This window comes from Panthera pardus, unplaced genomic scaffold, assembly GCF_024362965.1.
Source record: "Panthera pardus isolate Hobbes unplaced genomic scaffold, ASM2436296v1 HiC_scaffold_12, whole genome shotgun sequence".
Lineage (NCBI taxonomy): Eukaryota > Metazoa > Chordata > Mammalia > Carnivora > Felidae > Panthera > Panthera pardus.
This window is the reverse complement of record NW_026526677.1, coordinates 8,839,461-8,911,549: the sequence shown is the minus strand read 5'-3', so window position 1 is coordinate 8,911,549 and position 72,089 is coordinate 8,839,461. Positions and strand designations below refer to the sequence as shown.

Here is a 72,089-nt window from a genome sequence, read left to right as displayed (position 1 = left end):
GCAGCAGAATATACATTCTTCTCCAGTGCACATGGGACGTTCTCCAGAATATTTCACATACTGGGACACAAATCAGCCCTCAACAAGTACAAAAAGATCGAGATCATACCATGCATATTTTCAGACCACAATGCTATGCAACTCAAAATCAACCATAAGAAAAAATGTGGAAAGATAACAAATACTTGGAGACTAAAGACCATCCTACTAAAGAATGAATGGGCTAACCAAGAAGTTAAAGAGTAAATTAAAAAGTACATGGAAGCCAATGAAAATGATAACACCACAGCCCCAAACCTCTGGACACAGCAAAGGTGGTCCAGAAGGAAGTATATAGCAATCCAGGCCTTTCTAAAGAAGGAAGAAAGTTCTCAGATACACAACCTAACTTTACACCTTAAAGAACTGGAAAAAAAACAGCAAATAAAACCCAAAACCAGCAGAAGACATGAAATAATAAAGATTAGAGCAGAAATCAATGCTATTGAAACAAAACAAACAACAACAACAAAACAGTAGGACAGATCAATGAAACCAGAAGCTGATTCTTTGAAAGAATTAACAAAATTGATAACCTCCTAGCAAGTCTGATCAAAAAGAAAAAGGAAAGGACCCAAATAAATAAAATCAGGAATGAAAAGGGAGAGATCACAACCAACACAGCAGAAATACAAACAATAATAAGAGAATGTTACAAGCAATTATATGCCAATAAAATGGGCAATCTGGAAGAAATGGACAAATTTCTAGAAACATACACTACCAAAACTGAAACGGGAAGAAATAGAAAATTTGAACAGACCCATAACCAGTAAAGAAATCAAATTAGTAATCAAAAATCTCCCCCAAAACAGTCCAGGGCCAGATGGCTTTCCAGGGGAATTCTATGAAATATTTAAAGATGAGTTCACACCTATTCTCTTGAAGCTGTTCCAAAAAATGGAAATGGAAGAAAACTTCCAAACTCTTTCTATGAAGCAGCATTACCTTGATTCCAAAACCAGAGATCCCACTAAAAATGAGAACTATAGACCAATTTCCCTGATGAACATGGATGCAAAATTCCTCAACAAGATACTAGCCAACCGGATCCAACAATACATTAAAAAAATTATTCACCATGACCAAGTGGGATTTATACCTGGGATGCAGGGCTGGTTCAATACCCACAAAACAATCAATGTGATTCATCACATCATTAAAGGAAAGGACAAGAACCACATGATTCTCTCAATAGATGCAGAGAAACTTTTGACAAAATACAGCATTCTTTCTTGATAAAAACCCTCAAGAAAGTAGGGATAGAAGGAGCATACCTCGAGATCATAAAAGCCATATATGAAAGACCCAACATTAATATCATCCTTAATGGGGAAAACTGAGAGCTTTCCCCCTAAGGTCAGGAACAAGACGGGGATGTCCACTCTCACCACTGTTATTCCACATAGTATTGGAAGTCTTAGCCTCTGCAATCGGACAACACAAAGAAATAAAAGGCATCCAAATTGGCCAGGAGGAGGTCAAACTTTCACTCTTCGCAGATGACATGATACTCTATATGGAGAACCCAAAAGATTCCACCAAAACACTGCTAGAACCGATCCACGAATTCAGCAAAGTTGCAGGATATAAAATCAATGCACAGAAATCGGTTGCATTCCTAGACACCAATAATAAAGTGACAGAAAGGGGGAAATCAAGGCATTGATCCCATTTACAATTGCATCAAAAACCATAAAGTGCCTAGGAATAAACCTAACCAAAGAGGTGTCTAATTCTGTCAAGTTTGTTTCATGTGCTTTGCAATTTTCTTGAATTTATATACATTTGAAATTTTGAGCATTATTTCTGGAAATGTATTTTGTTTTGAAATTTATTTTATTTGATATTAATATAAAGACTCCAGTGTTCTTCTTATTACTATTTGAAGTGTGTATCTTTTTCTGTCACTACTTTCAACCTATAGTATTTTAAGTGCAATTCTTGTAGACAGCATATAATTACTATTTTATTTTTTTATTTTTTATTTTTTCAATATATGTAATTTATTGTCAAATTGGTTTCCATACAACACCCAGTGCTCATCCCAAAAGATGCCCTCTTCAATACCCATCACCCACCCTCCCCTCCCTCCCATGCCCCATCAACCCTCAGTTTGTTCTCAGTTTTTAAGAGTCTCTTATGCTTTGGCTCTCTCCCACTCTAACCTCTTTTTTTTTTTTCCTTCCCCTCCCCCATGGGTTTCTGTTAAGTTTCTCAGGATCCACATAAGAGTGAAAACATATGGTATCTGTCTTTCTCTGTATGGCTTATTTCACTTAGCATCACACTCTCCAGTTCCATCCACGTTGCTACAAAGGGCCATATTTCATTCTTTCTCATTGCCACGTAGTACTCCATTGTGTATATAAACCACAATTTCTTTATCCATTCATCAGTTGATGGACATTTAGGCTCTTTCCATAATTTGGCTATTGTTGAGAGTGCTGCTATAAACATTGGGGTACAAGTGCCCCTATGCATCAGTACTCCTGTATCCCTTGGGTAAATTCCTAGCAGTGCTACTGTTGGGTCATAGGGTAGGTCTATTTTTAATTTTTTGAGGAACCTCCACACTGTTTTCCAGAGTGGCTGCACCAGTTTGCATTCCCACCAACAGGGCAAGAGGGTTCCTGTTTCTCCACATCCTCTCCAGCATCTATAGTCTCCTGATTTGTTCATTTTGGCCACTCTGACTGGCGTGAGGTGATATCTGAGTGTGGTTTTGATTTGTATTTCCCTGATGAGGAGCGACGTTGAGCATCTTTTCATGTGCCTGTTGGCCATCTGGATGTCTTCTTTAGAGAAGTGTCTATTCATGTTTTCTGCCCATTTCTTCACTGGGTTATTTGTTTTTCAGGTGTGGAGTTTGGTGAGCTCTTTATAGATTTTGGATACTAGCCCTTTGTCTGATGTATCATTTACAAATATCTTTTCCCATTCCGTTGGTTGCCTTTTAGTTTTGTTGATTGTTTCCTTTGCTGTGCAGAAGCTTTTTATCTTCATGAGGTCCCAGTAGTTCATTTTTGCTTTTAATTCCCTTGCCTTTGGGGATGTGTCAAGTAAGAAATTGCTACGGCTGAGGTCAGAGAGGTCTTTTCCTGCTTTCTCCTCTAGGGTTTTGATGGTTTCCTGTCTCACATTCAGTCCCTTTATCCATTTTGAGTTTATTTTTGTGAATGGTGTGAGAAAGTGGTCTAGTTTCAACCTTCTGTATGTTGCTGTCTAGTTCTCCCAGCACCATTTGTTAAAGAGACCATCTTTTTTCCATTGGATATTCTTTCCTGCTTTGTCAAAGATTAGTTGGCCATACGTTTGTAGGTCTAGTTCTGGGGTTTCTTTTCTATTCCATTGGTCTATGTGTCTGTTTTTTGTGCCAATACCATGCTGTCTTGATGGTTACAGCTTTTTAGTAGAGGCTAAAGTCTGGGATTGTGATGCCTCCTGCTTTGGTCTTCTTCAAAATTACTTTGGCTATTCGGGGCCTTTTGTGGTTCCATATGAATTTTAGGATTGCTTGTTCTAGCTTTAAGAAGAATGCTGGTGCAATTTTGATTGGGATTGCATTGAATGTGTAGATAGCTTTGGGTAGTATTGACATTTTGACAATATTTATTCTTCCAACCCATGAACATGGAATGTTTTTCCATTTCTTTATATCTTCTTCAATTTCCTTCATAAGCTTTCTATAGTTTTCAGCATACAGATCTTTTACATCTTTGGTTAGATTTATCCCTAGGTATTTTATGCTTCTTGGTGCAATTGTGAATGGGATCAGTTTCTTTATTTGTCTTTCTGTTGCTTCATTGTTAGTGTATAAGAATGCAACTGATTTCTGTACATTGATTTTGTATCCTGCAACTTTGCTGAATTCATGTATCAGTTCTAGCAGACTTCTGGTGGAGTCTATCGGATTTTCCATGTATAATATCATGTCATGTGCAAAAAATGAAAGCTTAACTTCATCTTTGCCAATTTTGATGCCTTTGATTTCCTTTTGTTGTCTGATTGCTGATGCTAGAACTTCCAACACTATGTTAAACAACAGCGGTGAGAGTGGACATCCCTGTCATGTTCCTGATCTCAGGGAAAAAGCTCTCAGTTTTTCTCCATTGAGGATGATGTTAGCTGTGGGCTTTTCATAAATGGCTTTTATGATGTTTAAGTATGTTCCTTCTATCCTGACTTTCTCGAGGGTTTTTATTAAGGTTACTGAATTTTGTCAAATGCTTTTTCTGCATCGATTGACAGGATCATATGGTTCTTATCTTTTCTTTTATTAATGTGATATATCACGTTGATTGATTTGCAAATGTTGAACCAGCCCTGCATCCCAGGAATGAATCCCACTTGATCATGGTGAATAATTCTTTTTATATGCTGTTGAATTTGATTTGCTAGTATCTTATTGAGAATTTTTGCATCCATATTCATCAGGGATATTGGCCTGTAGTTCTCTTTTTTTACTGGGTCTCTGTCTGGTTTAGGAATCAAAGTAATACTGGCTTCATAGAATGAGTCTGAAAGTTTTCCTTCCCTTTCTATTTTTTGGAATAGCTTGAGAAGGATAGGTATTATCTCTGCTTTAAACGTCTGGTAGAACTCCCCTGGGAAGCCATCTGGTCCTGGAGTCTTATTTATTGGGAGATTTTTGATGACTGATTCCATTTCTTCACTGGTTATGGCTCTGTTCAAGCTTTCTATTTCCTCCTGATTGAGTTTTAGAAGCGTGTGGGTGTTTAGGAATTTGTCCATTTCTTCCAGGTTGTCCAGTTTGTTGGCATATAATTTTTCATAGTATTCCCTGATAATTGCTTGTATCTCTGAGGGATTGGTTGTAATAATTCCATTTTCATTCATGATTTTATCTATTTGGGTCATCTTCCTTTTCTTTTTGAGAAGCCTGGCTAGAGGTTTATCAATTTTGTTTATTTTTTCAAAAAACCAACTCTTGGTTTCATTGATCTGCTCTACAGTTTTTTTAGATTCTATATTGTTTATTTCTGCTCTGATCTTTATTATTTCTCTTCTTCTGCTGGATTTAGGCTGTCTTTGTTGTTCTCCTTCTATTTCCTTTAGGTGTGCTGTTAGATTTTGTATTTGGGGTTTTTCTTGTTTCTTGAGATAGGCCTGGATTGCAATGTATTTTCCTCTCAGGACTGCCTTCGCTGCATCCCAAAGCATTTGGATTGTTGTATTTTCATTCTCATTTGTTTCCATATATTTTTAAATTTCTTCTCTAATTGCCTGGTTGACCCATTCATTCTTTAGTAGGGTGTTCTTTAACCGCCATGCTTTTGGAGGTTTTCCAGACTTTTTCCTGTGGTTGATTTCAAGCTTCATAGCATTGTGGTCTGAAAGTATGCATGGTATGATCTCAATTCTTGTATACCTATGAAAGGCTGTTTTGTGGCCCAGTATATGATCTATCTTGGAGAATGTTCCATGTGCACTCGAGAAGAAAGTATCTTCTGTTGCTTTGGGATGCAGAGTTCTAAATATATCTGTCAAGTCCATCTGATCCAATGTATCATTTAGGGCCCTTGTTTCTTTATTGACCGTGTGTCAAGATGATCTATCCATTGTTGTAAGTGGGGTATTAAAGTCCCCTGCAATTACCACATTCTTATCAATAAGGTTGCTTATGTTTGTGAGTAATTGTTTTATATATTTGGGGGCTCCCATATTCGGCGCATAGACATTTATAATTGTTAGCTCTTCCTGATGGATAGTCACTGTAATAATTATATAATTCCCTTCTTCATCTCTTGTTACAGCCTTTAATTTAAAGTCTAGTTTGTCTGATATAAGTATGGCTACTCCAGCTTTCTTTTGACTTCCAGTAGCATGATAAATAGTTCTCCATCCCCTCACTTTCAATCTGAAGGTGTCCTCAGGTCTAAAATGAGTCTCTTGTAGACAGCAAATAGATGGGTCTTGTTTTTTTATCCATTCTGATACCCTATGTCTTTTGGTTGGTGCATTTAGTCCATTTACGTTCAGTGTTATTATAGTAAGATATGGGTTTAGAGTCATTGTGATGTCTGTAGGTTTCATGCTTGTAGCGATGTCTCTGGTACTTTGTCTCACAGGATCCCCCTTAGGATCTCTTGTAGGGCTGGTTTAGTGGTGACAAATTCCTTCAGTTTTTGTTTGGGAAGACCTTTATCTCTCCTTCTATTCTAAATGACAGATTTGCTGGATAAAGGATTCTTGGCTGCATATTTTTTCTTTTCATCACATTGAAGATTTCCTGCCATTCCTTTCTGGCCTGCCAAGTTTCAGTAGAGAGATCTGTCACGAGTCTTATTGGTCTCCCTTTATATGTTAGAGCATGTTTATCCCTAGCTGCTTTCAGAATTTTCTCTTTATCCTTGTATTTTGCCAGTTTCACTATGATATGTCATGCAGAAGATCGATTCAAGTTACGTCTGAAGGGAGTTATCTGTGCCTCTTGGATTTCAATGCCTTTTTCCTTCCCCAGATCAGGGAAGTTCTCAGCTATTATTTCTTCAAGTATACCTTCAGCACCTTTCCCTCTCTCTTCCTTCTCTGGAATACCAATTATGTGTAGATTATTTCTCTTTAGTGCGTCACGTAGTTGTCTAATTTTCCCCTCATACTCCTGGATTTTTTTTATCTCTCTTTTTCTCAGCTTCTTCGTTTTCCATAATTTTATCTTCTAGTTCACCTATTCTCTCCTCTGCCTCTTCAATCCGAGCTGTGGTCATCTCCATTTTATTTTGCAGCTCATTAATAGCATTTTTTAGCTCCTCCTGGCTGTTCCTTAGTCCCTTGATCTCTGTAGCAATAGATTCTCTGCTGTCCTCTATACTGTTTTCAAGCCCAGTGATTAATTTTATGACTATTATTCTAAATTCACTTTCTGCTATATTGTTTAAATCGGTTTTGATCAGTTTGTTAGCTGTCGCTATTTTCTGGAGGTTCTTTTGAGGGGAATTCTTCCATTTCATCATTTTGGATAGTCCCTGGAGTGGTGCGGAACTGCAGGGCACTTCCCCTGTGCTGTCTTGAATAACTTGCGTTGGTGGGCGGGGCCGCAGTCAGACCCGTGGTCTGCCCCCAGCCCACTGCTGGGGCCACAGTCAGACTGGTATGCACGTTCTCTTCCCCTCTCCTAGGGGCGGGATTCACTGTGGGGTGGCGTGGCCCATCTGGGCTACTTGCACACTGCCAGGCTTGTGGTGCTGGGGATCTGGCGTATTAGCTGGGGCGGATTGGCAAGGTGCACAGGGGCTTGAGGGGCAGGCTCAGCTCCCTTTTCCTTCAGTGATCTGCTTCGGGAGGGGCCCTGCAGCACTGGGAGGGAGTCAGACCCACCGCTGGAGGGATGGATCCGCAGAAGCACAGAGTTGGGTGTTTGCGAGGTGCAAGCAAGTTCCCTGATAGGAACTGGCTCCTTTTGGGATTTTGGCTGGGGGATGGGCAAGGGAGATGGCTCTTCCCAGTGCCTTTGTTCCCCGCCAAGCTGAGCTCTGTCGTCCGGGGCTCAACAACTCTCCCTCCCGTTGTCCTCCAGCCCTCCCACTCTCTGAGCAGAGCTGTTAACTTATGACCTTCCAGATGTTAAGTCCCGCTTGCTGTCCGAACACACTCCGTCTGGCCCTTCTGCTTTTGCCAGCCAGACTCGGGGGCTCTGCTCTGCTGGCAGGCTGCCCCTCTGCCCCGGCTCCCTCCCGCCAGTCCGTGGAGCGCGCACCGCCTCTCCACCCTTCCTACCCTCTTCCGTGGGCCTCTTGTCTATGCTTGGCTCCAGAGAATCCGTTCTGCTAGTCTTCTGGCGGTTTTCTGGGTTATTTAGGCAGGTGTGGGTGGAATCTAAGTGACCAGCAGGACGCAGTGAGCCCAGCGTCCTCCTATGCCACCATCTTCCTTGACACCCTTTTAGTTAGACTGATAGAGAACATGTAAATGCAGTGGTCATACCGATAGTCTGTGCCATTTACTAAGATGTAATGAAAGTGATACTTAAAAAAATTTTTTTTAAGTTTATTTATTTTGAGAAAGAGAGAGCATGAGTGGGGGAGAGGGAGAGAGAATTCCAAGCAGGCTCTGCACTGTCAGTGCAAATCCCAACTCAGGGCTGGAACTCACAAACCATGAGATCATGACCTCAGCCAAGATCAAGAGTCTGACGCTCAGCCAACTGAGCCACCCAGGTGCCCCAAAACGATGCTTTATCTGTTTTCTTACTCTTTAAAAAAAAACATATCTCCAGTACTCTCATGAGAAGAATGCCAGATGAATTCCACTATTCTACAAAATTCTCCATCAGTACTCCTAAAAACTGGTAAGGTCATCAAAAACAAGAAATGCCTGAGAAAGTGTCACAGCTGAGAGGATCCTAAAGAGGCATAACCACTGAATAGAGCGTGGTCTCATGGATTGGATCTAGCGATAGAAAAAGGTGAACGCAAAAGAAACGTGAATAAAATATGGACTTTAACCACAATATAGTAATAATGGTCTATTAATTTTTTTGAAAGTTTATTCATTTATTTTGAGAGAGACAGAGCACCCAAGCAGGGGAGGGGCAGAGGGAGAGAGAGAGAGGGAGTGAGAGAATCCCAAGCAGGCTCTGTACTGTCAGGACAGAGGCTGATGTGGGTCTGGGCCCCAAGAACTGTGAGATCATGACCTGAGCTGAAATCAAGAGTCAGACGCTTAACTGACTGAGCCACCCAGGGGCCTCCCCCGACCTTTTTTTTTTTTTTTTTTTTTTAAGTTTTTCATTTATTTTGAGAGAGATAGACAGAGCTCACAAGTGGTGGAGGGGTAAAGAGAGAGGAATAATGGTTTATTAATCTTAAGAAATACACCAGACTCGGGTAGGGTGTTAACAAAAAGGGAAATTGGATGTGTGATCTGTGGAGACTGTACTACCTGGGAACTTTTTTTTTTGTCAATCTAAAATTATTCATCTTGAAAAAAGTGATGAAGTGATTTAAGGAGGTTAGATTTTTTTTAAGTTTATTTTTATTTCTTTTGAGAGAGAGAGAGAGAGAGAGAGAGAGCACGAGTGGGGGGTGCATAAAAAGAGAAGGAGAGAGAGAGAATCCCAAGCAGGCTCCACACTGTCAGCGCAGAGCCCAATGTGGGGTTGGAACTCACATACAGTGAGATCACGACCTGAGCGGAAACCAGGAGTTGGATGCTTAACTGAATGAGCCATCCAGGCACCCAAGGAGGTTAGATTTTGATCTTCAAAAAAAAGGGAGAGACAGCGGGGGGCAGGGGGGAGAGTTGATGAAAACAACCCTAGATTAAATTAAAACAAAGTGGATTGTTCAGTGTAAGCATTAACTTTTGCTAACTGACCTTCTGTCTTGGGTGAAATCACACCAGGAACTTACAGACATTTCAGTCCTTGAATTGGGGGACAGGAGTGAATGACAAAGACAAAAGGAGTGGTAAACCGGCATAGGGGTTTATTTCCTCAGAGTATTGATCATTTATATAACATTTTTTGAGAATCTCTACTGTGCTAGTGCTAGGGACACAGCAATGTGTAAAACTGGGATCACTTGTGATCAGTGAGAAAAAGACAGATACATGGCAATATTATAAGATACGTACATGGAAAAAGGCTTGAGGTGTTATGGAAGAGTTGAAGAGGCAACAAGGGAAAAAGAAAGGAGGAAATGGGGGCGCCTGGGTGGCTCAGTCTGTTGACTGTTTGACTCTTGATTTCAGCTCAGGTCATGATCTTGAGTCCTGTATGGGGCTCCACGCTGTCATCTTGGGATTCTCTCTTACTCTCTCTCTGTCCCTCCCCTGCTCATGTGCCCTCTCTCTCTCTCTCTCTCTCTCTCTCTTTCTCTCAGAATGAATGAATAAAGTTAAAAAAAATAAGAGGGCCCCAGAGCTCAGTAGTTGGACCTCTCTTCTTCTCTATCTATACTTACTTCCTCGAGGATCTCATCCAGTTCCACACTCAATATGTGTCTTCAGGGATTGATGATAAACCTAAATCTCCAGGCTGAATTAACACACTGAATTCCAGATTTGTTTGTCTGACTACCTAATCAAATTCTCCACTTGGATGTTATAGTGGGCAGGCCCCAAAATAATTTCCATGACCTCCACCTCCTGAAATTTACACTCTTATGAAATCCCTTCCCTCTTAGCATGTGCTGTCTGGGCTTATTAACTTCTAATAAACAGAACAAAGACACAAGTGATGGGATATCAGTTCTTGGATTAGGATTTACAAAGACTCTGGCTATTGTCTTGGACAGTTTCTCTCCCTGTCTCTTGCTGAGATCATAGTACTGAGCACCTCTTTCAGGAGAGATTTCCATGCCATCCTGTAAAGTCATCTTTTGGCTTATGAATTAGCTGTGCTTCTTTTAGGTGACACTTTGATCTAGGAACCTGTGTCTAGATTCCAGGGAATTCTTTTTATATTTTTTTGAAGAGAGAGAGCGAGAGTGAGAGTGAGAGAGCACTTGTGTGAGCAGGGGAGAGACAGAGGGAGGGAGGGAGAGAGAGAGAGAGAGAGAGAGAGAATCTTAAGCAGACTTCATACCCAATGTGGAGCCAGACACAGGGCTCGATCTCACAACTGGGAGATCATGACCTGAGCCAAAATAGAGAGTCCATTGCTTGACCAACTGAGCCACTAGGGGCCCCCCAGGGATTCTTTTTAGGTAATTAATGGAATCATGCTTTAAATGCTGTGACTTTAAAAATGTATAGCCACTGAGCTCAGATTGTTGACAGGACTTCCTTTCAAGGGGCTCTGCGCAGGAAAAAGCTCTAATACAACAATTAGGATAAAGAATTTGCCATAATTTCTAAGATTTCCTCTTCCATTTGAAATCTCACCTTCAGTCCTCAGGCTTATATTTTTCCTTTTATAAAAATCTATTGGGGGGCACCTGGGTGGCTCAGATGGTTAAGCATCCAACTCTTGGTTTTGGCTCAGGTCATGATCTCATGGTTCATGGGATTGAGCCCTGAGCTGGGCTCCGTGCTGACAGTGTGGAGCCTGCTTGGGATTCTTTCTCTCTCTTTCTCCCTGCCCCTCCCTCACTTCCACTCTCTTTCTCTCTCAAAATAAATAAACTTAAAAAAAGAAACTATTTGAAAACTATTGTAAACTACCAGTGAATGAAAAATAAATCACTGATAATCTGGCTGCAAAATGATAACCAGAGAAAATACTAACCAAGTACTTGAAAAATGCATCTGGTGCTTCCTGGAAAACTGAATGACAGCCGGGCCACCATTAACCATTCTCAGGGAAATAGACTTTCTATACTTCCTATCACTGTTCTTTCTTTTTTTTTTTTTTTTAATTTTTTTTTTAACGTTTATTTATTTTTGAGACAGAGACGCAGCATGAATGGGGGAGGGGCAGAGAGAGAGGGAGACACAGAATCGGAAGCAAGCTCCAGGCTCTGAGCCATCAGCCCAGAGCCGGACGCGGGGCTCGAACTCGTGGACCGCGAGATCGTGACCTGAGCTGAAGTCGGACGCTTAACCGACTGAGCCACCCAGGCGCCCCAGTTCTTTCTTACCAAAAATCCTTACTCCTTTTTTTTTGGGGGGGGGTGTAAAATACATATAACATAGATTTGCAATTCTAATCATTTTTAGAAATGATTAGTGGCACTAATTGCATTCACAAAGTGGTGCGACCATTTAACACTATCGATTTCCAAAACTCTTTCAATTCCCCAAACGGAAACTCTGGATCCATTAAACAAAAACCCTTCTTTCCCCCTTCCTCCAATCCCTGGGTAACTGGTAGTTACTCTTCATCTCTGTGAACTTGCCTACTCTACATGTTTCTCTAGTTACTCTAGATATAAGTGGAATAATGCCGTATTTGTCCTTTTGTGTCTTTTTCACTTAGCATAATTTTTTCAGGGTTATTAAGGGTTGTAGCATTATCAGAATTTCATTCCTTTTTGGGGCACTTGGGTGGCTCAGCCGGTTAAGGGTCAGACTCTTGGCTATTGTGAAGAATGCCGTTATGTACTATCATGTTCAATATTCTGTTTGAGTCCACGTGTTCAATTATTTTGAGTATATACCGAGGTGTGAAATTGCTGGGATGGGTATTCTATGTTTAACATTTTGAGGAACTCCAAACTCTTTTCCAAAATGGCGGCACCATTTTACATTCCCACCTGCAGCATGCAAGGGTTCCAGTGTCTCCACATCATCATCGATATTTATTTTCTAGTTCTGTCGTTGCTGTTATTGTTACAGCAGTCCTAGAGGCTGTGAAGTGGTAGCTCTTTTTTTTTTTTTTTTTAATTTCCCAAACCACTAAGCATGACACGGTTGTCGATCTGCAACAGGAAAAGCTCGTGAGGATTTGTGGGACATTCTCCCAATGAACATCAGGCTCTGTGGCTTGGCCACCAGCCCCCGGGGAGATGAACAAAATAGACATCAGTCTTTCTCTTCACGAAGCAACAAATACTTCACTAGGAGGAAGAATGACTTTGATAAACCGATGGTATTCATAATAGATGGTTTTCCTGAAATTTCTCCTGTCTCTTCCCCACATTCCCTCAGATTATCCATTCTATGCTTCTTGATGTCTTGGAAGACATTTTGCAGATGAAAGAAGAAGAAGCCTGTAGACTTTTATGTCCAAAGCTAAATTCCACAGAAGGTCTTTGAAAGAGGCAGTGAGAGAAAAGTGTTTGTATAGACAATTGGGAAGGGGTGTTTGGGAAGGGGTGGAGGTAGGGGAGGGTCTGTGGATACCAGGGGGCTATGGACCCAGTCATGAGCCCTGGCAGCATCCCAGGGAAGGGCAGACCCCTTCCCGAGCGGCTGTAAGGGGAGTCGAGGGATCCGGGTGGAAACCCTGGGTTTCCAGGGCTGGTGCTGCTGCTGCTACAGTGTTGAGGCCGCGAGGCCGCCCTCTTCCTGGGCATGGTGGCCCTGTCCACGGTGATGAGAAACCCAAGAGAAAAATGGAAAAGGAGCAGCTAAAAGATGAACTGGACGGCTTCCAGACCAGGGCTCCAGGCCACTCATCAGATACACTTACAATGCCTCTGCTAATCTCTTTGAACAAGGAACCGATGACCAGTGGCGGCCCCTGTTTTTTCCCACCTCATCATGTTGGCACCACGCACGCCCCTGGAGTCTTGATAGTCCTGGTGTGGAGGATTTATGGAAATCATAAACTTTTACACCTGTCGATGCATCTTCAGTGGGTATGTTTTCCACTAGACAGAAAGAGAAGTCATCTATCTGATTTTCTATTGGGGGCCCATTGCTCCTCACAATGCCCACCATTTTGTGACAATTGAGCCATTTCTTGTTGCGTTGTTGTTGAAGGTCGTGAGATCTAGCATGCAGGAAGAGCTGGAGACAGCACAGAAAACACCCGCGTGTGACTTGTTCTCATGCCCGAGTTGAGGAAGGAGGTCTGTTTACTGGCCTTTGTGAGGGAGGTTTCCCACCATGCCTGAGGAACGTTAAAATAGTGGACACCTGAATCTGTTCCTTACCAAAGAATGCAACGTGTGTGGTGACAGGTGGGTAGATAAAACATGAGGAAGCCATAAAGATAATTGCTGTGTTTGGACAGACCCAGAACTAATCGTACAGCGAGGAATCTTGTCTACCTGTCACCCTACCAGACTCATCAGCCGGAAACTGAAGCTGGGAACTTCAGTCACAGTTCAGATTTTGGCTTTAACTTCCTTCACTTGTTTGTTGTTATTTTAATTGAGGCAAAACTACAAACAGTAAAGTGAACAAACACGTACAGTTCAATGAATATTTCCATGTGTAAATACGCAACCAGATGAAAATACAGAAAAAAACTCTAACACCCTAGAAGGCTCCATCATATATCCTCCACAAGAACACTCTAACCCCTTCCCCCCCCCACCACTTAACAACAATTAGCAGCTCAAATTATACAATTATTTAAAATTTTTTAAAGTTTATTTATTTTTGAGAGAGAGAAAGAGAGAGAGAATGTGGGCGGAGAGGGGCAGAGAGAGAGGAGACACAGAATCCGAAGCAGGCTCCAGGCTCTGAGCTGTCAGCACAGAGCCCGACACGGGGCTTGAACCCACGAACCGTGAGATCGTGACCTGAGCCAAAGTCAGATGCTCAACCAACTGAGCCACCCAGGCGCCCCTACAATTATTTTCTAGTTTAAAAATCGTCACCCGGCAAGGAAATATTCCACAAAACATACCAGGTCTTTATACTTAAAACCAGTCATTGGCTGCCTGGGCCTCTATTTATTATTGTCCTTTATAAGATGTAAACTCAAAACTTATATGTCTTTTATCTCTGTTGGGCACAGATTTTCAAGCCTCTTGGACTCTCCACCTCGAGCACTTGGGTAGCAGGGTTTTCCTGATTCAGGTTTCTTGGATGTGGAAAAAGAGTGAGTAAACCCCCTGGCTGTCCCTGAGGGGAGCTGTGTGCTCTAGGTCTGTAGTGAGGAAGGCAAGCCATCATTCAGGGTCACTGTCCCCAGGGAAAGATTTATGAACATTTCTTTTTTAAGTAAGCCAAATGCCCAATGTGGGACTTGAACTCATGACCCCAAGATCGAGAGTTGCCTGCTCATACTGACTGAGCCAGCCAGCTGCCCCTCCCAGGGAAAGATTTAGACCTGGACTGTTCCATGTGGCCAGTGCCTCTGGTTTAGCTACAGCCTCATCATTCCTGACCCCAACCTCAGACTCCCCCACGGCTCCCTAGATCATACAGACCGGCTCTGCCCAGCCTGCATCAGTAGGTTTAGTGGTGCAGGGGCCAACATTAGGTGACCTCGTGTGACATACACACCCTGGAAGGTATATCACAAACATGCCCACATCCAAACACCAGACTCTCATCCCTCAGACCCTGGCAGCCCCCAGCCCGGGGGAGTGCAGTCAGGTCCCCGGGGCTTCCGGTTCCTGTAGGCCTGAGGACTGTCCTGGCCACTGAAGAAACCTGAGCGAGATCAGGGAGAGGACCTGAGCCCCTCCCACAGATGACAGTACATCTCGGGGAGGAGCCCTGTTGTGTGGCCTGTGACATTCAGATCGTCTGGTTTCACTGGGAATTAAACCGCTGAGGAAAAGGGTGGTAAGCGTTGGGATTCTGAAGTGATAACACATGAGAAGGGATTCCAAACCTTGCTGTGTTTCCCCTGCTTTTTCCAAATCCCTTTAGCCAATGCCAAGGGTGAGAGTTGAAACTCTGGCGACTGCCTTCTCAGGTCCTGCCCCGGGAGGCTGGTCATTTATTTCGGAAGATTTACTCAGCCCCTCGGGGAAAGGGTCATGGTTTATACCGAAGCCAGTGGGGAAAGGATCGCTTGTTTTACTGAATGCAGAACATCTGTGTTTATTCCATGTCTTTTCCTTTTGTGTTGGTTGGTTCATTGTATATCACTTAGGAGGGTAGGTGGCCGATTCATAAAATCTGATATTTCTTGTCAAAGAAAGTCCCGTAGATCATGGGGCGCCTGGAGGGCTCAGTCGGTTAAGCGTCCGACTTCGGCTCAGGTCATGATCTCCCGGTCTGTGAGTTGAGGTCATGATCTCTCGGTGTGAGTTTGAGCCCCGCGTCCGGCTCTGTCCTGACAGCCCAGATCCTGGAGCCTGTTTCAGATTCTGTGTCTCCGTCTCTCTCTGCCCCTCCCCCTCTCATGCTCTGTGTCTCTCTCTGTTAAAAATAAACTTAAAAAAAAATTTTTTTTTTTTTTTAAAAGAAAGTCCCGTAGATCTTCCATCGGCTGTGACCCATCGGCTGTGATGTTCCGTGGTGCAGGGCAAACAGGACGAGGCATATTTTAGGTCGAGAAGTATAGTGAGCACACATCTAAAAATGCTGTGCTCAGAGGGTTGGGCCAGTTTCCTTCCAGTGTGACAACAGGCAGCAGATGCCCTCTGGACAGTCATGTTTTCAAATGGTCATCCCTTTGCAATGGGTTACCAGGGAACATATTTCATTTACTTTGTGTTTTGCAATAATTCTTTTTTTATTGATTGCTTTTTAGGGAAAGAAAGAGAGAGAGTGAGCGGGAGGGGGTCAGAGAGAGACAGAGGGGGAGACAGAGGATCCAAAGTGGGCTCTGTGGTGACATCAGGGAGCCTGATGCGGGGCTCGACCTCATGAACCGTGAGATCATAACCTGAGCTGAAGTTGGACACTTAACCGACTGAGCCGCCCAGGCGCCCCTTTGGTAGTAATTCTCGAAGGGATTCTTATAGAGAGAAAAACAAGTTGGAGAATCAATGGTGACATCAGAAAACAGGGGAGAAATGCTAGAAATTATGGCAAATTCTGTCTTCTAATTGGGGGATTAGAGCTTCTTCCTGGACATGGCCACAGATCACCCCTTAAGGAAGGTTCTGTTAACCATCTCTTTCCGAGCTATATTCTCAATTCTTTCAAGATTCCCCGAGTTCTCGTCCTTATTATAGCACCAGCTCAGGGTACCCAATCTTATCATCTCAGTAAGATCCAGGTACAGATGTGGCTCATCAGGTGTAGGTCCTTAAGTACAGCTGCTGTAGTTCATTAACTCTTGCCTAACATTACATATCAAGGTTCCCCGTCACCCAATTTCCATTAACATGGCCCTCAGTCGTCTTTAGCCCTGTTCTGATTTTGCTAAGTTAACATTTGTTAAGTGGAGCACGGGGTGCCAGGTGGTGAGTTGTGGTTCAGTAAAAGACCACAAGAGAAAATGAAATAGAAAAGTTTATTACTGGCAGACCCTGGAGGCAGTACCCAGCATGCCTCAAAGGGCACCATGGGGAGGCGAAGGCAGGGGGCAGCCAGAAAGAGCAACAAAACTTGGGGCCCATGCTTTATTAGGGAATGTGGGTAGAGTGCTTTGGGGTGCCCCTCTAGGGCTGCATTGGTGAATATCAAACCAAAAAGGTGGGGTTTCGGTAAAGCCCCACGGGGGTCCTATTGAAGGGGCGCATGAGGCATGCAGGTGCTGGGAGGCAGGGAAGACCGTTGATGACAAAGGCTGTTGGGAAAGTCAGGGCGGGAACTTGGATTTGCCTGGACTCTGGGGCTGCCAGTGAGGCATGCACTTGCACGAGGGGCTAGTGTCAGTTCAAGGCCTCTGCAGGCAACCAAGATGGGTGACAGGGCAGCACAGAGCCCTGCTGAAGGGGCCACTAGATCCTGGAAATCTGTTTTGGATTTCATTTTCTTTTTAAATTTTTTTAATGTTCGTTTATTTTTGAGCGAGAAAGTGCACGCGCGAGAGAGACAGAGCACGAGTAGGGGAGGGGCAGAGAGAGAGAGAGGAGATGCAGAATCCCAAGCAGGCTCCAGGCTCTCAGCTGTCAGCACAGATCCTGATGTGGGGCTCGAACTCACGAACCTTGAGATCATGACCTGAGCCGAAGCTGGACGCTTAACCGACTGAGCCACCCAGGTGCCCCTGGATTTCATTTTCTAGTGTGACTAGCCATCCACTAAGTGGGGGGGCCCATTTTCCTCTCCCCGAGGCCCACACAATTCCTCTAGTGGGGCCCGGAGCTATAATTTTCATCTCCTGCAAACTTTTTGGTGAGTTTGTTTTAATTAACGAGACTTTATAAACTGAATAGTAAGGCAAAGCTCGTTGCCTTAACCTCATCTAGGCTAATAATATATGTATGATCATAATCTCTAAGCAATTTGGCAGGGGTTTGTCCCCTAGGGCTCTCCATTATAAGACTCATATTGCACAATGTGCCCTCTATCAGTGTGGAAGATGGCAAGATGAGCGAAAATCAAAATGGTAAGGGAAACATTCATTTGGTGAGCACATGTGAATAATGTCTTTTCTGAGGTCAAAAGCATGGGGGTTCCCTGGGAGTGAGTACTAACAGGGAATCTTTGGAGGAGACCGGTGGTTGGTGTAAGGTATTTGGAGATCTTAGGGCCGGGAAATAGGCAGTATTAGAGACTGGAGTAAAATTTCTGTCCATCTGGGGGACCACTTGTTTAAAAGCTTGAGGAGCATGTCTTTGAGTAGGTCATTGTGCGTCTTTATGTCTGGCCAAGGGGGCCCGTTGGCTAAGTGGTAACTCCATGAGATCCCATGTTCCAGAACCCGTGATTGAACACTTGGGAGGCGAAATGGGCACCTTGATTTGAATCCATAATGTCTGGTGGGTCAAAGGGAGTGAACATATGTCTGGTTAAGGAGGAGATCATGTGACAGGAAGCAGCATGCCTGGAGAGAGCTGTCAGCACAAGTCACCAGGTAAGGGATCAGCGATGATGGGTATATACCCAATAGCTCCAGCAGAGGGCAACGGTGGCCCAAGAAAACATATTTGCCATCCAGCAGGGTCTGTCCCCCTGCTGCCCAAGCCCCACCTGGGAGGCTTTCAGGATTTTGTCTGGGAGCAAAGGAGGTAATTGACTACCACCACTTTGGCTAGAGCCAGGGTGAGGGCTCAAAACAGGCCATGCTTGTATTCCCAGACAGTGAGGACTGTCCCTCCCCGATGGCCTGATGTAATATGGGCCCACTCCGCTAGTGGGTATGCCATCTCTGGAGGAATAGTTGTGTCTGGGGCAATGTTGGGTATTCTGGTTCATGTGGGGTCTTGAAACAGGCAAGCCTTCTAGATAAGGATCTGCAGTGTGGTTATAATCTGTTTCTGGTGTCTGCCGGTGTGTGGGTGGGTTCGTGCAGACACAGAATGACCAGAATCAGCATGTGAGAGTGGGCTGTTTCTCTCCGAATGGAGGCACCCCAGATAGGCCTTCCCTGAATCATGAAATTACCCCTTTGCCATTTTCTAGGACAGACAACGAGATCATTGGCTACCGTCCAGAAGTCAGTAAAAATGAGCGTCGTTGGGAGTCTCGCTTTTGCGGCCTGTGTAGAGCCGGGCACACCGCTACCGATTCTGCTAGTTGGACCAGGCCAGGAGGGCCCTCCCTACTAGGAATGTGCCGCTGGCAGGATGATAAACAGAAGCCTTCCAGGCAGCTGCGTTGCATACAGGGACTTTGCTGCGGTCAGTGAAAAACATCAATTCCCTTTCCACTTTTTATTTGTTTGTTTGTTTGTTTGTTGAGAGGCAGGGCATGAGTAGGGGAGGGGCAGAGAGAGAGGGAGAAAGAGGGAATCCCAAGCAGGCTCCACCCTGCCAGCGCGCGGAGCCTGACGCGGGGCTCGAACCCACGAACCGTGAGATCATGACCTGAGCGGAAACCAAGAGCCGGATGTCTAACGGGCTGAGACACCCAGGCGCCCCCACTGCCCCTCAGTGTCAATGGACAAGGGGCTGAGCGTGGAGGAAGCCGCATCCCCTCATAATTTGGAAAGGCCCTTAATGTGAAATTTAGCCCTTTCTTGAAGGTATCGTTTCCTTTTTGTCAGCGAGGCCTCCGTGGCCAGGCCAAGCCTCTGCTGAGCCGAGTCTCTGACCCAAAGCGGGGTAGGGCTTGTGTGTAAAGCAGTTTGAACTGTGAGAACATTCATGCCTCTTTCTCTAAAAGGGCCCAGTGAGCTGCCGAGATTCCGTGCTCATGTATGTATGGTGAGTACAAGGCTGCTATCTGGGGCGGACGGTCGGTCCGGAACCAACAAGCAACCAGGTAGAGCCACGTTTAGTCCAGTGACTCCACGAGGCATAATCGGGTATTGTCAGTAATTCAACTCAAAGTTCTGGGCCCGGAGGAACTAATGGCAGGGCCTGCTGTAAGGCAGTTGATTAAGCTTCTCCCCAGTGGAAGGAGGCTGATTTGCTTGCAGCGGCATAAATGGGCCTCAGGAGAATGGAGAGGCGTGGAATGTGTTGCCCCCCAAAGGTGAAAAGGCCTCGCATGTGCTGTCCCTGCCGAAGCGTAGCAGGAGGCTTGACGGTGAGCGGTTGGTATTTTCCAGAGAGATCGACTCCGCAGCCCTCAGCTGACTGCACTCTGCCAAGAAACTTGACAGAAGCGGCCAGTCCTTGGACCTTACACGGGGCAATGGCAGTCCTCTGTGCTGTGAACGTTGTGTCACTGGATAAGAGTCTTCCTGTGTGGCATTCTCAGAGGGCCCCCCTAGTAGAATGTCATCTATATGATGTCAGAGGCGGCAGTGGGTTAGTTTGAGTGGATCTGGATCTTGTCTGCAGAGGCTAGAGGCTATATCTGATGGGGGGGGTGCTATTCAGCTCCTCCATGGACAGCCAAGGAAAGGTATATCGGATGCCCCTGGAAGTGAAAGAAAATTGAAGTTGTCTTCAGTCTTCAGTCATTGGAACCCAATAAGACATGTTGGCTACAGCTAGGACAGCAGAGAGAGGCCCTGAGCCCTTGCAGACCACCTATTATCTCTACAATATTGGGAAGGGGAAGCCTTAATGGCAGGAGCTGGTGCATTTAAATTTTGATAGTCACTTGTTGGTCTCCATTCATTGGTGGTCAGTTTTAACACTGTCCACGGCTCTTAAAGGGTGAGATGGTAGGGCTAATGACCCCGGGGTCAAGCATGTCTCTAACGAAAGGGCCAAAGTCCTTCTGTACTTTGCTTCGGCCAATATGTTGGTGTATTTAACATTTTCACTACAGGAGGCAATTGGACGGGTTCTCGTTGGACAGCTCTCCAGAGAAAGGCCAGGAATTTGGGTTTATTCCCAGGCGTGTCACTGAGCGAGGGCATTGGTACTTCTGATAGGAAAAAACAAGAGAGCTAGGGGGCCACCACCATTGGCAACTGTTCTAGAAATACGGTGCCAATAGACACATCTAGATTAATATTCACTCCCTTTAGAGTTTCAGCTGCCATGCCTTGTAGACTGTAGGGTCGCTGGGGGAACTGAGAAGGGTTACCTGGAATTGTCCTGACTTGAGCTCCTATGTCTAATAGGACCAGTCGATATATAAATGGGTGACTGTCCTTAGGAGGCGGGGCAAGCTCCAGGGAGCCACCAGGTCCCTGGGGTAATGCCCTGGGGAACTGATGGCTGCAGTTGGGGAAGTTGTTTGGGAGCAGAGGGGGCCTTGAGATCTTGGGCCATTGAAGTTGGCCTCTGTTAGTGAGATCATTGCTTGTCTTAGGGAGAGGAATTTGCACCAGGGCTACTGTGGGTCAAGGTCATCAGAGACCAATTGGCAGAACTGCCAGTATAGGGCACTGTGCTGTTAAGAATCATTTTAAGGGTCGCTTCCCAATAGGCTTAGCATGGGGCTCAGGGACCAGGAGGTGGGAAGGGTGCTCTGCAAGGAGCGTTGCAGGGCCCGGCACCCAAGGGCTGGCATTGGGGTTGTGGGCTGTCTAGGCCCACACCTGGGAGTCTGTGTGAATATCTCCTTCATAGCTGACCCCCATGTATGTTCCCTCCAGGGCTTCCTGAATCGTATAGGAGGCCCCATGAAGTAAAGGAGTCCAGACTTGTAATTGGGGTGGGGGGTCCCCACAAGGAGAATTCTCTGGATTTGGGGTCGATTTGGGGCCTCTTTGGAATTAGACATAAAATCCAGATCATTTGGGTTGCTACATGTAAGAAAATGAGAGGGGTGTCTGGGTGGCTCAGTCAGTTAAACGTCCGACTCCTGATTTCGGCTCAGGTCATGATGTCGGTTCAGGTCGTGAGCTCCCGGTTCGTGAGTTCAAGCCTCACGTCAGGCTCCGCACTGACAGTGGGGAGCCTGCTCGGGATTCTCTCTCTCTCTTTCCCTCTCTCTCTTCCCCTCCCAAGTGCGCCCCCCTCAAAATAAATAAATTAACTTAAAAAAATAAATGAGAAACTCATTGGACTATACCAATCTCAGGGAGAAGGAGTCGGGCCTCATCTAGTGTCTTCCACTGGCTTTGAGAGGGTGGTTTACGTTTAATGGGTAGCATGCGAACTTCCTTGGGTGTTTTAGGTGGTACCAGCACCAAGTGCTCAGGCCATTTATAGTTCAGGCCATTCGATCTTGTGCCACCATGCCCGGGGCGGGGGGGGGGGGGGGGGGGGCGGAACCCATGATATTCCCTAGGGCTGGGGTGGGGGACGGAAGTACCACAGCAGCACGGTATGCAGCAACAGAGAACTGCAAATCTGGGCTGCACGTGCCTTTGCAAGGAGCCACGCCTCCCCCAGCTGGGGTGTCCCTGTTGTGCTGGTTAGGACTTAGGGTTCTGGTGGAGCCCACCAAGGCAGCAGTCAGAGAAGAGGGGTCTGCCCCTCCTCCTTCTAAGGGCACTGCTGGCACCTTTATCCAGAAGCCCACACTTGGACGGAGGTTGCAACTCACATGCCCCAGCCATGAACTCATTCAACGGGACCTTGAGAAAATCATAGTTCATTTACCTACCAGTTGGCAGCGGGTCTGTGCTGAGAGTTGTGAGACGTACCCAAAGTGGATTCCCTGCTGGGGGAATTCACCCTCTGTGGGCGTTAGCAGGTAGAAGACACATCCACCACCAAGCTCTGAACTGTATGCGGGGTCTTCTTCCCTTTACCTTTGAGGCTAAAGCATGTTCACAGCCAGGGAGTTTTCTTGGCCCATGCCGTAGAATCCCAACAGTCTGCCTTGCTTCCTTTCTCCCTCTTTCTCTTATCTTCAGTCCAGGCTGGCCGTGTGTCTGTTAACAACAAATTCTCTAAAAATGGGTTGGCCTCCCATGCAACCCGGAGGCGCCTAAGCCATTAGACAAGCAGGTCCTACCCAGATCTTTCCTTGTTAGCGACATCGCTACCCTGACCTCTGCAGTGATGCTGCTCGATTTTATGAGCCACCTCCGAAAACACTTTAGCAAGTGGTGGCCCAGCCGCACCTCTGATCTTATCTCCAGGACGTTCTTTCTCATTGTTTTTGCAATATGTGTAAGCTAAGAATGTTCCAAATATTCAAGTTATGGTTACTGTTTGCTTACGACTTCCTTCTTTGATGTCTCTCTCCCCTCTTCCAACTTCATGTCAGGGGCAAAGAGAAACCAGGTGGTACCTCCAACGCTTTGCTTAGCAACCTCCTTAGTTAAATATTCAAGTTCATAACTTATTAGTTCTACTTTTCCCAAAACACTAGAACACAATTCAACCAAATTCATTGGTATGTTATAAGAAGGATCTTTTTTCTCTTCCAATTTCCAATGACATGTTCTGTCCATCTGAAACCTCACCAGAAGCATCTTTAACAGTCACATGTCTACCAATACTCTATTCAGGATGGTGTATGTATCATCTAAGATGATAAAAAAAAACTTTCTCTAAAGCCCTCTCCTTTTTTCTTCCTGAGCTCTCAAAAGAATTGCCTTTGACATACATTTATCTACTAACAGTCTCTTCTGGGCAATTGAAGCATTTTCTAGCATGCACTTCAAAACCTTTCCAGCCTCTACCCATTACCAACTTCTAAGGCCACTTGCTTCTATATTTTTAGGTATTTGTTACCAGGAAGTAGAACTCCATATCCCAGTGCCAAAATCTGCACCACTATCTGGTACAAAGAACAGTAGGGATAGAAGCTATGCATAAACCCAACAACATTACTCCCATTGAGTAAGTCTGAATTAGCTACCATCACGGCTGAATGTCAATGTGCTGGGTCAATAATATGCCAATGTTGGATCAACAATGTGAGGCCATTTCTCAAAGAGACCAGCTAGAATACGGATGCCAAATTGGTCACATTAGATCCCTTTCAAGACCAAAGGGCAGTGATTCATCTTGACTCAGATCAACCCATATTCTGGCTAAGTATTTCTCTTTCTTGCCTTCATGACTCCACTAGAATAACCGTTCCAAGGCACAGAGAAGCACGTGATTCACCCACACAAGCTTATTCGTAACAGTTCATTGAGCCAAAGAAGACATGCATGGAGCGTAAAAAAAGGCATGGCAGGGGGATCATGACCACCAAACCCCCTGGTTCAAATTTGCACTCTACCACACAGAAGCTGCCACTATCATAGAGCAATGGGATAGCTTTGTTAAATTTACAGTGCACCGAGAGCCAGTTAGGAGATGATACTCTGCAAAGACAGACAACTATTTCCAAATTGAATTACATACTCTAAATCAATGACCCCACTACGGTTCTTTATTCCCCATAGGTAGAGTAAATAGTTCTGGGAACAAAATGGTACAAATTGAAATAGCCCCATGTACCGAACTCCTAGTACCCTACCTGGGGATCTTGTTCCCTTCATCCCTACAAATCAGACTATGTATATAACATGGGGGTCTTGATATCCAGAATGGGAACATTTCCACCAGGAAACACGGGAAGAGCATCACATGTCAGATTCTGCTGACTCCACCATCATGTCAGTTTCCTAGGCTAAGAGGCCAGAAGTCAAGAAAAAGAGTCGCCAACCTGACTGGATTAATAAAGCCTCAGCATCAGCAAGACGCAAAGCCGATCTTTCCAGTATGCCTACACATTCTTTTCCTCCAGAGTTGTTCCACTGGGGTGTCTCTTGGTACCTCCTTGCCCCACTTTGATGGTAAAGGGACATGGTAAAGTATGGAATGTAGGAAGTCTGACCTCTCAAAGATTAGGCCAATCCTGGTTATGCCTCCTGGTTATGGCTCTTACACCAGGACTGTCAGTGGTACCTAGGAGGTGTTATAGCAGAGAGAGAAGGAATCACACTCACAGAACTGAGATTAGGAGCAATGATGGGATCTATAGTTCATCAGACTTATTTCCTTTGTAAGTTCTCCCTGAAGGAGCATTTCCATGGTGGTGATCGAACTTATTACACACATCATATGCATTGATCCAGCACAAGAGATGCACTATGTGGGTTGTGGGACACCACCTAGATACCCCAGGCTGTTAGGAGTTTTAACAGATAGTGGCTCATAACAGTATCTATCCCTTGGAATTACCCTTGGTGAAAGGAAGGTATACCCTGCAATGTTGTATCCCAGGGGCACTGCCTGTATCCACTAACAGGTCAATGGGGGGTGCAATGTGTTGTTCTGTGCCTCAATTACAGACATTTGTGAAGAATCAAGCTTGGGTTAAAAAGCGAAAACTTCTAGCTGTAAAATAAATAAATAAGCAACAAATAAATAAACTAAACCTCCAGCGGTAATATAACTATTTTGTAAATATAACTGGTGTATGGCGAGTAAGGAAGCAATAACTACAACTAAAATATTTTCTCGACAAATTATTACCCTTTCAAAAGTATAATTGTTGCTAAAACTTGACGGCTGTTACCATTAAGGAAAATTCATAACATTGTTTCGAAAGTGAAATCTTGTTCACTTCATAAATGCGGCCGAACAGAAACTAATCTTTGGTTCACAAATTTGTGTTGTCAAAGGAATGAATAAAGTAGAAAATAACTTTGAATAAATAACACAGTTTCATTCTCAGCTAGTGGTGTGGTTTATATTATGACCATCCAAAATTTTTCTAGTTTTCTTTGCACAGAGTTTTATGTATTCCAGCTAATTTTTAAAAGCAAGCATTTAATTCTTAGAGACTGATGTTGTATAGCCATTTCTAATGCACTAAGATTTTTTCCCATCATTGATTAAGATGACTTTGTTTATAAACTTTATGTACTTAAATGGTAGAGAAACTGGATTGTTTCTGTTTAGAAGACCACTTTCACATGAATGCCATTACGGGCATTTGGGAGTTTATGCTGTAGGAGGTATTGTTGGAGGTAATAATAAATAATCTAATATTATGAACTATTTATCTGACTTCTTAAATTCATATATCCCTGATGTTAACCATTTCTAAAAAGCTGATTTCTACATATACATAAATGTGTGTATGTGTGTGTGTGTGTGTGTATCTATTATACATATATATATTTTAGTAGAAATATCTGGTCTAAGTAGGGCCGTTAGGGTCAGATTTCTTTCTTTAAAAAAAAAATTTTTTTTAAACGTTTATTTATTATTGAGAGACAGAGCATGAGCATGGGAGGGGCAGAGAGAGAGAGGGAGACACAGAATCCGAAGCAGGCCCCAGGCTCCGAGCTGTCAGCACAGAGCCAATGCAGGGCTCGAACCCATAAACCGCGAGATCATGTCCTGAGCCGAAGTTGGACGGCTAACCGACTGAGCCACCCAGGCGCCCCTAAAAAAATGTGTTTTAATGTTTATTTATTTTTGAGAGAAAGACAGGCAGAGCACAAGCAAGGGAGACACAGAGAGAGGGAGACACAGAATCTGAAGCAGGCTTCAGACTCTGAGCTGTCAGCAGAGTCCAACACGAGGCTTGAACTCAGTTACCTCAGGATCATGACCTGAGCCAAAGTCGGACACTTAACCGACTGAGCCGCCCAGGCGCCCCAGGATCAGATTTATTCCAATGCTGCTGAGCAAACAATTGCATTTGCTTTAAATAAACAGAAAAATTACCAAATCTACTATTCGTATTGCCAAGCAAAATACATTACAGTTGTCAACTCTGAATTTCACATGGGCTGGTTTTACCAGGCTTCTGGAACTCAGTCTAGGAAAGTTAGAGGAAAAGACTTCAGGTTTCTGCTCTGACTTGTAAAGGGCATGAAAGATGTCATTCCTGTCCTCACAAAAAGAAGAAAAGAAACTACATAAACTGAAAACTATTCTTAGATCTATCAGAGAACTTAGGTCCCAGGGCACCCAAACTGAAGAGACAGAAAGCTACATAGAATCATAGCTTCCCGGGAGCAGAGGCGCCCTGCTGGAGCTGGCAGGAAGACTGACACCTTAATTAAAGAATTTTGTCAAAGTCTCAGCAGTAGACCAGTTTGGGATTTAAAAGCTCTGAGGCTGTGGGGCTCCCACACATTCATGGAGCCCCACCAAGTTCTCCCTATGCAGAGAAAAAAAAAAAAAAAGAATAAAATGCCTTTTCCTTCCAAGAGGATGAGAAACAAAGTAAACATTTTGAAATATACCCAGAGCCCGGGTATCTGTTCTGGGCTCTACTTTCTGTAAGGAATGAGGGTCCTTAAGAGAAACGATGTCACCAAAGCCTTATCTGGCCTGGAGAAAGGCAGTCAACTTCAGACCCTCTAGCCTTTCTATCTCATATATCCGGAGAGAAAAAAAAAAAACAAAAACAAAAACAAAAAAATGAAACTCATCTGAAGATCACAGCGCAGGGACTCTTACCCACCACAAAGAAAAAGAAATAAAGAAATGAGATTAATATCCTAAGGGCTCTAATGGAAAAAGCCGGCTATACGCTAGAACAGACAGATAATATAAGGCAGACAGAAACTCTAAGAAGGAATGCATGGAAATGCTGGAAAGCAGAAACTCTGTAATGGAAATGATGAATGCCTTTGATGGGCTCGACAGCAGCCTGGACACGGCCAAGTGAAGAATCCATAAGCTTGAAGGCTGGTTAACAGAAACCTTCCAAACTTAAATGCAAAACAAAAAATAGAATTTTAACCGTGAGACAGCAGCAGGCAGTGTGGTATCCCTGCAATTGGGAATGCCAGAGGGCGAAAGGAAAATTGAGAATAACAATGCCTGAGCATCTTCCCAAATTAAGGACAGATCAAAAATCAGTGGAAAGGCCCTAAGGGGACTGATTTCTTTCAAGCCGAGGCAAATGCATCCAGGCAGAAATTGTACCGTTGGTTGCCAGAGTTTGGATGGAGGTAATCGGGATTGCACGTTAATAGTTAATGGAATGGTTTCTTTTTGGGGGTGATGAAAATGTTCTAAAACTAGGTGATCATTACAGTTTCAAAGTTTTCCCAGATACTAGACTTAGCAGAAAAATACTTCAAAGCAGCTATTAGATACGTTCAAAAACATTTACATTTTTACACACTACATATTTTAAAGCGTTACGTTTTTGCGTATTAAAAAGATGTTACGTTCTTATTTGAGAACGAAAGGCATGAGAACGACGGCTTGTCAAATAGAAGATATCAGCAAAGAGAATTTGTGACTTGGAAAGTACAGTTGCTGATGCGCTAAATTCACCCAGGTGTCTCCACAGTTGATTTGAAATGGCAGCAAAAAAGAATTCTCGAACGTGAAGATAGGGCCATAGAGATTATGACACCCAAAGGGCAGGAAGAAAACACACTACTGAATTCTCCAAGACAGCATAACACCTTTGATGTGCAGAATGTAGCCTTTTCAGACTGGCTTCTTTTATGTAATAATTTACATTTATGGCTCAACCATGTCTTTTCCTCTCTTGACAGCTCGTTGTTGTTTTTTTTTTTTCTTTTCTTCTTTTTTAAGGTAATGGTCCATCCAGACAATGGACTCTTTATTTATCCATGCACCCACTGACGGATATTTGGGCAATGATAAAGAAACTGCTATGAACATCTGTGTGCACATAAGTTTTCAACTCATTTGGGTAAATACCAAGAAGCATGAGGGTCGCCATGTTTTCTCTTCAATTCCTCTCTGGCATATTGTGCATTTGCTATGTATGTGTTTTATAATAGCAGGTGGGGGCGCCTGGGTGGCTCAATCGGTTAAGTGTCCGACTTCGGCTCAGGTCATGATCTCATGGTTCGTGGGTTCGAGCCCCGCATCAGGCTCTGTGCTGACAGCTCAGAGCCTGGAGCCTGCTTCGGATTCTGTGTCTCCCTCTCTCTCTGCCCCTCCCCCACTTGTGCTCTGTCTCTGTCTGTCTCTCTCTCAAAAATGAATAAACACTTAAAAAATATATAATATAATATAATATAATATAATATAATATAATATAATATAATAGCAGAGTGTATTTATGTGCCCCTCCCTTACCCACCACAGCAGGAGACCCTTAAAGACCTTGTCTTACCCACTGCTGTCTTCCTGGCACAGAACTGGTCTTCACAAACATTACCCGAAGAAATCAATAAGCCTGTAAAAAAGTAAATGCCTTTCTGAGCTTACCACTGACTTAGCCCCCGCCCTCCATCGCTACCCACCCTGCCCACATTTCGAGTAATTTCTTTTCCCTGTGAACCCATGGTTGCATCTGAAGTGAAGCAGAATGTTACTTTCCAAAATGGAAGGATTGCACCACATTGCACTTGCTTGAGTTTAACTCACAGTGACTTTCATTAACTCTTTTAATCAAAATTCAGGACTACACAAGCCGCGCGCTGACCTTCAGTACTTTTCACAGGACAATCCCAAGCCGTTCGCTGTGAGGTCTCACAAGCGACACGTCCTGACAGGCATTGCAACCCACGCAGTAGGTTTATTTTATTTACAGACGTGGGGATCGAAGTTCAATGCCACTTCAGGGCACTGCTGACGAAAAGAATTTTTGCAAAGAACACCTTTAAACAGTGTTGGCTGTCAGCTGTTGGAAGTACCTCAGCAAAATACCGCTTGGTGACTTTAAAGACAGCGGTTACCCACCTGCTCCCCCCAAAGAGCCTGGAGAAACAGCTTCTGGGGCCCATTGAGGAAAAAGTGGGATCAGGATCAACACACGCTTACTGTGACGTACTGAATGGAGAACTTTCTCCCTTTGAACTTTGCGTAATAAAGTCATTTTGCTCACGTTGGAGATCGCTTGTTCGGCCACGATGGCCTTTCAGGACCTTCTGGATCAAGTTGGAGGCCGGGGGAGATTCCACATCCTTCAGATAGTTTTCTACAGCATCTTCAACCTCATAGCGTACCCTCACGTTTTATTGGAGAGCTTCACTGCAATCGTCCCTGGTCACCGCTGCTGGGTCCACATCCTCGACAATGACACGGTCTCTGCTAACAGCACTGGGATCCTCAACCAAGACGCCCTCCTGAGAATCTCCATTCCACTGGACTCAAACCTGAGGCCAGACAAGTGTCATCGCTTCCTCCACCTGCAATGGGGGCTCCTTCACCTGAATGGGACCTTCCCTAACACAAATGAGCTGGACACGGAACCCTGTGTGGACGGCTGGGTGTATGACCAGAGCTCCTTTCCCTCCACCATCGTGACGGAGGTAAGAGGTCCCATTTGCCTCTTGCGAGTACTAGGTCCGGGTGTTTAGAGGTAATAGCACAAATAACGAACATGCTCCAAGTTCTTGAATCACTGTTTGGGTGCTCGTTCTTTATTATTTCAGCAAATAGTAGTTACGTCTTTCTTAGATACCACCAATCTGCATATTTTATGAGTCTCATGAGCTAAAAAGTAGACGTGACCTTGAGATTATACGGCTTTTATTCTTAGAAAGACCAAAGGTTAAACACATAGTTTGTGTAATGTGTTAAAGGTGTTGTTTGCAAATGAGACACATCTGGGGATATTGATCAAAACTTCCCAAAGCACTGACTGTGTCTCCGGCCAGCCTTAGGAGATTGGTAGTGAAACTCTGCCATCGGTAAACGTTTAAAGCCCTTCAAAGGATTGCATTCTGTGGCCCAGGCTGAGAACCGCTTCATATGAAATAAAACGAGGCGTGAATATAGCCAACAGGTTTAGATGAGTCTTTTTACAGGAAGTTGTATTTAAGCTGATACCTGAATGATAACGGTCAGCTAATGCAAAAAACAAATGGAAATTGGAAGAAGGGGGGCTGATATACAGAAGCTTGTAAATCATCTCAGTTGTTTCTTTAAAAAAAATTTTTTTTTAATCTTTATTTTTGAGAGAGAGACAGAGTGTGAGCAGGGGAGGAGCAGAGAGAGGGAGACACAGAATCTGAAGCAGGCTCCAGGCCCCGAGCTGTGAGCACAGAGCCCGATGTGGGGCTCGAACTCACAAACTGTGAGATCGTGACCTGAGCCAAAGTTAGACGCTCAACCGACTGAGCCACCCAGGCGCCCTATATCTTAGCTGTTTCAATCAGGTTTCCATGAGGGGTTATAGGCTGCTATAGAGCGCTCCTTTGCTGGTTTCCTTCTCTTCCAGTGGGACCTGGTGTGTGAATCTCAGTCACTGAAATCAGTGACCAAATTCTTATTCATGGCTGGCATGTTGGTGGGAAACATCATATTTGGCCATTTATCAGACAGGTGAGTGTCTCTGGATCACTGGGATATTTTCTCGGGGGTATTTTCATGAACTAACATACCATTCTTCCATTAAGCAACACTTGTTGTTACTTACACTGTCCTGGGGTTTCCTTAGTCCTGAGGGGTCTAGAAATACATGGGGAATCACAGTCAGTATAGCAAATGCTATTTTGTCAGCTGTGAGCTCAGTATACAGGACACAGAAACACCAGCTCCAGCAGACATGGGGACATTTTAGGACAGGGTTTATGAAGGAGGTGACACAACATGTGGTTTAGGAAGGTGAGAAAAAGTTAGCCGTGGGAACAGAGGAAGATGCTTCATGACAAAAGATCCAGCCTGTCTGAAGGCACACATATGTAAAACAGTGTTGCAGATTTTGGCCTGGGAGGCCATATTCAGTCCCTCCTGGACCCTGTGAACTGAGTGCTTATGGATTTCCAGAGCATGGTCATCATGTCCCTGTTTCCCAAGTGTGATGGGCAGGCATTCCCATTAAACTTGGGGTGTCCACAGCAATGTGTTTTGATGGTGTATAGAAAAAACCTTTTCCAGTAACCTCGATTGATATTTTTGTTGCCGAAAATAAAGCACTTTAAAGGTAAGTTTTCAACCATGTAAAGGTAAGTTTTCAACCATGTCTGACTTTGGCTCAGGTTGTGATCTCATGGTTCATGAGTTCGAGCCCCACATCGGGCTCTGTGTTGACAGCTCAGAGCCTGGAGCCTGCTCCAGATTCTGTGTCTCCCTCTCTCTCTGCCCCTCCTACTCACTCTCTCTCTCTCTCTTCCTCTCTCTCAAAAATAAATCAACATTAAAAAAAATCAACCATGTAATTAATCTAATGACAACTGCCATTACCATTTGCGTGGGTGTATCCTATGCCTGACGGTACATCTCCTGAATTACACAACCAACCATTGCCAGCACTGAGCACCTCTCCTCTGAGGATTATGGGGGATTAAGTTTCCCTTTACCACCTACCAGCATAATGTTATCTGTTAGGGCAGCTCAAAACTGGGAACTCTGAATGTATGACAGTAAATGTAGCTTATAAAAGTGTTCAGAGTCAGCGGGCCCATGTCTAACAGTTCTGTAACGCAGAGCCACCCACGTACAGGAATAAAAATAAAACCACATATCTGTGGCTGATTCAGTTTTTGAAAAGGGTGCCAAGATCATGCAGTTGGTGAAATATAGCCCCTTCAACAAAAGGGGCTGTGATGACTGGATACCCACATGCAAAATAATAAAGTGTGATCCTTACCTAAAGCCATAACAAATGTTAACACAAAATGGATTAGTGACTTAAAGATAAGAGCTAAAACCATAAAACTCTTAAAAGAAGACATTAGGGTAAATCTACATGACTTTGGGTTTGGCAATGGATTCTTTGGTATGTCACCAAAAGCCTGGGTGGCCAAAAACTAGACAGATAGATCAGACTTCATCAAGAATTAAAAACTTTCTGGGGGCACCTGGGTGGCTCAGTCGGCTAAGCGTGTGACTTCGGCTCAGGTCATGATCTCCGGTTCGTGGGTTCGAGCCCTGCATCAGGCTCTCTGCTGACATCTCGGAACCTCGTGCCTGCTTCATATTCTGTGTCTCCCTCTCTCTCTCTGCCCCGCCCCTCCTTGCTCTCTCTCTTTCTCTTTCTCTCAGAAATAAACATTAAAATTTTTGTTAAAAATTAAAAACTTATGTACATCAAAGCACATTATCAAGAAAGTGAAATGATAACCTATGTAATGGGAGAAAATATTTGTCAATTATATATAAGCCATAAAAATAGGCAAATAGACCAATGGAATGGGTTTAACATTCTCCCACAACTCAACAACAAAAAGATAAACAAAAAAATTTTTTTTCAATGAATAAAGGGCTTGAATATACATTTCTTTAAGAAAGATGTACAAATGGTACATAAACACATGAAAAGATGCTTGACATCATGGTATTTAAAAAATGTAAGCCAGGGGCGCCTGGGTGGCTTAGTTGGTTGAGCATCCAACTCTTTGTTTTTAAATGTATTTTATTTTATTTTTTCAATTTTTTTAAACATTTATTCATCTTTGAGAGGCAGAGAGAGACAGACAGAGCATGATTGGGGGAGGAGCAGAGAGAGAGAGGGAGACACAGAATCTGAAGCAGGCTCCATGCTCTGAGCTGTCAGCACAAAGCCCAATGCAGGACTCGAACTCACTGACTGTGAGATCATGACCTGACTCGAAGTCAGATCCTTAACTGACTGAGCCACCCAGGCGCCCCGAGCATCCAACTCTTGATTTGGGCTCAGGTCATGATCTCACAGTCTTGGGATCGAGCCCCACGTTGGGCTCTGGGCTGAGCATGGAGGCTGCTTGAGATATTCTCTCTCTCTCTCTCTCTCTCTTGCTCTCATAAGGGAAGGGAAAAAAATTAAGCATACTCTTGTCACACAATTCAGCAGTCGTGCTCCTTGGTATTTACCCAAAGGAATTGAAAACTTATGTCCACACAAAAGTCTACCTACGGTTATAGCAGCTTTCTCTGTAATTTCCAAACCTTGGAAGCAACCAACATTTCTTTCAGTAGGTGAATGCATATACGCTGTTGTACATCCGGACGATGGAATATTATTCAGTGCTAAAAGTGAAAAAAAACATGGAGATAGTAAAAAAATGAGGCGTTGGAAGGAGAGAGAGAGAAATTAATAAGCACATCACAGAGGCTTTAGGGCAGTGAACTACTCTGCAGGATGCTGTAATGGTGGGTACCTGTCAATACACACGTGTCAAAAACCACAGAATGTACAACACGAAGAGTGGACCCAATGTAAACGGTGGACTTTGGGGGATAATGATGTATCGTTGTAGGTTCAATTGTATCAACTGTTTCACTTGGTGCAGGATATTGATAGGTGGGGACATTGTGCATGAGTGGGGGCAGGACGTATGGGAAATCTCTGTACTTTCTGCTCAGTGTTGCAGTCAACTTAAAACCGGTCTAAAAAATAGAGTCTATTTTAAAACACACACACACACACACAAAGTAGTTTAATGGAACAAAGAAAAAATAGGAACATGTGGTTCATAAAGCCTAAAATAATAGTTATCTGGCTCTCTACAGGAACTATTTGCTGCTTCCTGCTGTAATAGCACTCTGAGGCTTTTTGTTCGCCTTCTTAAATCATTTCTCTCTGCCCTTGACCTTCTACAGCCTCTACTGATCTGTCTTCAAAGAGTCTCTCTTGTGTCAATATAATCGTTAAGCCCATCTAGTGAATTTTTATATCAGAAGCTACTTTTTCAGCTCTCGAATTTCACTTATTTTTGGCTTATCTGTTGCCGTCTCTCTGAGAATGCTGATTTCTGAGCTGTGATTTTCATATGTTAAAATCATATTTTATTTCTGTCTTAGAGGATAGTTATGTCACCACTTTAAAATCCTTGTGGGTTAGTTCCAAACTTTGTCTCCTCTTAGCAGAAGGTCCGCCAGATTTCCAGTCTATTGGGAATGGATTTCCATTTTCTTGGTTCTTCCCATGCCAGGATACTATGAATTATATCTTGAATATGATAATATTAAGCTTGAAGATTCTATTTGCCATTGTTACTCACCAGTAACGCTGATTCCATTTATTTATTAATTTTAATTTTTTTTTTAGTGTTTATTTTTGAGACAGAGACAGAGTATGAGCGGGGCGGGGAGAGAGGCAGAGAGAGAGGGAGACACAGAATCCAAAGCAGGCTCTAGGCTCTGAGCGGTCAGCACAGAGCCCGACACGGGGCTCAAACTCATGAACCACGAGAGTGTGACCTGAGCCGAAGTCGGAAGCTTAACCGACTGAGCCACCCAGGTGCCCCCGATTCCTTTATTTCAGCAAATAACTTTCAAGCCTCAGATTTTGAACTCAAGACTGTTTCTTACACAACAGCTCCAACCTCAGTTCAGAAATTTGTCTAGAGTTGACCTTCTTTGAGCTTATTCTTTACAGGCACGCTTTAGTGGCTATTTAGGGGACGTGTGGTAGACACGATTTAAGGATTCCCTCTTTGCCACTTTCCCTTGCTGGAACTCTCACTCTCTTCATTGTTTCTAGTACCCCACCATCGGTGGCCTTGTTCCCCAGACCACAAGATGCATGGCGTTCACTTTGCTTACTGTGTCGATTGCACCTTACTCCAGTCTAACAGCCATGGAAATAGGACCCTCCCTGTATCGTTCTCCATCTGCCCTCCTGGGAGAGAGCAAACACTCCCCCCCACAGTCCACCTGCTTCTGTTCACTCTCTAGTAAGCTCAGGTAGCTCCTTTGTGTGTTCTGTTCATGTGTCTTTTCTGGGGTTGTGGAAGGCAAGCAGTAGAATTTAAGGCTTTTATTCCTGGAACCTGAAATGTATCCATCAGAGGCTTTTAAGAGGATTATTATGACAGGATCTTTTAAATCTTATTCTTTTTTTTTTTTTTTTTGACGCTTATTTATTATTGAGAGACAGAGAGGGACTGAGCGTGAGCAGGGGAGGGGCAGAGAGAGAGAGGGAGACACAGGATCTGAAGCAGGCTCCAGGCTCCAAGCTGTCAGCACAGAGCCCGATGCAGGGCTCGAAACCACAAACCGCGAGATCATGACCTGAGCCGAAGCTGGACACTTCACCGACGGAGCCACCCAGGCGCCCCTTTTAAATCTTATTCTTTTTTTTTTTTTTTTTTTTTTCAACGTTTTTTTATTTATTTTTGGGACAGAGAGAGACAGAGCATGAACGGGGGAGGGGCAGAGAGAGAGGGAGACACAGAATCGGAAACAGGCTCCAGGCTCCGAGCCATCGGCCCAGAGCCCGACGCGGGGCTCGAACTCACGGACCGCGAGATCGTGACCTGGCTGAAGTCGGAGGCTTAACCGACTGCGCCACCCAGGCGCCCCTAAATCTTATTCTTGATGCTTGATGCTCCTTTGATAATTCACGGGGAGAGCCAGAGTGGTGGTAGGGAAACGGTTTAAGAGGCTCTCAAAATAATCCTTAGGAAAGATGGTGGGCATTTAAACTAGGAAGGTGTAGGGGTGCCTGGCTGCACTGGTGGGTTAAGTGTCCAACTTCGGCTCAGGTCATGATCTCGCAGTTCGCGAGTTCGAGCCCCCCGGCGGGATCTGTGCTGACAGCTCAGAGCCTGGAGCCTGCTTTGGATTTTGTGACTCTCTCTATGTCCCTCCCTGGCTTACTCTGTCTCAAAAACTAAATAAATGTTTAAAAAAGAAGAAGAAGAAGAAGAAGAAGAAGAAGAAGAAGAAGAAGAAGAAGAAGAAAGGCCTTCTTTGGTAGCAATAATTTAAAAAATTAATTAATTAATTGATTAAGAAGGTGTCTTGGAAACGGTAACAAGTAGCTGTATTTGGAACGTATTTTGTAGGTAAATGCAACAGAGTTTCCTGATGCTTTTGGATTCTTAAGAAGGAGGCTTTGGTGTGGCAAACAGAAGGCAATATCTTCAGCCTGAGAAAATGGATAAATGCTGACACTGTTTAGTGATATGAAGGAAAACAGAGAAAGCAGCGCATGGGGAGGAGAAAGTCAAGATTTCCGTTTGGGGCATAATGTATTGGAAGTGCCTATTAGTCACGCAGCAGGAGATAGCAGGTAGAGCCAAACGATCCTAAGAATATGGACCTGCTTGAAAGCAATCTGTCCCAAATACAACCCTTAGCCAAGGCTGTACTCAATAAGTACCCAAGTAGCCATCTTCCCATGACCCTCCCATTACAGGGGGACAGGGGGAACAATATACGGCCAAGCGAGGAGATTCGAAATGGCTGCTTCGGTGTCAAGGCCAGCATCCATTATGATGTGAACACCCCTCCTACCCATTCGAATACTACTTTCATCTACAACTTAAAATGATCAGTTTCATATTTTTGTCCGGGGATCTTCCTCCTTTCCTGTGTTGAATAGATATTTCACATGTTCAGATGGAAAGCAAGCGAAAACGTGCTGGTTTGAACTTCTCACACAACTTGAACTTCTCTCCTTAGTTCCAATTCAGAAGTACATTGTTGGTGTACCCCAGGAGGAGCCAACGGTCTAAACCCCTGGTGAGGGTGGCCAAGGCTATGGACATGGGCTATTGAAATCCAGAAAACTACCTTAGCAACGTGATCATAGTCTCCTTGTGCTCAAGGAACACTTGTCTGAGCTTAGATAGACTTACTCAGCATCGGTTCCTAGAACCCCTTCCCTTGAAATATCCAATGTCATCGCCCATTTTCTATTATTTATTTATTTTTTAGAGACCAATCATCCCATCTGCTGGTACATTCTCAGCTTAATGAGTAATAACACTCCTTCTTGGTTTCAAAAGTACCCCACTGAAGCTGAAAATTTTATGTTCACCCTACTTACTTATTCCAGACTGCAAGAGATGGGAGCGGGACCCCTGCCTCTCAGGGTTTGGAGAAAAGTGATCATTGCTGGCACATTCAAGCACTTTGATGGTGAAGAAAGACTTTATTGTAACGCCTTGATCCATCATACCGACTTTGAGAATATACAGAATGTCATGAGGTTATTTTCTGCCTACCTTCTTTCTGGGTCACAGGAACATTAAGAAGTTGGGCTGAAGAGGAGACATTGATAGAGTTGAAACTGTCTACTTGTTCTTTACTGACCATCAGCAACAATATTCCTTCCCTATTCTCACCTCACGTTGAAAGGACTCTCCGAGCCGCCAGCAAATAAGATGCAAACACGTACTTTACTTTTTTTTAACCTTTTGTTATTTTCAGACCAAAAAACACGTGCTCATGGTAAAAAATTAGAATGTAGATAAAATATATACATATATATATTGTATATATTTGGTTGGTTAGGTGTCTGACTTTGGCTCAGATTATGTATGATCTCACGGTTCGTGGGTTTGAGCCCTGAGTCTGGCACTGTGCTGACAGCTCAGAGCCTGGAGCCTGGAGCCTGCTTCAAGTTCTGTGTCTCCCTCTCTCTCTGCCCCTTCTCCCCTCATGCTCTCTCTCTGTCTCTGAAAAATGAATAAACATTAAAACAACTTAGAAAAAGGGGCGCCTGGGTGGCTCAATCAGTTAAGCATCCGACTTCCGCTCAGGTCATGGTCTTACAGTTGGAGACTTCGAGAGTTCGAGCCCTGCATGGGGTTCTGTGCTAACAGCTCAGAGCCTGGAGCCTGCTTCAGATTCTGTGTCTCCCTGTCTCTGACCACCCCTGCTTGTGCTCTGTTTCCCTCTTTCTCAAGAATAGACATTTGAAAAAAATTTTTAATTAAAAAATCTTAAATCGTTCATAATTCCCATTCTACAAGACAACCGACCTAAACTCTTCAAAAAGGTAATGTCCCGAGAAAAGTGAATGGAGTGATCATTCTAGATTTTAAAAGATTCACAAAAACATAACAATCATATACAATGTGTAAATACTGGAGCATAGATGGGAAAAAAAGAAAAATAACAATGAGAAAATCATTTGGAGGACCTTTTGGGCAACTTGAATATTGTCTGATAGCTGGCGGTGGAATTATTGTTAGTTTTCTTTAGGTGTGATGTCAGAGTTGTAATGATATAAGAAACTGCTTGTATTCTTTTTTTTTTTTTTATTGTTTCTTTATTTTTGAGAGAGAGAGACAGAGTGCGAGCAGGGGAGGGCAGAGAGCAAAGGAGATACAGAATCTGTAGCAGGCTCCAGGCTCTGAGCTGTCAGCACAGAGCCCAACGCAGGGCTTGAACTCACGAACCATGAGATCATGACCTAAGCTGAAGTCGGATGCTTAACTGACTGAGCCACCCAGGCGCCTCTCGAAACCGCTTGTATTCTTAATACACGCATGCTAAAAAAAATTAGGAGTCTGTAACTGCCATTGAAATGGTTCAACAAAAAGAGTCTGTGAGTGGGGGGTGTGTGTGTGTGTGTGTTCACACATGCAAAGAAATAAAGCAAATATAGCAAAATGCTATCTAGTGGTGAATCTGTTTGGGAATTATACCAGTGTTAATTATAGTATTCATTTAAACTTCCATATTTAAAAATTTTCGAAATAAGAAGCTAAGAACAAATCCGCTCAAGTGGGAGCCAACATTCAATTTATCATATTTACAGACATCACAAATATATGTTTTAGATAAATTTGGTAAAAGTGAGTATGTAATTTTGTAACCTCTTTTTAATTTTTAAAAATCTTTTTATTTATTTTTGAGAGGGGGAGAGAGAGAGACAGAGCACGAGCAGGAGAGAGGCAGAGAGAGAGTGAGACACAGAATCTGAAGCAGACTTCTGGCTCTGAGCTGTCAGCACTGAATCCAACGCAGGGCTCGAACTTGTGAACTGCGAGATCATGACCTGAGCCGAAAGTTGGATGCTTAACTGACTGAGCCACCCAGGCACCCCTGTAACTTCTTTTTACACTTATGTTTACAGATCTACATCACATTTTCTTTTCAAATAAAATATTTTTTCAAATAATTAGGGAATGAACATATAGCCAAAAAAAGAAACACACACAAAGCTTCTCTAATTACCTGCATCAAACACAATTATTATTTAAAAAAAATTTTTTTTTAAGTTTATTTATTTTTGACAGAGACAGAGTGCGAGCATGAGCTGGGGAAGAGCAGAGAGAGAGGGAGACACAGAATACGAAGCAGGCTCCAGGCTCTAAGCTGTCAGCACAGAGCCCGACGTGGGGCTCGAACCCGTGAACTGTGAGATCATAACCTGGGCCCAAGTCGGACGCTCAACCGACTGAGCCACCCAGGTGCCCCTCGTCAAACACAATTATTAAAACATTACTGTGTTAGCCAAGGTAGCTAGTTACAGTAAGAACCCAAGAATTATAATTGGTTATTTTAATAAAATCGTGATTCTCGCTGTTATCATAGTTTGGTGTGAGTCATGTGGCCCCCATCTTCTAGGCAGTGGCTCAAGGAACCAGCACCTTCCATTGTGTGACTTTTTCATCAGCACATTTTTTGTTTCCAGCCATGTTGTCAGAAGGAATGAGCAGGACCCGAGTAGACCTTATATGGACAGGCCTGGGAATGGCTTAGGTCACTTTTGTCCACAGTCCTTGGCCAGAATGCAGATGTAAGACTGTAACAAATATAAGACTAGGGGGGTGGCGCCTGGGTGTCTCAGTCGGTTGGGCTTCTGACTTGATTTTGGCTCAGGTCATGATCCCAGGGGATAGAGCCCCACATGGGGCTCTGTGCTGAGTGTTGAGCCTGCGTCAGATTCTCTCTCTCTCTCTCTCTCTCTCTCTCTCTCTCTCTCCTTCTGCTGCCCCTCTCCCCTGCTTGCACTCTATCTCTCCCTCTAAAAAAAATTAATAACAATTTAAAATAAAAAAATATAAGACTGGGAAGAGTAATCTTCCTCTGCATGCTGGTGGGCAGAGTCATGGTGAACATATAGCCAAATTACACAATTAAACACAAAATTAAACACAAATTACACAATTAAACACAAAACTAAAAGGCAACCGATGGAATGGGAAAAGATATTTGCAAATGACATATCAGACAAAGAGCTAGTATCCAAAATCTATAAAGAACTCACCAAACTCCTCACCTGAAAAACAAATAATCCAGTGAAGAAATGAGCAGAAAACACGAATAGACACTTCTCTAAAGAAGACATCCGGATGGCCAACAGGCACGTGAAAAGATGCTCAATGTCGCTCCTCATCAGGGAAATATAAATCAAAACCACACTGAGATATCACCTCACACCGGTCAGAGTGGCTAAAATGAACAAATCAGGAGACGAAAGATGCTGGAGAGGATGTGGAGAAACGGGAACCCTCTTACACTGTTGGTGGGAATGCAAACTGGTGCAGCCACTCTGGAAAACAGTGTGGAGGTTCCTCAAAAAATTAAAAATAGACCTACCCTATGACCCAGCAATAGCACTGCTAGGAATTTACCCAAGGGCTACAGGAGTGCTGATGCATAGGGGCACTTGTGCCCCAATGTTTATAGCAGCACTCTCAACAATAGCCAAATTATGGAAAGAGCCTAAATGTCCATCAACTGGTGAATGGACAAAGAAGTTGTGGTTTATATACACAATGGAATACTACTTGGCAATGAGAAAGAATGAAATATGGCCTTTTGTAGCAACATGGATGGAACTGGAGAAAGTTATGCTAAGTGAAATAAGTCACACAGAGAAAGACAGATACCATATGTTTTCACTCTTATGTGGATCCTGAGAAACTTAACAGAAGATGAGGGGGAAGAGGTAGGGGGGGAAAAAGTTACAGAGAGGGAAGGAGGCAAACCATAAGAGGCTCTTAAAAACTGAGAATAGACTGGGGGTTGATGGGGGGTGGGAGGGAGGGGAAAGTGAGTGATGGGCGTTGAGGAGGGCACCTGTTGGGATGAGCACTAGGTGTTGTATGGAAACCAATTTGACAATAAATTTCATTCAAAAAAATAAGCAAAAAAATAATTAATGAGACAATAGCTTTATATTTTACACAGCACAAATTTCTCTTCTTTTGAATATCAACCATCGATGGCTGAATGATCGTACTGCTCATTTCGTGAGACAGTGTCCTCATTAGTCTAGCCATGAATTCCTTTCATGGGTATATGTATCTGTTTCATTTTTTCCTTATGCCCCAGTCCCATTTCCTTCTTCCCAATATAGGGTTCATGATAATGCATTAACTCTATTTCTTTACATTCATATGGGTTTTTACAAAATACATGACATTGTTTGGTTTACATATATTTTAATTCACATATTTATGTAAATGTGTGATTATCTCTTTCTTTTTCTTTTGTGCAAACACCGCTATGGTTTTGAGGGACATACGCATTTCTACAGATACTTCTAGTTCATTCTTCTGGTTGCTGCATGGTGCTCCACAGTGGAGATGCATTATGATGCTCTAATCCATTTTTTGGTGATGGACAACCAGATTATTGCCAAATGCCTGCCACTTTAAATGCGCTACATTTAATAAGTTTTATATGTGACTTTTCCCTGTGAGAATGCACATGATCTATCTTTTAAAAAAATTTTTTTTTAATTATTTTTTTATTTTAAAGAGACAGAGAAAGCCCAAGCAGGGGAGAGGGGCAGAAGAAGAGAGAGAATCTTAAGCAGGCTGCATGCTCAGTGAGGAACCCATCATGGGGCTCGATCCCACGATCCTGGGATCATGACAGGAGCCAAAATCAACCGTTGGACGCCCAACTGACTGAGCCATTCAGGTGCTCCTACATGATATAATCTTTATTTTATTTTATTATTTTTAATTAATTTATTTAAATTCAAGCTAGTTAAAATACAGTGTCCTATTGGTTTCAGTAGAACCCAGTGATTCATCGCTTACATATAACACCCAGTGCGCATCCCAACAAGTGCCCTCTTTAATGCCCATCACCCATTTAGCCCATCCCCCCACCGTCCTCCCCTCCAGCAACCCCCAAATTGTTCTCTGTATTTAAGAGTCTCTTATGGTTTGTCTCCATCTCTGTTTTTATCTCATTTTTCCTTCCCTTCTCCTATGTTCGTTCATCTGTTGTGTTTCTTAAATTCCACGTATGAGTGAAATCATGTATTTGTCATTCTCTTTAATACAGCTGCTTTTCGTTTTGATGGACCAGACTTTCCAATGATTGTCATGACATCATTTCATTAATTATAGCATTTATTTACATAGATTTTATTCCATTTTAAACGGAGAGACAGGGGCGCCTGGGTGGCGCAGTCTGTTAAGCGTCCGACTTCAGCCAGGTCACGATCTCGCAGTCGTGAGTTCGAGCCCCGCGTCAGGCTCTGGGCTGATGGCTTGGAGCCTGGAGCCTGTTTCCGATTCTGTGTCTCCCTCTCTCTCTGCCCCTCCCCCGTTCATGCTCTGTCTCTCTCTGTCCCAAAAATAAATTAAAAACGTTGAAAAAAAAAAAAATGGAGAGACAAATGCATGTGATATAAGTATTCAGAATATAAAAGATTTAACAACGCATCATAATATAAATATTCTGCAAGGGTAGAAGGATTTAAGAGCCCTTGTCCGATCCCCTTGTTTGTCTGTTTATAAGTATTACTGGTCATACAGAACCAGCACAGGCATCTTATCCAAGTTGTCTAGAAAAAGGCCCTCTCTCCCAGAAAACTGTGAAGCACAGAATTCTCATTCCTTTTTAAAAATACCTTCTCCTTCTCTGTTTCTTGATGTTCATCTTACCCAATCCTTTCCTTCGAGAACTTGCTCTAAGTTCTGTGTCTGGGTTGTGGCTCCCATCCATCTTATTTGAGGGAAAAAATGTTCAAGACCCAGACGTGGCAGAGAGAGGCTCTTAGGCAACCCATCAGCAATTTTGATGTGTTGTTCCATGGATGTTCCTTTTACATAATTTAGCCATGACCTGCATGGTCCCGGAGTCCCAAGTACAGATTTAGATCCTGTCTTAGTCAGCTTAGGCTACCACAACAAAATACCGTAGACTAGGAGGCATAAACATCAGAAATTTATTTTCTCAAGTTTCAGAGACTGAGAACCCAAGATTTAGGTGCAGAGAGATTTGGTTCCCGGTGAGAGCTCCCTTCCTGGCTTAAAGACAGCTGTCTTCTTGCTACAGCCTCAAATGGCAGAAAGAGAAGGAGAGAAATCTTTCTGATACCTCTTCTTATAAGGGCACTAATCCCATCCTAAGGACCCCAATCTCATGATCTCATCTAAACCTGATTACCTCCCCCAAAGCCCATCTCCAAATACCATTTCACTGGGGATCAGAGCTTCAATATATGATTTTGGGGAGGGGGACACAACTCGGTCCATTTTTTTAAATTTATTTATTTTGAGAGAGAGGGAAAGAGCGCATGAACAGGGGAGGGGCAGAGAGAGAGAGAGAGAGAGAGAATCCCAGGCAGGCCCCCTGCTGTCAGCACAGAGCCTGATGCGGGGCTCGGTCTCACAAACCACGTGATCGTGACCTGAGCCAAAACCAAGAGTTGGACGCTTAACTGACCGAGCCACCCAGGCACCCCAGATCCCTTGTGTTGTCGATACTGCACTGACTCTCTACTATGTTAACTGCATGTGATAGTCCAAGGGACATTTGTGATGTGTTAAAATCTCCAGCGTTGCAACCTGTCTTATACGGCTTCAATTGGCCTCAAAGTTCTGGTAGAAGACTGGGGAAGAAGCTTGGTTATACTCAGGGTCTATTTACAAACAGGAAGGTTGCTTCCGGGAAGAAGGATCTATTTACAAACAGGAAGGCTGATGATCTGTTGATTCTTTCAAGTCTCAAGGACAAAGTTTCACTTATTAAAACACCCCCTAAACTTCAAAGCGTGCCTTCTTTTTGTTAATTTTTCCATCAAGTTGTTATACTTCCTGTAGCTAACCTGTTCCCACTCCTCAGGTTTGGGAGGAAGTTAATTCTCAGGTGGTGTTTCCTCCAGCTCGCCGTTACTGACACCTGTGCAGCCTTCGCGCCCACCTTCTTCATTTATTGCACCCTACGCTTCTTGGCTGGCTTTTCTACCATGACCATCCTGACAAACTCTGTGATGCTCAGTAAGTAAAAACTTCGGATATTGACACTCTCCAAGACTTAACTTTGACTTTGAAATCCCAACTTTGAAGTCAAAATCCTGCTTGTTTGTTTTTCTGTTGTCGTTGTTCAGTTGTAGAATGGACAGTGCCCCAATTCCAAGCCACGGGAATAGCAATGACCATCTGTGGTGCTTGCGTAGGACAGATGATCCTGGGAGGACTGGCTTTTGCCATTCGAGACTGGCATACCCTTCAGCTGGTGACTTCTGTACCATTATTTGTCCTTTTTCTTTCCTCAAGGTATAAGCTTTCTTCTTCCCTTTGTCTTAGAGGATACTGGATACAAGATACATGGAATGAGGACATAAGAATTCTGTTTGATCCTTAGTTAACACTTGAGCACATGCTCTCCTAATAAGCGTCCAGCGTGCAGGTCAAGAAGCTGAACACGTACGGTTGTCAGATAATATCAAGGACACTCCGTTAAATTTGAAATTCAGATAGATAATACATTTGTGTGTGTGTGTAACTTTCCAAATACTGCAGGAAGCATAGCTACGCGAAAAATTATCCATTGTTTATATGAAATTTATGTTTATTTGAGATTTCTGTGCTTTTATTTACTAACCTGATAAAATACAGGGCATCTCGTTAAAGTAAAATTTCAAGTCAACAAATACTTTTCAGTGTAAGTGTGTCCAAAATATTGCATGGGACATAGTTATACTCAAGAGTTACTCATATTCACTGTTTATCTAAATTCAGATTTAACAAGGCACGTTATTTTGATTTGCCAAACCTGGTAACATCCCCCTGAATAAGATGGGGGGGGCAATATGACTCCTACTCAATGTTGCCATTAGTGAAAGTGTACTGCGAGGAGAGGTTATCCTTACAGTTTCCTAGTTACAGAATCAGCTGCTTTTCTATTGGCTGGCACAACAAAACAAGAGGTAGGTATCAGATGGGAGGGTAGAGGCATTTCAGGCCAAAGAATATGTGAAAAATGGGTACATGAGAATTGACTGCACCTCTCTGTCTTCTTTGATCAGGTGGCTGATGGAGTCTGCTCGATGGCTGATTATGACCAACAAACCCGAGGAGGCCTTAAAGGCACTTAGAAAAGCTGCACTCTGGAACGGAAGGAAGAATGCTGGAGACGCCCTAACCATGGAGGTGAATAGGAAAGAGAGTTGGTTACGGGATGTAGGGGAGACACAACCTGACATATGCACTAGGTGGCGTCCGTGAGGTGAAAAAAGGGCAGGAACACAAGTCTGGCTTGGGGTCTTCTCTCCTCATTGTCCTGGTTCTCAATGGCTGTCAGCATTGTTTGAGTTAATATAAAGAGAGAGTATCCTGTTGCGGAGAACGAGACATGTATATTTTACTCAACAGGACCAGATAGCTCTTAGTGTTTCTGGTTGTAAAGATTGTGTATTTGTCTCTATGTTAGAGAAAAAGTAACAAAGACTAATCCATTTCTTTCCACTAATATTCTGACGGCCTTTTTTCAAGATAGTAAGATCGGTAGAAGGGAGGCTTAGGGACCATGCAGAATAGAGCATAAGGAGGATCACTTATTTGTTAATTAGGTCATACACTCTTTCATTAATGGTGTATTACCGAGTGCCTCCCTGGGCCACTTCTGTTCTCTCCAGGAAATACAGCATTGGCCACAACAATCCAAATCTCTGCTTTTTGGAGTTTACATTCTACTTATTACAAGTTCCAAGAGCATGACTCAGTGGAAATGCCTCAGAGAAGTCTTTTTTTTTTTTTTTTTTTTCACCCTGGGCTTGGAAGGCAGATATTGATGTGGGTCATAAAGTAAACCATTCATCATCACGAACGTATAAATTATTTATCAAAAAATCATAATGTGCTAGGCGTGGTGCTGGATCTTGACCAGCAGTGTGGTTCAGAATTCCATGTTTTAAGGAACTTTAGTATTAATAAGAGAAAAATTAATATTCATTTTTAAATTAACATGGATTATCTCTTCTTAAATTTTTAACTGTACAATACAGTATTGTTAACTCTAAGTACAATGATCTCTAAAACTTTTTCATCTTGCGTGACTGAAACTCTATACCCATTGAAATGCAATTTCCCATATCCTTTGTCCCCAGTCCCTGGTCAACCATTCCATTTATTGTCTTATTATTTTAGTATTTTATATACTTCATATAGGTGGGATCATGCAGTGTTTGTCCTTCTGTGACTGCCTTATTTAACAAAAAGTCCTCGAGACTCATCTATGGTAGTAGCGTATAGCAGGATTTCCTTTTTTTATGGATGAATAATATTCTGTTGTATGTATACACCACATTTTCTTTGTCCATTCATCCACTGATGGTCATTTAGCTTGCTTCCATGGTTTGGCTACTGTTGCAATGAACATGTGGATGCAAATATCTCTTCTCTGTTTATAATTCTTGGGGATACACAACCGGAAGCGGTGTTGCCAGATCATATGGTATTTATATTGTTAAATTTCCTGTTGGCAATGATAAGAGAATGGAGAGAAAGCTAATAGAGACAAGGAAAAAATCATCTACGCTTGTTTAATTGAAAAAGGGAAGGCTTAGGGTTTAGACAAAGAGGAACAATAAAACATTTCTGGAAACATGTTCAATGCACATCTGAAAGATTTTTCTTTTTCTTTTTCTTTTTTAATGTTTATTTATTCATTTTGAGAGGGGGAGGAGAGGCAGACAGAGGAGAGAAAGAATCCCAAGCAGGCTTATATGCTCAGTGCGGGGCCCAACATGGGGCTTGATCTCATGGCTGTGAGATCATGACTGGAGCTGAAATCGAGAGTCAGGCACTTAATCGACTGAGCCACCTAGGTGCCCCGAAGGATTTTTCTTAAAACAACTTTATCGAGGTATGAGTAACATACAAAAAGCTGTACCTATTTAATTTATGCAACTTGGTGAATCTGATAAGCACACATCCAAACATCATTACCACTACCTATGCAATCAACATATCCATCACCTCCTAAAACTTTCTCCTGCCCTTTTTATTCATTACTTTTTGTGATAACACTCAATAATACACCTACTAATAGCAAATTTTCAATATGTAGTATAGTATTATAACTATAGACAGCCGTACAGTGGATCGTTAGGACTGATTCACCTTGCGTAACTGGAACTTTGTACTCTTTGACAAATATGTCCCCATTTCCCAAATCCCCCAGCAGCTGGCAAACACCATTCTGTTCTCTGCTTCTTTATTTCCAGTCTTACATCTTAGTCTCTAACCTTTCGTGAATTGATTTTTGCATACAGTGTAAGATAAGTTTCCAGTTTCATCCTTTTATATGTGAACATCCAGTTTTCCACAACACCATTTATTGATGACACTATCCTGTCCCCACTGTGAATTCTCGACACCACCGTCCAAGATCACGTGACCGCATATGCTGAGTTTATTGCTATTCCGCGCCATTGGGCTGTAGTTTCTGTTTTTATACCAGTACCGTAGTCTTGGATACGGTGGTTTTGTAATATATTTTGAAATCGGAACATGTGACACCTCCAGCTTCGTTTCCGTTTAAAAATTCTTTTGATTATTAAGGGCCTTCTGTGTTTCCGTACGAATTTTTGGATTTTTTTCTTTCTTTATTGAAGAACAGTTGACGCACAATGTTACGTTAGTTTCCGGGGTACAACACAGTGAATCAACAACCTTATATATTATGCTATGCTCAACACAAATGTAGCTGTATCTGTCACCATACAACACTATTACACCATTAACTATACTCCCCATGCTGTACTTTTCTACCACATGACTTATTCATTCCACAACTGGAAACCTGTACCTCCCACTCCTCGTCATCCACTTTGCTCACCTCCCACCCCTCTGGCAGCCATCAGTCTGTTCTCTATATTTACTAATCTGTTTCTGTTTTTTTTAGTTTGTTTTGTTTTGTTGATCCCACAGATAAGTGAAAACTTGTGGTATTTGTCTTTGTCTGATTTATTTCACTTAGCGTAATATCCTCTAGGTCCATTGATGTTGCCACAAATGGTAAGATCTCATTCTTTTTTATGGCTGTATGTGCATATATGTGTATGTATACATAATGTATGTATATGTATGTATATACATATACATACATTATGTATACATACATATATATTATACACATACCACATCTTTATCCATTCATCTACCAATGGGCATTTGTGTTGTTTCCATATCTTGGCTATCGTAAATAGTGTTGTAAGAAATATAGGGGTGCATACGCCTTTTTGAATTAGTGTTTTTGTTTTCTTTGAGTAAATACTCAGTAGTAGAATTACTGGATCATATGGTATTTCTATTTTTAATTTTTGAGGAACCTCCATGCTGATTTTGGCAGTGGCCGTACCAATTTACATTCCCACCAAAGGTGTTGTATCCTCTTATTGGATTGTTCCCTTTATCATTAGGCAATGCCCCTCTTTGTCTCTTGTTACTGTCTTTGTTTTAAAGTCTAGTTTATCTGATATAAGTATTGTTACCCCCAATTTTGTTTTTGCTTCCATTTGCATGGAATATTTTTTTCCCCATCCCTTCACTTTCAGTGTGTCCGCATCTTTAGGTCTGAAGTGAGTCTCTTGTCAGCAGCATATGGATGGGTCTGGCTTTTTTTTTTTTTTTTTAATCCATTCTGCCACCCTGTGTCTTTTGATTGGAGCATTTAGACCATTTACATTTAAAGTAATTATTGATATATACGTACTTATCGCCATTTTGTTAATTGTTTTCTGGTTGTTTTTGTAGCCCTTCTTTGTTCCTTTCTTCTTCTTTTGCCCTCTTTCCTTGCAATTGATGACTCTCTTTAATGTTGTTCTTGGCTTTCTTTCCCTTTATTTTTTGTCTATTATAGGTTTTCTTATCTTTATTTTCATGAGGTTCATATATAGCATCTCAAGTATACAGTAGTCTATATTAAGTTGATGATTACTTAAGTTTGAACACAGTCTAAAAGAACTTCCTCTTTATCCCCTTCTCCACATTTTATGTATATATTGTCATATTTTACATCCTTATTTTGTGAGTTCCCGAAACTAATTCTTTACATGTAATTGATTTTACTAGTTTTGTCTTTTAACCTTCATACCAGCTTTCTAAGTGATTGCTCTACTACCTCTCCTGTAAATTTGCTTTTATTTATGAAAATGTTTTCCTTTTAGAATTTTCTCACTTCTAATTATGGTCTTTTCTTTGCCACTTAAAGAAGTCTCGTTAGCATTTCTCATAGGGCCAGTTTAGCGGTGATGAACTTTTTAAACTTTTGTTTGTCTGGGAAACTCTTGATCTCTCCTTCAATTGTGAATGATAATCTTGCGGGGTAAAGTATGCTTGGTTGTAGGGTTTTTTGTTTTTTGTTTTTTTTTCCCTCTCAGCACTTTGAATATGTCACTCCCTTCTGGCATGCAAAGTTGCTGCTGAAAAATCAGCTGATAGTCTTATGGAGTTTCCCTGGCCTCTAACTAGTGGCTTCTCTCTTGCTGCTTTTTTAAAATTCTCTCTTTATCTTTAATCTTTGGCATTTTAATTGTCATGTGTTGTGAAGTGGAACTCCTTGGGTTCATCTTTTTTGGGGGCTCTCTGTGCTTCCTAAATTTAGGTGTGTTTTTCTCTGCCCGGGATAGGCAATTTTTCATCTATTGTTTCTCCAAATAAGTTTTCTACCCCTTTCTCTTTCTCTCTTCTTCTAGGATCTCTATAATGTGAATGTTTGTTCCCTTGATGTTATCTAAGAGCTCCCATAACCTATCCTCATCTTTTAAAATGCTTTTTTATTTTTGCTCTTCAGCTTGAGTGTTTTCCATTACCCTGTCTTCCAGATCACTGATATGTTCTTCTGCATCCTCTATACTGCTGTTGATTCCCTCTAGTGTCTTTTTCCATTTCAGTTATTGTATTTTTTTTTCTCTGATTGGTTCTTTCTTATATTTTCTGTCTCCTCGTTGAAGTTCTTAGTGAGTTCATCCGCTCTTCTTTTCAGTCTGATGAGCGTTCTTATGACCATTACTTTGAACTCATCAGATAGATTGCTTATGTCCTTTCCTTTAGTTCTTTGTCTGAGGTTTTGTCTTGGCCTTTCATTTGGAGCATGTTTCCCTGTCTTCTAACTTTGCTTGACTTTTTGTGTTTGTTTTTATTAATTAGCTGGAACAGCCATTTCTCTGAAACTTGAAAGAATCATCTTGTGTGTGGTCAGCCCCTGGGTAGACTCTGTGTACCTCGTGCCTTTTGCTGGATGGCTGGCTGGAGCTGTGGCTGGGGATCCTGGGGCACTCCGTGCTAGGGCTGTCCTGGTGGGATGCCTGGAGCTGAAGTGGGCATGGGCCAGGGTGGTCCCACCTTGGTCCTTGGAAGGACAGCTGAAATTGAAGTGAGTGCAAGCTAGGGTATGCTGGGGAACTCTGTACAGGGGACACCGCAGCAGGTGGTTGGAGCTGAGGTGGGTGCAGTCCGGGGAGGGTCCAAGGGTACTCCGCACAGGAAGCACCCTTGAAAGTCATCTGGAGCCAAAGTGGTGCAGGCCTGGAGTGTTCCAAGGTGCTTTACACCTGGGTCATGTAGGAGAGACAGCCAGAGCTGTAGTGAGCATTGGCCAGGGGTGTCCTGGTGTGCAGCACACTGGGGCCACCTTGGTGGGATCACTGGAGCTGGTATGGGCTAGGGGCCCAGGGCTCACTGAGGCAGTAGGCTGGCTTAGGCGCCTGGACCCTGCTCCCATCTATGCTGTCAAGGTGGAGGGGAAATGTAAACCCTGGCGTTCACCAGCACCTCTGACCTGGAGAGTGTTCTAACAGCAACTAGGGCTTAATCTTTTATTTTTAATAAACATAATCTTAATCTTTTATACTTTATTTTAGGTGCTCTTTTCAACTTTGGCCTTTTTTTTCCCCCTGAGCCCTAGGGCAGACAAGTCTGTTCATAGTCCTTCAGCACTGTCCCTCCTCGCTCCAGTTTGCAGTGTGACCGAGATGGGGGTTCCCTTAGCTACCGTGTCTCCATCTGTCTTGCCATTCTCCGTGTGGTCTTCCTGTCATTTGTTGTGCAGAAGCTGTTCAGTCAACCCTCAGTTCTTCTTCAGGATCAATTTCTCTAAAAATAGGTATAGATTAGTGTGCCCTGTGGAGGAAAGTGAGTTCAGGGTCTTCCTATGTTGCCACCTTGGACTGGAACTCAGGATTGTTTTCTTCCTTCTCCCCCTCCCCTCCTCCTTCTTCTTTTAAAAACATTTATTTGAGGGCTACCTGGGTGGCTCGGTCGGTTAAGCAACCGACTTCAGCTGGGGTCATGATCTTGCGGCTGGTGGGTTCACGCCCCACGTCAGACTCTCTGCTGTCAGTGCAGAGGCTGCTTCGGATCCTCTGTCCCTCTCTCTCTCTCTGCCTCCCACTCTCTCTCTCAAAGATAAACAAACAAACAAATACATACATACATACATACACAAACATTAAAATTTTTTTTAAAATTTGACATTTCATCATGCAAAGGATTTGATGCAATTTACAACATTCACATATGTGAATCATTTGTGAGGGAAATAGAAATCAAAATTTAAAAAAACATTAAGATTGTAGAAAGAATAACACTAACACATAGACAAAAAAATATGTATATTCTCTAATATGTTCTGAATCTGTCCAACCATTTCTCAACTCCATTTTTACTACTGCACTCCAAATCCTTCTTCCCTCTGGCTAGCTTCTCTCCCACCTCCATTGTTGCCCCATTCTCATCCATTGTTTAGAAAGAAGCCAGAGGATCCTTCAGAAATGTAAGCCTGATCCTGTTAACCACCTCGCTCCTGCTTAACGGCCTCTACAGACTCCCTCTTGCATTTAGGATTAAAGTCATGTCCTTAAATATGGCCCACTAAGCTTTTTGTGGTCTGGTGCTGACAGCCTCCAGTGGCCGTTGTTGATTTTGAGCTGCACAGTATCCATTTGTACTTCCAAATTACAACCTGGTTTTCTTTTAGGGAATCATCTCTTTCCCGTTGGACACCGTCTGGTGAAACCGTCAGTCAGGTGCCATGTTTTTTTTCTAGGCATGGGGCAAGAATTTTTTTTTTTTTTTTTTTTGCAAGCGTGTCTTAAGGGCAAGGCCAATTGATGGTCCAAGAATGTGAACGTTGGTGAAAGTTGACATCCAAGGGGCAAGCACCCAGACCTGGCCATTCTTACTACAAGACTCTTCCTGGACTTCCTGCTCCCTAGCACTTTGTAGATTCCCATATCCTACCTATTTGGAAGCCTTTCCATCAATTCAGGATTGTTTTCTCTATTTCTGTAAGGAATGCCATTAAGATTTTGATAGGGATTGTATTAAATCTGTAGGTTACTTTGGGTACGATGGGTGTTTTTTTTTTTCAGTTTACTTATTTATTTTGAGAGAGAAACAGTGTGAATGGGAGACGGACAGAGAGACAGGGAGACAGAGAATCATAGGCAGGTGCCATACTGCCAGCACAGAGCCCAACACAGGGCTTGAACTCATGAAACTGCGAGATCATGACCTGAGCCATAACCAAGAGTCAGATGCTTACCTGACTGACCCAGCCAAGCACCCCTGGGTGTTTTAATAATATGAACTTTTTCAATCCATGAACATGGGATGTATTCCCTTTTTTCCTATGTCTGCTTTAATTTCTTTCTTCAGTGCTTATGATTTTCAGTATACAAGTCTTTTGTTCCCTGGCTAAGTTTATTCCTAAGGACTTTGTTTTTTTTAATGTTTTATTTATTTTTGAGAGAGAGAGAGAGAGAGAGAGTGCACGAGTGGGGGAGGGACAGAGAGAGAGGGAGACACAGAATCCAAAGCAAACTCCAGACTCTGAGCTGTCAGCACAGAACCGGACGCGAGGCTTGAACTCACGAGTCATGAGATCATGACCTGAGCTGAAATTGAACACTTAACCTAGTGAGCCACCCAGGCACCCCAGGACTTTATTATTTTTGAAGCTATTGTAAACAGATGTTTTCTTAATTTCATTTTCAGATAGTTTGTTGCTGGTGTATAGAAATGCAACTGGTTTTTATGTTTTGACTTTGTATCTTGAAACTTTACTGAATTCATTTATTAGTTCTAACAGTATTTTGGAGGTGTCTTTAGGGTTTTCTACATATAAGACGATGTCATCCACCAGTGGAGATAATTACTTCTTCCCTTCTGATTTGGGCGCCTCATGTTTCTTTTTCTTACCTAATTGCTCTGGCTAGGACCTCCCAACCCTATGTTGATTTAAAGCGGCATTCTTGTCTAGGAAAAGCTTTCAGTTTTTCACCATTGAGTATAATATGAGCTGTGGGCTTCTCATGGATGGCCTTTAAGGTAAGTTCCTTCAATACCTTGTTTCTTGAGAGTTGTTTTTTTTTTTTTTTTTTTTTTATCGTGGATGTGTGTTGAATTTTGTCAAATGCTTTTTTACATCTATTGGGGTGATCGTATGATTTTTTTTAATGTTTATTTATTTTTGAGAGAGAGAGAGAGGATCTGAAGCAGTCTCTGTGCTGACAGCAGAGAGACCGATGCAGAGCCCAAACCCACGATTTATAATATCATGACCTGAGCTGAATTCAGATGCTTAACTAACCGAGCCACCATGGCGCCCCGAAACGATCATGTGATTTTTAACCTTCATTCTGCTAATGTGGTGTATCACATTTTTAAAATTTGCTTATGTTGAATTATCCTTGCGTCCCAGGAATAAATTCCACAGCTTCATGGTATGCAGTGTGCTGTTGAAGTTGGTTTACTAATATGTTGCTGATAATTTTTTTTACCTTTGTTCATCAGGGATATTGGCCTGTAGTTTTCTTTTCTTCTGGTGTCTTTGTCTGACTTTGGTATCAGAGTCATACTGCCCTCATGAAACAAATTTGTTAGTGTTTCCTCTTATTCTATTTTTGGAAAAGTTTGAGAGGGATCGGTGTTAATAATTTACATGTTTGTTAGAATTCGCCTGTGAAGCTGTCTGGTGTTAGGCTTTTATTTCTAGGATACTTTTTATTAGTGTTTCAATCTCCTTATTAGTTATTCGCTTCTTCAGGTTTTCTATTCTTCTTGATTCCATTTTGGTAGCTTGTATACTTCCAGGAATTTATCCATTTCTTCTAGGTCATCCACTTTTTGGCATGTAATTTTTTATTATAGTCCCTTATGATCTTTTTTTAATTTCTGTGGCATCAGTTGTGATGTCTCCTCTTTCATTTCTGATTTTATTTGTTTGAGTCTTCTCTCTTTTTTTATGGTCAGTCTAGCTAAAAGTGTGTCAATTTTGTTCATCTTTTTTTAAAAGAATCAACTCTCTTATCGATATTTTTATTTTGTTTTTTCCCCCCCTAATTCGTGTTTGTGCATTTGAAGAAGGAGTCACCTCCTCCAGTCTTTACAGTCTGGCTTTGGCAGGAAACATAAACCCTCCACCAGTCACCATGGGTGGGATTCTGGGGAGACTAGTGAGCAGGGTTCATCAGCGAGCCTGCTGTCTGGGTCCGTGGATGTGTGGACCATTTGCCAGAATCTGCAGGTGGGTCCACTGCTAGGTTCATGAATAGATAGGTAAGGTTATGGGCTTGATAAAGCCTCTTTGAAATAAAGGAAGGGTAGTATGCGAATACCGAAGAGGGAGACATAACCTGGATCACAGATGTGTCGGAACTTAATGCTACTCGAAGGTAGTTACATTTGAAATGGGTCTTACAGGTTAAGGAAGAACTAGCCAGGTTTAAACCAGGCAGGGATAGGGGCACCTGGGTGGCTCAGTCGGTTAAGCAGCCCACTTCGGCTCAGGTCATGATCTCTCGCAGTCTGTGAGTTCAAAGCCCTGCATCAGGCTCTGTGCTGACTGCTCGGAGCCTGGAGCCTGCTTCGGATTCTGTGTCTCCCTCACTCTCTGCCCCTCCCTCCCTCTCTCTCAAAAATAAATAAATATTATAAAAAAATTTTGCAATTTAGAGGAGTCCAGACGACTGCAGAGGGGCCGAGCCAGTGGTGTGCTGGTAAATGTTTAGCACCTAACATTATAGGAGGAATAAAAAATCCATAGATCTCAAATTTGCCGTGATTGTCAACTTCTATAGTATGAACACCACCACCATTGTCAGTCAAAGCCACGAGCATCATGGCAACTGCTTCACAAACTATCTAAAAATTTAACAAGGGGCTTTTGTGAATTTGTACCCCCTGATTCCAGGACACCAATGGGCAAGACTTCAGACAGGAGGCTACTGCATGCTTTCCACCCCAGCGTGGTGTTATGATTGGCACAGTTTTTTTTATTTACTAGCAAAGGAAAATCAGAGAAACAGATGCGTTTAAAAACCAAAGATCCAGCGGGCTCTCCGTTTGAATAGAGGCTTCCTCTTCCTTGAATAAGAATTTTTTACCAGGTAGGAGTAGCTCCTTTAGTGCCCACAAATGACCTCGCATTGCCTCCCTCAATTCTTCTGGAAACATCTCTGCTTTCTCACTAAAAATGAATGGCCTTGGTGAAGTAACGTCAGTGTCTCCCAGACTTTTACTCCGATATCGGCTGTGATTTGAGGCCAGCCTTACAGGTACAACAGGCCTCATCTGGCCCAAGTTTAAGGTGTCCTTGGAGCCCATTCCTAGAACGCCCCTGTGATAGTGGCCGGTGGTCCTGGGTTTCTGAGTGTTAGATGCAGGAAGGAGATGCTATCATGACTCTTCTCTTCCAAGAGGGTAAGTCCAGCATTTTGCTGCTTGAGCGAGCTCTGCAACTCGAAGACATTCTTGATCTGGTTGGTCTTCATTTGATGGGGAGGGGGGTGGGTATTTCTCCCAAGTCCCTTCTTCATGGAATTCTTCCAGTGGACTTCATGGTATTGCTTCATTTTTTTAAAGTTTATTTTGAGAGAGAGAGAGAGAGAATGAGCAAACGGGGAAGGGGCAGAGAGAGAGAGAGAATCCCAAGCAGGTTCCGGGCTCTCAGTGCAAAGCCTGATGCCAGGCTTGAACTCACGAACCCATGAGATCATGACCTGAGCCAAAATCAAGGTTCGGTCACTCAACCGACGGAGCCACCCAGGTGCCCCAGTATTGTTTCATGTGTAAAGTGAGACGAGAATTAAGTTGATAGTATCTGAATATTTCAGAAACAATTAAGTATCCGAGGTGTGTTGGGTAGAATTGCATATGTATGTTTGCAACCTCACATATGGCTAGAAAATCCTCGCGAGGGGCGCCTGGGTGGCTCAGTCGGTTGAGCGTCTGACTTCAGCTCAGGTCAGGATCTCACGGTTTGTGGGTTTGAGCCCCGTGTTGGGCTCTGTGCTGACAGCGCAGAGCCTGGAGCCTGTTCCGGATTCTGTGTCTCCCTCTCCCTCTGTGCCCCTCCCCTGCTCACACTCTGTCTCTGTCTCAAAAATAAATAAACATTTAAAAAAATTTTTTTAAAGAAAAGAAAATCCTCATGAAAAGGGTGCTATTATCTTTCTTCACCTATTTCTTCTTGTTCTTCTTATGCTTCTCATTCTTCTCGTTCTCTTCCTCCTCCTCCTCCTTCATTTTCCTGATGACAGGGACATTGGGGTTTAGAAATATTTAATCACCTTGGGCACGGTATATACCCAGCATGTTGCAGGACCATTAAATAACTCCAAATTATCACCAGCTCAGGTATAAATTATTCTACACCAAGACCCCACCCTGGTTTCATCCTCAAGTTTAATTCTAGGCATCTCATTCATGGAGACACAATATTCCAGGATTTCCCTCAAAAAGACTTAAAAAAATTTTTTTTCAATGTTTATTGATTTTTGAGAGACAAAGACAGAGTGTGAGTGGGGGAGGGTCAAAGAGAGGAGACACAGAATCCGAAGCAGGCTCCAGGCTCTGAGCTGTCAGCACAGAGCCTGACGTGGGGTTCGAACCCACAAACCATGAGATCGTGACCTGAGCTGAGGTTGGAACTCAACAGACTGAGCCACCCAGGGGCCACTCAAAAAGACTTGAAGAACCAGAATAAAGATTCTCAGGAAATGTCATTGTTCCTGAGATAAACAGTTTCTCTGCAAGGACAGCCGGGAATCCAGCTCAGCTCCCAAGTCTTTTGTGCCCATTTAGCATAAATGGAGCTTTGGACCTTAATCCAAGTGACTTGCATTTGATTCCCTTTCTGGTCTGAATATCTAACATACTCATCCATTTTCATGCTCTGCAGCCCACTCAGATCTAGTGTTTAAAAAGCCCTTGTTGTGGGGCGCCTGGGTGGCTCCCTCGGTTAGGCAACTGACTTCAGCTCAGGTCACGGTCTCGCGGTCCGTGAGTTCGAGCCCCGCGTCGGGCTCTGTGCTGACGGCTCAGCGCCTGGAGCCTGCTTCTGATTCTGTGTCTCCCTCTCTCTCTGCCCCTCCCCCTCCTCGTGCTCTGTCTCTCTTGTGTCTCAAAAATAAACAAACGCTTAAAACAAAAATTTTTTTTAAAAGTCCTTGTTGCCACATAATTATCCTAAAGCTCCTTTCACGCCTTGATTCACCTTTCACATGCAAGGACATCTTTGGTGTCTCTATCTCCTACTAAATATAATAGCAAGTGGCCTAGCTTATCCTCCGTGAGGGGCCTCCTGGCGCCTACATTTTGTGACAACTGAACAGTTTCTTGTTGCCATCGTTCTTAAAGGTTTTGAGGTCCAGCATGCAAGAGGAGCTAGAGGCAGCACAGAAAAAAATTTCTCTGCGTGACATATTCCGCACGCCTACACTGCGCAGGAGGATCTGTTTGATGTCCTTCGTGAGGTGGGTTTCACGTTGTGCCTGAAGAATATTCAAATGGTGGAGACGTGAATCTATTCCTGTCCGAGGGTACAGCCCGTTGCGGGGACAGATTTTGAGATAAAACATGGGGATGCTATAAAGATAACTGCATTTTTAGGGGCACCTGCGTGGCCCAGTTGGTTAAGCCTCTGATTCTTGGTTTCGGCTGGGGGTCATGATCTCACAGTAGTGGGATCGAGCCCCATGTCGGGCTCTGCAATGACAACGTGGAGCCTGCTTGGGATTCTCCCTCCCTCTCTCTCTGCCCTTCCCCCTACTCTCTCTCTCTCTCTCTCTCAAATAAATAAACATTAAAAAAAAAAGATAATTGCATCTTTTAGTTAAGGAAAGACTGACCCAGAATTAATTGTACAATGAGTTTTATTTATTACATCACCTGCAAGGCTCATCAGCTGGAAACCGAGGCTGTGAACTTCAATCACAGTAAAGACTTTGGCTGGATGTTTCTTCACTTGTTCTTTCCCACTTTAATTGAGCTAAAACTATAAACAGGAAAGTGCACAAACGTATACTGTTCGATGAATATTTACATATGCGTACACGCAACAATCGCCCAAATGAGGATGTAGAAAAAGAAATCTAAAACCCTAGAAAGCCTCATTATGTATTCTTAATAACTGTACTCTCACCCACCAAAAAGGGGTAACAATTATGACCTCCATCATCATGCAGTATTTTATGACAGTTTTTAAATCATTACCATGTAGAATATTCTATAAAACAGACCATGCCTTTTTACCACCAACCACTGGCTGCCTGTCTGACAATATTTACGATTGTCATTTGTAGAATAAGGTCTAAACTTCATGACGTCTATCTTTTTCTTTGGTTCCACAGATTTTCAGTCTACATGTCTTTTTATGGCCTGATTCTCCACATCCAGCACATTGGAAGCAATGTTTTCCTGTCCCAGGTTCTCTTTGGCCTAGTCAACATCCCATCCAGTTATATTGCGGTTTTGGCACTGAATCATATAGGCCGTCGAATATGCCAGATGATTTTCTTTTTCTTCCTTGGAATCTCCATTCTGATCACCACATTTCTGCCCAAAGGTGAGAAAAGAGCACAGGTTGAAGAAAGGAAATAGCTCAGGGACCCAGGGACTGTGCTCACACAAGGAAAGGGAGATGTTTCTAATGATCCCCTAAAACCAATCTGAGGATTTAGGACAATTCTACCATTAACGTGGTGGCTGGGAAAGAGTCAAAGGTCAGTACACGTTGGCTCAGACACATGGCTATCCTCATCACATGTGAGAAGTATCTGGTAATTGGTACCATTTCTTCCTAAAAGTTTCCCTAGGAGAGCAGTGGACCACTTGCCCTTTGGCTATGACCAATCACGCTTATAATTCTAAATGATGGTATTGTGTCCATTATATATAATTGTGTCCCATATGAGGACACAATTTACCATCACTTCCTCTGCCTGGTTGCTTTCTGGTTACTACAGCTTCAATGACAATTTACTCCCTGATGTCTAGTCTTGTATGAGGTCACCATCACTGCCATCCGGGTGTTGGGAACTTTTTGACTTCAAGGAAATCAAAGTACCTTGTCTTCAGGTGGAGAAGTATACCATAGGAATAAGCAGTTAAGGAGTTAAAGCCTCTCTTAGAATCAATTTCGCTAAATGAAATGATCATATGTAATGAATGGGGGAACCCAGGTGGTCCCACGCTTCAACCCCCAGCAAAGTTGTGCACTTTACAGGATCCCAGATGGACAGCTGTGCCCTGATCCTGGATGTCAGCAATGATACATGTTTGCTGCTGGACTACACAGCTTACTCCAATGTTATATAACGGTTTCATGAAATTTTTTAAAATTATCGAATACAAAACTGAACCCTGAAATTTTATTCCAGAGGTCTCCAAAGTCCAACTATTTTTTCCCTAATACGGATCTTTATTCTTAAATCTTCAAATATTACTCTAGATCAGGATGCCTGGGTGGCTCAGTCGGTTAACTGTCCGACTTCGGCTCAGGTCACGATCTCACGGTTGGTGAGTTTGAGCCCCACGTCGGGCTCTGTGCTGACAGCTCAGAGCCTGGTGCCTGCTTCGGATTCTGTGTCACCCTCTCTCTCTTCCCCTCCCCTGCTTATGCTCTGTCTCTCACTCTCACAAATAAATACACATTAAAAAAGATTTTAACACATAGCACTCTAGATCGAGTTCCACTCCAGCTTATCCATACCATAAAACTCCTGTTCTTCTTATTTTTTTTTTAATGTTTATTTGTTTTTGAGAGAGAGACAGAAAGAGAGTGAGTGAGAGGGGGAGGGCAGCGGGAGAGGGAGACACAGAATCCAAAGGAGGTTCCAGGCTCTTGAGCTGTCTGTACAGAGCTTGACACGGGGCGCGAACCCACGAACCATGAGATCATGACCTGAGCCGAAGTCAGACGCTTAACCGACCGAGCCACCCAGGTGCCCCGAAACTCCTGTTCCTTTATTATTCTACTGCAGTACTAGCCCTATGTCAATATTGTGTACCCAGGGCTTAAACTTCTCAAGGATGTGGATAAGTTTCACATCCTTCAGTAATTATTCATATCACAGTCCTACTTTGTACATGCAAGGCAGAGGGAGACATTGGACAGAATTAATGAAAGCAAGCTCACGTTCCCCTCTCCATCTTTGGCAAATCTCTGCCATGTAAGAGAGAGGTAATGAAAATAACTCAGGTTTTTTCATCTCTGTTGAAGTTGTAACATACAGATCGGTCACATTTCTCGGCTACTGGTCACTAGCCATTCTCTGCCCTGTGCGCTTTCCCTGCGATGCGTCTAACACATGCGAATATTCTAATTGTGTCTTTTTCACTTATCATTTGGTGGATGGTGGTTCCTTTGGCTCTAATTTTCTTCCCGAGTCTCACTGGTCTTCCTCTCCAGAAATGCAGACCCTGCGTCTTTCTTTGTCATCCCTGGGAGTCAGTGTTTCTGCGGCAGCTATTGTGAGTTCTTCTACCCATGGAAACGAACTAATCCCTACCATAATCAGGTACAAATCTCATGGAAGGTCCCGTAGGGGCAACACAGACCATTCCCAGCTAGTGAACATTTATAGCAGGAAGAAAACTGAGTCATTATCCAAAGCATCAGTTATAATAGCATTGGCAGTAACGAAAATTGCAGCCGGAAATTATTAAAATCTGTTTTGGCAAGGCACCGTGTTGAGTTTTCTAACGTATCCCCTCACCTAATCTATTGAACCACGAAAGCCACTGAACTACGGATAAGAGTAGTTTTTAAATAATGAAAATCTGTCCTAACGGCACTTGAAAAAAGTTGCCAGCAAATGACAGAGCATATTTGAAATGTAAGAGTATATTGTCAACCTTCATGTATCTAAGCACTGTTGTGGTATCTCCCATAATCAAAGCAAAATAATAAATCGCCAATTACATGTGTGGATTTATACCAAATTATTTTTGTATTGTTTGCACCCCAAGGGCAACTGTTACAGGAATCCTGGGGATTGCTGCTTATATTGGGGCAGCGCTGTCTCCCCTCTTGATGATCCTAACTGTGTATTCCCCCCACCTGCCCTGGATCACGTATGGAATCTTCTCCATCCTCGCTGGTCTTATTGTCTCACTCCTTCCTGAAACCAGGAATCAACCTCTGCCTGACTCCATCCAGGATGTGGAAAAGGAGTGAGTAAACCCCCTGGCTGTCCCTGAGGGGAGCTGTGTGCTCTAGGTCTGTAGTGAGGAAGGCAAGCCATCATTCAGGGTCACTGTCCCCAGGGAAAGATTTATGAACATTTCTTTTTTAAGTAAGCCAAATGCCCAATGTGGGACTTGAACTCATGACCCCAAGATCGAGAGTTGCCTGCTCATACTGACTGAGCCAGCCAGCTGCCCCTCCCAGGGAAAGATTTAGACCTGGACTGTTCCATGTGGCCAGTGCCTCTGGTTTAGCTATAGCCTCATCATTCCTGCCACTAACCTCAGACTCCCCCATGGCTCCCTAGATCAGTAGGTTTAGTGGTTGCAGGGGCCAACATTAGGTGACCTCGTGTGACATACACACGCCTGAAGGCATTTCACCAGCATGCACACATCCAAACACCAGACTCTCATCCCTCAGACCCTGGCAGCCCCCAGCCCGGGGAGTGCAGTCAGCTCCCCGGGGCTGCCGGTTCCTGTAGGCCTGAGGACTGTCCTGGCCACTGAAGAAATCTGAACGAGATCAGGGAGAGGACCTGAGCCCCTCCCACACATGACAATACATCTCAGAGAAGTCCTGTTATGTGGTCTGTGACATTCAGACCATCTGGGTCCACTAGGAATGAACCTGTTAAGAAAAGAAGGAAAGTAGTAAACCTAAGTATTTTTAAGTGATCAAGAATTGGAGAGGATTTTAAAACTTTGCATACTGCCCTTGCCTTTTCCAAATCCTTTTGGCGTCCGGATCCCCTGTCGTCCAAAAGTGAGAATCAAAACTACCAAAGCTGCCCTCCCAGATCCTGCCCCGGAAACTTGGTCTTCAGAAAATTTACTCAAACCCTTGGGGCAGGGGTCACGGATTTTATCAAAACTGGTGGGTCAAGAATCAGCTTGCTCTGGAGAATGCGGGACCTGTACACTGACTTGAGGTCTTCTCACTTTTGTGCTTGTTTGTTGGTCTCATTGTGTTTTTACCAGGAGAAAAGCCTCAAGAAAAGTAAAGCAGGAAGATCCCTTCATGAAAGTGACACAGTTTTAAGGAATTCCAGGAAATAACTGCCACTCAAAGAGTAAGATAGAAGAAGGAAAATCAGGACCGTTCCCAGAAATTGGAAAAGTTTGTAAAATAAAATAAAAAGATAGAATGGAATAACAGATCCCATCTACGATTGCAGGACTAAGTAACTGTGGATAAAATATCTACAATCAATCAAAATAAGAAGTTTGAGAAAAGTCGTAATACTTTTGAAAAAAGATTTTATTATCCAAGTCTAGTTGACATACAACGTTATATTCATTTCAGGTACACCACATAGTGATACAATCCTGTATATTAAAAGTCATAATATTTTTAAAGGAATCATAGTAAAATATATGTAAAATTGTAGACCTCCAGCATGTTTCTGGATAGAAAGATGGGATAGTATTAAAGACACTGATTCTTGATTCCAAAACCAAAGACCCCACTAAAAAGGAGAACGACAGACCAAGATCCCTGATGAACATGGATGCAAAAATTCTCAACAAGATACTAGCCAGCCGGATCCAATAATACATTAAAAGAATTATTCACCACGATTAAGTGGGATTTATACCTGGGATGCAGGGCTGGTTCAATATCCACAAGTGAATCAATGTGATACATCACATCAATAAAAGAAAGGACAAGAACCACGTCGTCCTCTCAATAGATGCAGGGAAAGCATTTGACAAAATACAGCATCCTTTCTTGATGAAAACCCTCAAGAAAGTAGGGATAGAAGGATCATACCTCAAGATCATAAAAACCATATACGAGATCAGGCCCCACGTCAGGCTCTGCACTGACAGCTCAAAGCCTGGAGCCTATTTCGGATTCTGTGTCTCCCTCTCCCTCTACCCCTCCCCCACTCACACTCTGTCTCTCTCTCTCTCAAAAATAAAATAAAAACATTTAAAAAAGTTTTTTAAAGTAAATCTTTTTTTTTTTTTAACGTTTATTTATTTTTGAGACAGGGAGAGACAGAGCATGAACAGGGGAGGGTCAGAGAGAGGGAGACACAGAATCCAAAGCAGGCTCCAGGCTCTGAGCAGTCAGCACAGAGCCCGACGGGGGGCTAGAACTCACGGACCTCGAGATCATGACCCGAGCCGAAGTCGGCCGCTTAACTGACTGAGCCACCCAGGCACCCCAAAATAAATCTTTTTAATGTTTTATTTATTTTTGAGAGAGAGAGAGAGAGAGAGCACAAGCGGGGGAGGGGCAGAGAGAGAGGGGGACAGGGGATCCAAAGCAGGCTCCGTGCTGACAGCAGCGAGCCCCATGTGGGGCTCGAACTCATGAACCATGAGATCGCGATCTGAGCCAAAGTGGGACGCTCCACCGCTTGAGCCACCCAGGTGCCCCTCAACGGACTGTTTGATTTACCACACCAAGCTTTTGTGATCATGCGATATTTTTACGAAGCTTCTCTTTCTCCACTATCTCCACGATCACTGCAGTCACCTGCTTCCCTCGACCATGGTATTCTCTACTAATACGAAGGGACTACAGGACAATCCTGGGGAAGATAGGTGGTTCCTGGAGTACACTCATCTTACTAACACACTTCGAATTATGACATTTTCCCACTGGGCACGTCCCCGGCAATCGCGAGGACTACCACCCATGGAGAACATCTATTCTCACAATACACTCAGCAGTATTAATCACCACTGCTTGAATGTGTATTGGTCCCCAAAGTCCCACCTACAAAATTGCATCAGTCCATTGTGCAATCTGAAAGTGATTTCCAAATCCCGCCAAAGTCGGTTTCCGACGCAATACCCCCTGGTAGCACAGCGGATGGTTCCTCGATATCCCCAAACTATGAACGAAATTCCTTGGTTGCCGTAAATTCTCCCAATACACCTTGATCAGTGCGTAATGTCTCCGGTTCAGAAGCTGCTGGATTTTGGACTTTGCCCCAGTTCTGTTTGTTGCTGAAGGGAATAAAGTTTGACCAGAGACGTCACATCAAAGCCTTTGGATCAATACTAGGCCACACGGCATTGACCTCACCGAGGGGAGCTAGACTGTGTGCTGTAAATGTGCGAGGTCACTGATGATCTTCAGTCTGGCTCTTAAAACTGTACTGCCATCCCCTGGACTGAAACCCAGACAGAATATTTTTTTTTTTAATTTTTTTTTAATGTTTATTTATTTTTGAGACAGAGAGAGACAGAGCATGAACGGGGGAGGGTCAGAGAGGGAGACACAGAATCTGAAGCAGACTCCAGGCTCTGAGCTGTCAGCACAGAGCCCAACGCGGGGCTTGAACTCACGGACCGTGAGATCATGACCTGAGCCGAAGTCGGACGCTTAACTGACTGAGCCACCCAGGCGCCCCGTATGGAGTGGATCTTTAATTGGCCTGTTTAACTGTCCCATAACCTAAAGAGCCTTTACCTTAGCTTGTGTCTACGCTTCTGTGAGTTTTGTTGCCCAGGAACGGAATCACTTTCCAGAAACACAAGAGCATATGTAACTGTCTGGGGAGCAGGAGAAAAATATAATCGTCCCCAGTAGGCTGGTTCTGCAGATTGCACAAACTGGTCCATCTGAACCTGGGTGAGTGTCTCATTATCTTATTTCAATGATAAATTCAGGCTCAAGGTACAAGGCCTTTAATAGAAGTGATGGCTCCCCATATTTCTATCCCTAGCTGCTTAGCAGGTGACATAAACTCATCCCAGGAAGGGAAGCGTTTTATTATAGATTTAAAGACCACCGAAACAATCCTCAGTTGCTGTGTACGTGTTCTTTCTTCATGTTCGCATCATCAGCCGAGTTCAACATAAAGAAGCTTCATAAAATCATTTTATTTTTATCAAGAGGATCTGTCAGGCACAATTCAGTCTCTTTAAAGGGACTTTGTGTGGCTGAATCCTACTCTGGCCACACCTGGATCCTTCCGAGGTCTTTTCAGATGGTTTCATACTTACATCCCCACTTGGTGTATAAAGATGTTTTTCTGGTAATATCCTGGATTTGGTATTTCTTTAGAACCCAGTCCTAAATTTTAGCTCACTTGCTGTCTAGAAAACTGTCATGTCCTGGATCTTCTTACTTTAGGAGTTCTTGATTCAATTTGTGTCTCTCCCTTCACTTTTTCCTAAAATCAGCAAGAAGAAATCAAATGGCTTCTTCAATGTTTCGCTTGAAAATGATCTTAGCTATGTCACCCAGCTCATGAAGTCCATTGTCTGCTTTTCATGTATCAGTAGGGACAGTGTTGCTAAGCTTTCTGCCCTAGATAATAAGAAGCCTCGTTCTTCCAGTTTCCAATAAGATTTTTCTTGCTTTTCTTTAGGAGCTCGCTAGCAACCAATTCAAAGTGAAAATTCTATGAATTCTGGGAGTGACATCAACTAGAAGACAGAATAAGGAGCCCTAGACCTGCCTTCCTCACAGAGTTAACAGCGACCAAATGATAAAATTCCTCCCATGAGAATTCAAAAGCCAGCGAGAAGATTCCTGCACCCCACATGACCATGAGGCCAACTGCGTCAACCAGTAGGGAATTCCTCACGGTCTCCACTCTGGCTGGTCAGGGTCCCTCCCCACACTTAACACTGGGGTGCATGGGCTAGGAAACCACTAACTCCCGTATTCTTTCTGGGGAGGAAAATCAGAAAATTGTATGCCCAATTTTAGGGGGTTTCTGAGAAGTCACCAGAACATGCAGTACCACAGATAGACACTAGATGGAGACCAAGGGTGGTGATTTACTACAGCACCAGCTAGGCCACAGTACCAAAAATAAACACCAGGGGGAGCGCCTGAGTAAAAAGCAGCAACCCCCGCCCCCGCCCCGCCCTCAGACACAGGGGCGCCAAGGCCACTGAGGCCCAACCTCTGGCTTTTTGGCCGAGCACACCTATAATCTTTAATTCCTAGTGAAAATAAGTAGGCAGTTGTGGAATGCCTATTACACTGGTATTCTGTGGGTTGGCAGATTTATAAATGCATTTCCTAATTTCTAGCAGTTTACTTTTCCTCGCAGGAAAATTTTCAATGTGGTACAAAGCACGTTTAACAATAGACCCCAATATCTTTAGCTCTTCTGTAAAAGGAAGCCAGAAAAAAGGATAAACCAATGTCCGGTAATGTTTCTGTATTTCATATTATTTGGAAATGATTTAGATATTCAGTGAATAACCATCATTCAACTTGTCTCCATATATCTTCAAGATTTCAAGTTACAAAAAAAGAAATTTGGAAACTTCTTTTTTAAATTTTTTTTTTTAACATTTTATTTATTTTTGAGACAGGGAGAGACAGAGCATGAACAGGGGAGGGTCAGAGAGAGGGAGACACAGAATCTGAAACAGGATCCAGGCTCTGAGCTGTCAGCACAGAGCCCGAGGCGGGGCTGGAACTCACGGACCGCGAGATCATGACCTGAGCCGAAGTCAGCCGCTTAACCGACTGAGCCACCCAGGCGCCCCTGGAAACTATTTTTAAGTAGACATACCATAATGCATAATTATTGTTGCAAAGGTCATTTATAAGCTTTTATCTCACACCTATTGAATTCGCTATTTGTTTCCACAATTACGTTTAGATCACTCATGAAGATTTCACGAGACATTAAACAGCTGTGGTCTTGTTATTTTCTTGCTAACAAATCCTGTAACAGATAACAGGAGCTTATGTGACCTTTAGTAAAACCTAGGTGGAATAAGAATTGTTCATCTGCGTCGTGCTTAATGCTAATAATGCTAAAGACCTGTTTTAATTAAACGTACACATGTAAACTACCTTTTATTTACTGAAGATTGTTCTAGATCATGTGAATTTGAAAAACACTTAGGTTAGTTTCTGCATATCTAAGAATATACTTGAATGGAAACCAATTTGACAATAAATTTCATATATTTAAAAAAATTAAAAAATAAAAAAATAAATAAAAACCAAAAAACAAACCAAATATGGAAAAGAAAAAAAAAAAGAATATACTTGATTCATGTAAGTGCTTGTCTGTCCTTCAACCAAAAATTAATTTTGCCAATAGATCTGGAAATAGAAAAAAAAAATCCCACATTTATAACACACATACATAGACATCCACACACACACACCCAGATGCAGAGAGATCTTGCGGCTTTCATTTTAAAGTTTGAGCCATGGTCCAGGTATGATAATGCAAAACCCACTAGTTTATAAAAGACACATTGGATCCAAATCATGTTTCTGGCTGATGGAATAAGTTAAGGTCACCTGCTCGGATGGCTTAAACTTTTCACTAATATTTGTGAGGAAGATTTTTTTAAATTTTTTTAACATTTATTTATTTTTGAGAGACAGAGAGAGACAGAGCATGAGCGGGGGAGGGGCAGAGAGAGAGAAGGAGACGCAGAATCCAAAGCAAGCTGCAGGCTCTGAGCAAGCGGTCAGCACAGAGCCCGGTGCGGGGCTCGAACCCACAAGCTGTGAGATCATGACCTGAGCCGAAGGCGGATGCTCAACTGAGCCACCCAGGCGCCCCTGTGGGGGAGATTGTAATGCTTTTTCATAAGACTAGTCTTCAAATAACTTTTCCTTTTTAAAATTTTTCTTCTGACATATTTCAAGAGACATATTTTGATCTTTTTGTGTGTTTTTAATGTTTATTTATTTTGAGAGAGAGAAAAAGATGTGAGTGGGGGAGGGGCAGAGAGAGAAGGAGAGAGAGAATCCCAAGCAGGTTCCACGCTCAGCGTGGAGCCCCACGCGGCGCTTGATCTCATGAACCGTGAGATCGTGACCTGAGCCAAGATCAAGAGTTGGACGCTTAACTGACTGAGCCATCCAGGCGCCCTGAGAGATAGATACATTTGGGTTCTAAAGACCCAAATAAATAGAAAGAGAAAGGAGGGGAAAAGATATTCCATGTGAATTTTCACATTTAGATTACAAACAAATCTCAAGTGAAATAAGACGAACATGAGAGGACAAATATAATGCCACTTATATGAAATATACAAAAGAGGCAAATTCATGGAGAAAAAGAATAGATTAGAGGTGACCAACAACCAGGGAGAAAGGAGAAATGGGGAGTTACTATCTCGTGAGCACAGAATTTTTGTTGGGAGTGACAGAAGTTTTAGAAGTAGATAATCATGGTGGTTGCACAGCACTGAAAATGTAATTAACATCACTGGTTTGCACATTTAAACGTGATTAAAGTAGCAAAGCTTATTTTACGGATATTTTCCTGTAGTAAAAAAGAGACACAAAAATTGATATTAAAAGAAAAAAGAGAGAGAACAAATAAGAACACTGATAAATATGGTATGTGGCTGACAAAACATCAAATAAGAATTATCTGGTCCTTTGCAGGAAATATTTGCTGGCTCTTGGGGTACAGCACTCTGGGGCTCTGTGTTGATTTTTCTTAAAAGCATGTTTCTCTCTGTTCATCACTTTCTATAACTTCTATTGCTCTGTCTTCTCCCTTGTGTCCCCATGGCTAAGTCTATATGGTAGTTTTTTTCCTACTGAAAAGTAATTATACTTTTTCAGTTCTAGAATTTCAATTCTTTTGGTCTGTGTGTGTCAGTTTCTCCCCCACGAGTGCCGGTTTCTCAGCTGTGATTTTCATACGGCATTAAAGCACTTTTTGTTTTCCGTCTTTGAGGATATACTTATGTTACCACTTTAAAACGCTTACTGGTTAACTCCAAAGTTTGTCTCATCTGAGAAGACTTGAAAGATTTCCACATCCTTGGTAAAGGGCTCCATTTTCTATGGTCCTTCACCAATCAGGAGATTTTGAACTGTATCCTTGCTATGACAAATATTAAGTAGTGGGACATCAGCATCATTCCTTATTCCTCTCCCTTTTGATTTGCAACTAATGAGACAACCATAGCCTTTCTAAAGAGTGCCTTGTGGGGGGGGGGCACGCCTGGGTGGCTCAGTTAAGTGTCGGACCTTGGCTCAGGTCATGATCTCACAGTTCGTGAGTTCAAGCCCGGCATCGGGCTCTGTGCTGACAGCTCGGAGCCTGGAGCCTGCTTCAGATTCTGTGTCTCCCTCTCTCTCTGCCCCTCCCCTGCTTGTGCTCTTTCTCTCTCTCTCTCTCTCTCCTCTATCTCTCTCTCTCTCAAAAATAAGTAAATGTTTTTTTAAAAAATAAAATAAATAAAGAGTGCCTCTGCACAGCATACCAGGACACCCGTGAGACCCGTCCGTCTGAGCACCTCAAGGTGGGTGGACTGGACTGCCCAGGAGACGACGGAACGAGAGAAGTGGTAATGGAGCTGGCAGCAGCAGACCCGGTGACAGCAGAGAAGGTGGTGACTGGTCTGGCAGCAGTCCAGCGTGACCCTCCTGGCAACTGCAGGAGGATGGTGACTGCAGCCGTGGGGGTCTGGCGGTAGCTAGAAGAAGCGTTGTTTGCTCTGAAGAAGGACAGCAGTGACGAGGGTGAGGAGGGAAATAAAGGGGAAGTAGGCCAAGAGAACTACAGGAAAGCATCTCCTGCTGTCTGCCCCAGGAGGCAAGAGGACCACCCATGGACCTCTGGGACTCCCCCCAGTTGGAGGAGCCCTTGTCTGGCTGTGGGCACACCGGAAGACCCAAGTGCCACCTCCACACCTCCCCCCACCACTCTGCTGCCACCCTTTGCCTTTTTTTAATTGAAGCATACTTGATATAAAATGTTACTTTCAGGCATAGACATAGGGGTTCAACAACTCCATACGTTACTCAGTGCTCAACCAGTAAGGGTTGTCACCATCTGCCACCATGCAACGTTAAAATAATGTCATCGACTATTATTTCCTACGTTGTACTTTCCATCTCCATGACTCATTTATTTCACAGCTGGAACTTTGTACCTTTTTATCCCTTTTTTCTCTTTCACCCACTGATCTCCCCTGTGGCAACCACCAATTTGTTCTCTGTGTTTAAGAGTCTGCTTGTTTGGGCTGTTTGTTCGTTTGTTTTGTCTTGCTTTAATTTCACATATAAGTGAAATCCCATGACGGGGCGCGTGGGTGGCTCAGTTGGTTGAGTGGGTTGGACTTCGGCTCAGGTCATGATCTCATGGTCCGTGAGTTCGAGCCCCGCGTCGGGCTCTGTGCTGACAGCTCAGAGCCTGGAGCCAGTTTCAGATCTGTGTCTCCTTCTCTCTCTGCCCCTCCCCTGCTCATGCTCTGTCTGTCTGTCTGTCTCTCTCTCTCAAACATAAATAAACATTTACAAAATTTTAAAAAAATAAGTGAAATCAACATGATATTTGTCTTTCTCCATCCGACTTATTTCACATAGCATAATACCCCCTAGGTCCTCCGTATTGTCACAAATGGAAATATTTTGCTCTTTTTTTATGGCTGAGTAATAGTCCATTGTGTATAAATACCACATCTTTGACCATTCATCCATTGATGGATGGAACTAGAAAAGATAATCCTAAAATTTGTATAGAACCACAGAAGACCTCAAAGAGCCAAAGGAATTTTGACAAAGAACAAAGCTGGAGCTATCACAATTTCAGATTTCAAGAGAATAAAGTTGGGGGACTGTACCTGACTTCAAGGCTTACAATAAAGTTGCAGTAATCAAGACAGCATAGTACTGGTGAAAAAATAGACAAATTGATAAATGGAATAGTATAGAGAGCCCAGAAATAGACCCGTATAAATACAAGCAATTGATCTTTGACAAAGGAGCAAGCTGAAACAAAGATATGAGTGTCTGACTTCAGCTCAGGTCATGATCTCACGGTTCATGAGTCTAAGCCCTATATCGGGCTCTGTGCTGGCAGCTCGGAGCCTGGAGCCTGCTTCAGATTCTGTGTCTCCCTCTCTCTCTGACCCTCTCCCACTCGCACTCTGTCTCTCTGTCTCAAAAATGAATAAACATGAAAATTTTTCTTAAAACATAAAAAAAAAAAACCCCAGGATCACAGGCTGAAATGCAAAACACAACCCTATCAAACTACAGGAAGATAACATAGGAGAAAATCTAAACAAACTTGGGTTTGATTATAACTTTTTAAATACGGCACAAAAGGTGTGCTCCATGAAAGAAAGAAACGAAGAGTGAATTTTATTAAAATTCACAATTTCTGCTCTGCGAAATACACTGGCAGGAGAATGAAAGGACAGACGACAGAACTGGGAGAAAACATTTGGAAGAAAAAAAAAAACCCACATCTGCTAAAAAATTATTAGCTAAAAATAGACAAAGAAATCTTAAAACTCAGCAATGAAA

At 43.1% G+C, this 72,089-nt stretch overlaps 1 protein-coding gene across 4 annotated transcripts; it reads left to right on the top strand.

The window, feature by feature from the left end:
• Positions 1 to 29,317: 29,317 nt before the first annotated feature.
• Positions 29,318 to 63,660, top strand: LOC109246620 (organic anion transporter 7-like). Of its 4 annotated transcripts, none has more exons than XM_019414740.2 (10): positions 29,318 to 29,848; positions 30,760 to 30,863; positions 44,235 to 44,389; positions 44,500 to 44,668; positions 45,421 to 45,544; positions 58,037 to 58,152; positions 59,029 to 59,243; positions 61,089 to 61,197; positions 61,811 to 61,852; positions 62,846 to 63,660. In XM_019414740.2, the coding sequence occupies exons 1-10, from the start codon at positions 29,447 to 29,449 to the stop codon at positions 62,904 to 62,906; spliced, it is 1,497 nt and encodes a 498-aa protein (XP_019270285.2). In that variant the 5' UTR covers positions 29,318 to 29,446; the 3' UTR covers positions 62,907 to 63,660. The 4 variants fall into 4 exon arrangements, with proteins under 4 accessions (XP_019270285.2, XP_019270283.2, XP_019270284.2 ...); XM_019414738.2 differs by having other exon boundaries at positions 61,649 to 61,852; XM_019414739.2 differs by lacking the exon at positions 30,760 to 30,863 and having other exon boundaries at positions 44,275 to 44,389; positions 61,649 to 61,852.
• Positions 63,661 to 72,089: the final 8,429 nt, after the last annotated feature.

What these genes read in the sequence shown, in the direction of transcription:
- LOC109246620 (XM_019414738.2), top strand. Translation starts at nt 29,447, where the DNA reads ATGGCCTTTCAGGACCTTCTGGATCAAGTTGGAGGCCGGGGGAGATTC. An exon ending in CACCACATTTCTGCCCAAAG is followed by an intron (nt 59,244 to 61,088) that starts GTGAGAAAAGAG and finishes CTTCCTCTCCAG; the next exon opens with AAATGCAGACCCTGCGTCTT. An exon ending in ATCCAGGATGTGGAAAAGGA is followed by an intron (nt 61,853 to 62,845) that starts GTGAGTAAACCC and finishes TGTTTTTACCAG; the next exon opens with GAGAAAAGCCTCAAGAAAAG.